Below are 72,089 nucleotides of genomic sequence, written 5' to 3' on the forward strand. Positions count from 1 at the left end.
ATAATAAAAATTCTGATTTCTCCAGCTCCTTCCCATCAGAAAAGTCTGCATTTCAGGCAGCTATCCGTTACCTCTGCATCCTCTCAGAGGACCGAAAAGAAGGCAGACAACAACCCTGACTGTGAGAGACTCTGCTTCTGTGGAGAACACTAAAATTAAGTTAATGGAATAAGGGTAAACTGTAGCAAATTATTTAATTTTGTAAACAGCAATGAGAAACTACAGTGAAACCTTGCAATGAAAGAAGGAAACTGGAGAGTCTACTTTTAAAATCACTGGAAAGGCATTTTAAGTCATATATCAAAGTTGCTTTTGTTTATATTTTCACATTAATCATTTACAATGGGATATTTATCTGCCATTATATATGCAGATGTGGAGGATTAAGAGCATCAGAAAATTAAACCTCCACAGATTAAACACTTTTGATTGTGAGAGTTTGCATCTCTTGTTTGTTTTTAATTAGGAATCTAGATTGTTAATGCATAATATCCTGTTGATATCCCTCCACAGAATAATAAATACAGTCTTCCTGCTATGACTAAGCACACGAAATACCATATAGACTTTAACTTGTTATCTGAGCGTGCTAAGATCAAATCCGGATGTTCTTACTCTCACCCATTTTACATCATCTATTATTCAGTCAAACTCCTACTGCAATCAATAATTGGTTTCACTTAAGGAGTGAAAGAAAACTAATAGTGCTGATATCATCCATTCATGTATTTTCTTCCATCTCAGCCGATCCCACTAAATTTTACAATCTTCCCACTACTCTGCTGATGCTCCTGTAGCAATTGACACCAGTCAGAAGGGGCTGCAAAGTTGATTATGAAGCACAATTAGACCCAAAGGCTCCTATTCCAGACTTGCTCTGAACCAGCGCAAATGACCGTGAAGTTATACGGTAATTATCTACATGGTTTACTGATTTTAGTCTCATGGGGCTTTGTGTCTCATCTAGGCTTCCTGCAGGGAAAGAGTCCAAGCCCCCAGCCCTGCCCCACCACCAGCTCCGGGCTCACGCGCAGCTGAGACCCCACTGCTCTCGGGACAGTTTTGGGGGAAGACGCGACAGATCCCACACCAAAGAAAGCCTCCACCAGGGATGATGTGACAGTCACAAAGTGAGAAGGTGGGTGAGGTGCTGCTCTCATCCCACACTGCGTGAGCTCCCCGGTACGCATTCCCAAGGGATGGCCACCAAAGGCATTTCTGCTAGCCCAGCTTCGGCTGTCCCCACAGCAGAGACTGCGTTTGTGCCAAATCCGCCCGTTCATTCAGACAAACTGATCAGGAACCTCCACTGAAAAAAAAAGATAACACAATTACTAGGATTCACGTACCAGGAAAAATGAGATTTGCCTGTAAGAACATGAAGGAAAACACTAATATAAAAAAAAATTAGAAAAAATCCAGTTTATAAATTAAACTGTGTCACTACAAGAGATTTTATTTACTTATTCAAGCAGTGAACAATTATCGGAAACCAAGAACTACAGACCTCCTTCAGAACATCACTGTAAACGTGCATGAACCTTAGTATCTTTTCAGCATCCTGTATGACAAGCAAATCATAGCCACGCTGACCTTACCACCTGCAAACTGCTCTACCCTACATCATAATTCATAATTTCGGATATTGGGCATTTTTCATTAGCTCTTCTCTGTTTCTAAAGAGAAATTCCTACCACAGGTAAAAATCTCTATAATTATTGGCGAGTTAAAGAAAGGTAAAAAATAACTCATTGGGAGGTTTTTCTAGTCATTAAATGATTGAGACGATAAAAGAATGAAGAATCTGACAGATTAAACACTTCTTGAGGAGACATGTCAGCTTCAATAATTTTACAGCATTAGAACTGTCAAGCTTTCAAAATAGGAAAGATTGTATCTTTAGAAAACAAGGTTCTACTAATTGGCATGCCTGAAGATCTAAATTGAGGCTAAAACTCCGTGATTAAAGGCTGCTTCTGATTGCGGGCGTCTGACGGCAGCTGCACGCGTAGGGCTGGCTCCCGTCGGGCAGTCGGTCCGTGCCGAACGCTCCCCACACCACGAGCATTCAGGCCAGGGAGGGCTGGGGGTTTCTGGCTTTTTTTACCCAACCGAAGGACTCTAGTGTCTCATAATCACCCACTTGAGCTCACTAGAGATGCTCTGCATATTTTCGAGAAAACAAAGACCACGCTTCGAATTGAAGCTGAATAGATGGCATCAGCGGCTGGTAAAGTTCTCATTAGCTCTTGGGTGGTGTCCTTTGCTTTGTATGCGTTTTTGCATATATAAGAGAAAGAAACATCCTATCAAACTAATCTGGAGATTTTAGCAGAGTTCTAAAAGAAGCTCCCCACACTCAGAAAGGGTGCGCAGGTCAGCTGTGCCCCCAGCCCCAGCCATGAGGAGGTAGGCGCGTGTTAGAGAGCGACAGGAACCCATCTGGTGTTCACGCAGCCACCCAGATAAACCCCCAGCACTGCACGGCTGCGCTCCTAGAGATGCTGAGTGCTAAATGAACATCTGTAGCATTTTCCTATTTCACTAATTCTGAGAAGTAGTTTAGAAATCAGCTTGGAATATGCTAAATATGAGAGTTAACTTCTGCACTTACTTCCTTTAATAAGGAGTGTCTTTGCAAGTGATAGAAGCCTACCACGCAGTCTCACTACTCATTTGAAGAAAGAGCGCTAACTTGGCTCCACTTCTAAATCAATACCCAAATTCTTAAAAAATAACTGAGAAGGAAGACCAACTGGATATCCTGAGCTTAAAAAACAGCCCACGGGGGAAAACTAATGAACCAAATCTTCAGCCAAGCATAAAGTAAGACAGAACCACTGAGGACAACTTTGAGACGAAGTTACCTACCTACCAGCTTAGCCCGTGTCTTAAGTTTTCCTACTTCGTAACATAAGGAAAAGCTTAAGAAAATGCCAATTTAACAGCAAGTGTATATCTTTATTTTCATCTGCATGCCAAACAAACAATCTAGCAGAAGATTGATCTATCAAATGGGAATATCTGCATGAGTAGCTTTATCCAGATGCAGTAGGCATTAGTGAGAAGAGGTCTGAATTTTGGGAGAGGAAGGGCTTGCTAAGCCTCTGATAACCATCCAAATTCTTTAAGGAGTACTTGAGCTAAGCCAGATGTCAAAGCATTTTGACATGCTATAAAGTAGTTTTCCTGTATATATACTACTGATGAAGGCTCAGCAGAACTGAATATGAGAAACCTTGTTCCTTGCTGTAGCACATCAACAGTTCACAAAATTGAGCATGTGATAGCCTGAGCCTGCACGGGATATTCCTGGCCATTTCTCTAAAAAACTGTTATTAGATAACAGAAAACATAAGAAAAATGGGTAACCACTAGCTGTTAGCCAAAGTACTAGTGAAACTACTGGCAAAATTAATTGTTTCTAAGAGCACAGTGAGGGAAATACCAGCTTGGACTAAAAATGCCCACGTTCTGCTGCCTGAGATAAAAATACAGCATCTGAACAATGTGCAAAAGATCAAATTCTGTTTGTTTACACCAACGTAATCATTCTAGTAATTCCACCCATTGAATTCCTGACCAGCACTGGCACACTTCAGGCATGTACTACCTTGTCTTTTCCTTAAACAGGCTTCGAACCGTAATCTCTGCTGTAGAGTTTTATTTGCCAGATTTTCATTACAATTCCACCACTCCAGTTGCATACCACTAACTCCACTGCAGTCAGGATCATAATCCAGAGAGTACATTAAATCTCAGAGCTGTACATCCATAGCTAAACACAAAGTGACTCAGTTGGCTCCAAAATATAACGAAAGACCGGAGTAAAAGAATCCACAGCAGCTTTCTCTAAGATGTCGTTTCTCCCAGGATAACACTGCTAGGTCAACAGAGTGCTAAAAGAGTAATTTCATTTGTCATTTCTGTACTTACCAAACCTGACTTTCATGGAGAAGTGCATTTTACAATGCATGTCAGGCTTTATTAATCTGATTTTCCTGTTCCTCTCCAAAGATATTTAATGCTTTAGTAATGATCAATATACTTGCTCTGATGATAAACAAAGACAAATGAGCCTGTGCAGCCTGGATGGTATTTGTAATTACCACCTCTGTAGGCATTCAATTACATCTGATGAAAGGGTGACAGAGCTGCCTTGTCTGTCTGACAGAGATGCATTTGCAGCGGGTACTTGGCGTGCAGCTGGCCCCGTGCTGATTTCCTTCACCACGTTCCCGTCACTATTGCCAGCACAGGCCAGCCTGTCTATATTAAATACAAATGCCATGACACCCCTCTTAATGGCATTTCAGAGGAGATAGTTCAGAGGCCCATCACGCTGCCATCTTGCCTGGCCACCAACCAGAACTCCATTTACAGCCAGCACGGGTTTGTTGGGACCATGCCGGATCGATTAGTCGACATTCCAAACAGAGGTGGGCTGTGGCAAAGCAGTGCGGGTGTTTGCTGCATTCCCAACCCTTTCCCCTGAGGCTGGGCAGCCTTCAGGGAGCAAAACGCACGAGCTTTGGACTGTGGTGTCCTTCCTGGTCTGCGGAGGCTCCTGGAACCAGCTAGGAAAGTGAAAAATGCTGCAGTCCCCGATATTATTATTCCTCAGTTCCCCTGCTGCAGATCCACTGGGAGCAGGAGGAGAGTGGATTGGGGAAGAGGGCAGGACTCAGGAGACAACTTCAGTTTCTCCAGGGAAAATAAGAGGGAGCCTCTGCTGTATTCACGCTGTTTGAACAGTAGCACAATGACTCCCGTTGCTCACCTTACCCTTGAGAAATCTCTTACTCTTCTCCTCTGGTTTGCACAGAAGCGCAGTGCCCTGTTACTTCTCTTCATTGAAGCCAAGGGGATTTCAGTTTCACTTGATTTCAATTAGACCTGAATCGCACACTTGGTCATTTAGATTACGTTTACTCATTTGAAGATGTTAGCTGGGTAACAATGAGTCCCCAAATATCAGCAGACCTAAATAATGCATAATCTTCTTTCATTCAAATTCTCAGACAAGTTCATTTTACTCAATTTGTTACTCGGTATTTGCCATCAGTTAAGGGAACAAATACAAAGAGTAAGTTGTCAGAAAAATTCAACACCAAGCGACACTGCTAGAATTACACTTCTTATCTCCCAAAGCTTCACATTCACATCTCGTGGCTGAACTCAAAAGTTGGATAAAAAGAAAATTAAAAAAAAAAAAAAAAAAAAATCACACCACTGAGGAAAACTGATCTGAAAAGAGTTTCAGATTGGTAAATCCCTCAAACTGTGCCCTCACAATTATTTGATTTTGCACTTAAATATTAAACACAGACTAACATGTGTAATACTGATACCATTCCTGCACTTTTTAAAGACTGAAGTGTTCCCATACTCTCCCTGATGCAAGTCTGAGAGGTGACAGATTTGGGACGAGATCGGAATAAATAGAGGTTACGGCTTAATTATTGAAAAAAAAAAATGCCTTTCTTGGTATATTTTTCATAGTAAAAAGCCCAGAGAGCTAGCTCTGCTCATATACTGTCCTAGTCACGGTCTCAGGCATAAAACGTCATTAATGCAGGTGCTGCACGTGCCCTTCCAGTATTAGGAAAAAAAAAAAGTCACACTGTAAAAAGCCCAAAGTCACCTGCGCTCTGCGTGTGCCGAGACAAACGCTTTGTGATTTGTATTCACAGCTCCTTTCTCCTCTCCGTCCCGTTTTTGGGAGAAGCCTGCTGTGTGAGCAGTGCCGGCCGGGTGACTGAGATGCCCTTTTTGCGGTCCATGGGAGCAGCAGCCCAGCTTCTCCGCGGGGACGGTGACACCCGGCAGCCTCCTATCACACACATCGGAATGTACAGGCGGAACCGCCACAGAAAGGCGAAGTCAAGAGAACTCAGAAAACACATTATTCTCTTACGCCCATCGCTTACCACATACGCAGTCACGGCCTCACACCATCCCCAAAGGACCCCGGTCAGGCCCCTCGCGGCGCGTGCGAGGGCACCGTGCAATGCTGCCTCTCCGCGAAGGAAACCGTGTGCCATAAAAAGTGTATAGCCATATGACGTTAGTTAAAACACAATTTACAGTCTGCCTTCCAGTTCAATATTCTAGTTGATTGGGGCCCTTCGGGAACAATTTTCATTCCATATTACCCAAGCTTATTAAATAAACCCTATAAATTGTATAAAATTGTTACAGTCTTGGTTTATGAGTGTAAGTATGGCTTACCTTTCACGGCTCTCAGCTGTTCGTAAAAATGTAACACAAAAAATACACACGTGCATATTGTTTGCTGTAGAATAATTACTCAAAAATAACTGAAAAAGGAAAAATGATGCTCAAGACTGAAAGCGTACAGTTTTGCTCCAAACCTTCACAGGAAGAAGACACCCTGCCTTTTCAAATTTGTCCTGAACATCGCAATAAGATTTACTGCATATTACTGGGCAACGTCTATAAATACGCACTTTCCTCTGGAGCGCTAAGGTAAATGTTAAAAGGCCTGAGCATATGCTCTGCCCATAGTTTACCACCAATCTCTCTTCTGCCCCGTGATTCCCAGGATGCTTCAGAACCTGCTCCAAGCAACCTGCTCCCACGGTGCTCCCTGCTCCTGGCTCATCCACCACCGTCCCCGCTGGGGCTGTGAGCAGGCAGGGTCCCCGCCATCGCCACGCCGGCACAGCACGCTGAGCCCACCACGCACGGCACTGCAGGTTTTTGATACCTCCATTAGAGGCAAAAAAAATCCCTGTTATTTGCCATCGCTGGGTGATTTCAAGAGAGAGACCTTTGCCTGCTGTACACACCAATGCACAGCGATTATCTCAAGCGCTGCAGAAAACGTTACTGAATTGACTGTAGTCATCCGTTAGTACTTTCCCTTTCAGCACAATACGTACCGCACAGATAATCTGGGTTATTACAGTCAGATACTAATGTATAACTCAGTTGAGGTTTCTGTCAGCTACCGTATGCTCAGCCATTTGAAGTGGTTTAAGTATATTTATGTTTTCATTATACTGATAAAACAAAGAGGAGTCTGATGTCTTTTGATGTTGTTTAGGAGCAATCAAAATTCTTCATTATTGTTATAAAGAAGAAAACTTCAGTATTAGCAGATTTTCCCTAAAATTATCATGACTCTTTATATATGCATACTAGAGAGCAAACTTCAAAGGCTTTCCACAAACTTACAGCAGCTGAAGATGCAGACTCAGATTTTTGTTTTATATTCTAAATGGAACAGGACAGATAAAAGCTTTATGAACCTCGCGGTGTTCTTCCACACAGTGCCACAGGCTCCTGACATACATCAGGGAGCCGTATCCAGCACACCAGGAACAAACAGAAGTTGATGCTTTTCTCCCAGATCACATAAAAGAATTTGAAATACACGGTAAGTCCTTGTTTTGAATCTAAACCTAAAGAAACTCAGAATTTTTGAACACTGACAGAGAAAAATATATACATGTTTGAATAGCAGAAGCTGAGATACTTCCCTGATGGTCAAACCTTGCCTGGGCTGGCTAAGGAAAGGTTAATACTGGCAGACATGTCAATATCTTGAAATAAGTTATTATTCTCTGTTGCTGTGCAAGATGCTTAAGTGTGAGCACTGAACGCCAAACGCAGGCCAAAGGACAAGGTGCTGGCTCTGTGACGAGGCCACCAGGAGTACGACAGTCAGATCGACTGCTGCCGTTTCAGGCTACAACGGCGTCGCAGTGCTCCTGAAAAAAGGGCCATCCTACAAGCACAATTATGCTCCACGAGGCAGCTTTTTCCATCCCACGTTAAAAGATACCCGTGCTTCAGAGAGCTGCTTTTAGTCAGCTCCTGAGCCTGCTGCTGTGCACCCACAAAAGGTGTGCCATTTTAGGCTGGTGATTCCATCTGCACGCTGAACATAACGGAACTGAAAACTGGAAGGAACTTCTGCCAACCTGAGTGCAGGAGACTCACACAGCTGTAGCAAAGCGGGGCTGGAAATCCGCTCCTCCGCCCGCCGGCTGGTGAGAGCACCCCTTTGGCAATCCTGACAGACACTGTCCCAGTCTGTGCTCAGGGGCTCTAGTGCTGGAGGCTACGAAATGTCTTCATTCAGGCCAGTCCTTTCATGCCCCTTGTCTCTTGTGAAGCGTGTGACCCCTTGTCCTGCTCACCAGGGGTGTGGACGGGTTTGTTGCTTTCCTTCTTGGAGTATTAAGGCATCTGATCACCCTTCTCATGCTGCTCAGACTTGTCTTCACTTATTATAAGGAACGTGAGTTTGTCTAATCTTCTTCACAGGTCATTTTTCCTATGCTTATACTCCTTCCTGTTGCTTTTCTTTTGGTGCCCAGAAGAGCGGAAAAACAAGAGCATTACTTCGCTTGCAGATCAATGTCTCTCCTCCTCAGCTCGTTTCCAAGGCCATGCTACCCCGTGCGCCGGCTGCTTTGAGCAGCGCTTCCCCATTGATTCCCCCCCCGGCTCAGCCCGTCACCTCTGCCTTGGGCTGCAGCTCCTCCTGCCCGAGCTGCACACCCACACAGCAGAGACCTCGCACAAACACCACGCACCAGGCGACATGCTCCCGACTTCAAAACTCCCGTTGACGCTTTGTAGATGGTTTGGGCTGAACCATCCCTGTGGGGCTGGCGGAGAGGGAAACCAGGGGTCACCCTCCGCTCTGTCCCCGTGGCAGGAGGGGCAGGCGGCATCCTCCGAGCCAGGGGGACCTGGAGAAGCCACTGGCAGAGCTATATACTGAATCTCGTCCCCAGGGCTGCGGCTTTCATGTCCAAACTACATCCCTGCAAAGGAATGACACACAGCACATAGACACAAGCAAAGAAACTAATATCTCCCCAGAGAAAGAGAGATTTTGCAGCGACTTTGTATTTATAAAGCCACAGGATAGAGACAGAGCCTTGGAAAAGGCAAGGAGCTTTTGCGAAGACATGTATTTTCTCCTCTTGAACAGAGAGAGAGCAGCAGATTTGTTGCCTTGTCTAGGGGAAAACAGCAAACATGAACAGCTCAATAAAGCTTGGGTTTTATATTTTTGTGCACGTTGAGAATTGCCGGCTACTGATCGGACAACATCAGGCCTGATGCCCATGTTGGGCTGCCATGGTCTGCAGCGTGATGGATTGCTTTGAACCACTTCCCAAAAAACACTGGTATGGGATTCATCTCACCAGATGGACGTTTCTCCAGCAGTCAGGCCAAGGATGAGCTGGACTCCCTTTACGGAAGGTCATCGCTGTATTGGTTTTGGCCAGGATAGAGCTGAACTGGGCTGCTTCCTATGTATACATCTGAAGGTGTATACAGGGGCATGAGATGATTTCCATGCTGGAAACAGCAGGCCACGAGTAGCAGCTTGCTTAAAATGGCTCTGCAGGAAGATGCGGTCTTACTCATCCCAGGAAGAGTCCATGAAAGCATATCAATAGAGCCAGGCAAATTTTTTCAGCTCCCTTTTGCTTTATATTTTCTGCACTAAAAATAAATGTTTCCCACACTAGCACTCATTTGTGAGTGTTGTCTAACTGCACTCTTCAAACGGAATTGTTTTAGGAAAAGATACCTTTGAGCACCTCTGCAGTCAGGGTAGGTTTGACTACAGAAAACACCCACACATCTGCCGTAAGGCTGGGACACTGCAGCGCAAGTGAAACCTGCTCTGCACTGCAAACTAGCACAGGTTTCCTCCTCCCACACGGAAAGCAGCCCGTCTCCCGCTACCAGACAATACCATTTCTAATGCGTTTCCTCATGATTTACCTGCCTCAGGTAACAGCAGGCTCAGGCTGAACGGGGCTTGGAGCAACATGGTCTGGTGGGAGGTGTCCCTGCCGGGGACACCTGTGCCCTCCCGCAGGGGGTGGCACTAGATGGGCTTTAAGGTCCCTTCCAACCCAAACCATTCTGTGATTCTCTGATTTGGCTCTGAGTTTCATCAGGTCCCCAAATGGCCCATTCTGTCTGATGGAGAAGGCATCCCATAGATCTACCACTGGTGTCCTGCCAGGAGTGCCAAGGGACGCAAGCGCCATGTGGGCTGCCCTGTGGACACCACGACAGCACCAGAGGCAGGACACGACCACTACAGAGGTCAGTGGGAGACACAGAGATTTCAATGGGTCCTGGTTTCGACTTGCCCAACCGCATCTAGCCTCTGATAACACAACCCACAACCATAACACCGCCTTCACCACTGTCACACTAAATGCCACTCCTGTATGCATTTATCACGCTCCTGCCAACTTCTCCTCCTAAGCCTCAACCATAAGCTCCTGAAAGTTTCTGCATACCTGCTAGCACATATACTACGCTTTTGGATTTGCTCATTCAAAACATGCTAAAATATCCAATACTTCCAAGTAAATTTAATGCATTTCCTGAGGAAAAAATTAAGAGATGAAATTTAGGTAATTATTCAATTAACAATTGCTATGTATACAAGAGAATCTGATTTATGGGCAGCTGTTTACACAGGCAACTGCCTTAATTTGACAGTGTGCTCCTGGCTTCTCCCCAGACTTTGCTGTTTAATTAAAGTTAAACAGGTCAATACTCATTTAGCCTACCAGCATATGGAGAATTTAACTAATACTGAGGAAGGAGGAGAACACTATCCATTTTTAATTGTACTGTAATAACATAAAGGAGGTCACTGAAGTGCAAAACGGCGAGGTGAACTGGATTCAGCACTAACAACATCCCTGAGATCTCAAAAATATGGCAGCATCAACCCTGCTCCTACAACTGTGTCCAACCACTTCCCTTCCTTCTGCCCTCAGTCAGGAGATTGCCCTCCATCTCCTGACAATTTATGTCTTTTTTTTAGGTGACAAATGTTGCCTTTACTTGCCTTCTAGTTTTAGGGTCTGTAGGGAATACTCAGAATCCATCTTAAAGCTTTTCCTTGTTAAAGTAAGAATCAGAAACTTACTTTTCCCCTCCCTCAAACGAAAGCTGAGATTCACACGTAATAATTTCATCAAGAAATAATAATTTCAGTGAGAAAGTCACAGACACTGAGATGGGTGACAAGCCCCACAGCTGGCAGTGAGAGAGAACATCAGTATGACTCTGGGAGTACTGGGCTGGATCCGTTAAAGGAATTATAAGGATTGCTGCTTAGCGCCCAAGACCCTGGAGGCTACTTACAGTCACCACACAACACAGCAGGAAACCTTTCCCAGGGCAGGGCAAGAGATACAGGAAGGAAATATATTAAAACAGTGTTAAAGGTGGAAACATTTGTGCAAACGTTGAGCGATCAGGGTTTGCCTAACATCATCCAAAGAATCAATGGCAGAACCCACTCAACTGCCTATTAAAAGAAAGACAGAAATCAGCGCTCCGTGTGAACTCTTCATTCTACCGCACATCATCGGCAATGCCTAAACAGGAAACTACCAGTTTTGCCGATCTGACAGTAAACAGTTAAACTGTGACTGGCTTTCTCCACAAAACAATCCCAATGTCGCACACCAGTGCGGGAAGACACCTGCACTGCTGCATCCGAGTGCCTGGAAGATCTGACAGTGTGCAATGACAATATTTACCAGGTGGAGGCAATTTCAGCCAGAAGTGAAAGCTATTACATTTTGTGGAAACAGTCATTTGGAATTAATTCTTTATACAAAGCCAACCTTAAAAAAAAGAAGAAAGAAAGAAGAAAAAAAAAATAGAGGGGAAAAAAGTGTCTGCCCTTGTGAAGGGGCTGAAGTCCTGAGCTGCCACCGCACCATGGCCCACTCTCGCAGCGCCTGGCATGTCTGCCCACGGCCTCTGCAAGCCATCTCCTCTTCCAAGAGCAACGGGAAAAACAAAACCTTCTGGCCATCCAAGAGCACCTCTCCCACACGGAGCCCCTCTTAATTCGGAGCCTGGTTGTGTCACTGGTATTCATTCCCACAGAGAGATGTCATTACATGAACTTAGAATTTCCAGAAACAAGAAAGGGGAAGATTAAGAGAAAAGAAAACACCACTGGGCATCGAGATGTGACAAGATCAGGCATCTTTCAAAGTCCCAGGATCAAATCCAGCCTCCCCAGCTTCCAACACGCAACACTAACTGCAAAAATGGTCTTATATACTCCTTCTGCTAAGAACAGAAGTATTCTGAAGTTATGCTGCAGAGAATAAAAATTAATTCCGGCTCCATTTTTAGGAAGTACGGCAAGTGTAATTATCTCTGCCGCACAGATCAAGGTACAAGCTGAAGCGTTACGCACTGAGCGACCTGCTCAAGTTCAGGCGGCAGGTCTGCAGTCACTCTCTTCCATCTACTCTTCAATCCACGAGGACGCTTTTGAACCCAACTTTTATTTGAAATTCAAAGCGCACAGGGTAGCATTTAATAACCCCACAAAGTGTTTTGTTTCAACTGAGAACAAAGGTTTCGAAGGTACTTGCATTTGCTGTGAATAAATTCTTAATGTCAAATTTCTTAAATAAATATCATCTTAACTAATATTCTTAGTAAGTGAAAATTAAACCTGACACTCAGCTCAAATACTCTGGTTTTAAATTTCCCCATTGCTAAATCTTAAAAAAAGGGAACATTCTGTTTGAATTTCTACATGATTTGTGTCCCATATATGATTAACTATCATGAGATTTATTCACTTTGAATTATGTGTGACAGACACTAGACCGGCAGACTCACTGGGTCATGCAGCTAAGATATAAATAAAAGTAAATTTTATCTCATGACAATGGAGCCAGTATGTGAGCCTGTGGTGCTTCTGCAGAAAATGAAGATAATATATCAGTGTAAATGGGTAGGTCTGTAAGTAAGGGGTTCATTCTGGCCACGCTCCAAACTCTCTGGACAAGCCAGTGCAGATCCTGACGCTCTACAGCCACATTCCCACAGCTCTCTGCTTGGCCTAATAGGTCCTGCTGAGAAATGGAGATGATTACCTGCAAAGAAGGAAGGCAGCATTGCTTTTTCATGGCAGCGTGGATCACTTCGGCCCACCTGGAGTTTAGAAAAAGAGTTTGCATCTGACTGCACTATATGGATGTATCTTATATTTCTAAGGACAGTACAACAGGAGCCCTGTGGCATCTTAAGTAGCAACAATATTTCTCTAAAAGAAAAAATAAAATACTCGGTGTTTCAACTGAGTTGAAAAAAAATAATCAGAAAAAATAAAATGAAAAATATAAAACGGGGTTGAAAAAATAATAAAGAGTTAGAGTCAGAATGCCAAGAGTGCGTATCCGTACAGGATCAAGTCTTGAGCCCTGGAACCCACAAACAATCTGCATCCGGGGGTTCTCAGCCAGGACGCAGAAGGCTCAAGGTGAGGTGCATCAGTCTCACTGTACGAGCACTGCAGAACTAGCAGCATGTGTCCAGAGCCTTGCAACATCTTTAAAAAGTCTGGGTTCCTACTTAGACATGCATATAAAAAGTAATAACTGCATCTGAAACAACCTGAAAGAGAAGTAAGGCTTGGGAAGGCAAGATGAGAGATGATACCAGGACTGCTGAGACAGCTGGAGAAAAAGGACAAGCTTTAAGGCTTACAGTCCCACCAGACCTAAGCCTGAAAGCGCATCTGTTTTTCCAACTGTGTTGACTCCACCTAACCAAAGACACTACCTTTTCCTGCAGTTCTGCCTAGCATTAAAATAACCAACACTAAACAGGTGTTTGCTAAAAGGAAGCTGACTTCTTAGCAAGTATCAAGTGCAATGGCACAAAGCGAAATCTACTGGCGAGCCTTTGTAGTTACGTATTGGTTCAACGCAAGCACAATCGTTTCCAGCGGGGCAGCTCAAATGGACAAACGTGACAGAGCTGAGTGGTAACATGCTGCACAGGAACCACCAAAGATTTATTCTTCTGATAAACTCAGCCATTAGAAATCTTCCATCTCAGCACTTTCACGTGCAACCACAAATTAAGCACAAAACACCCCACATTACACAGGAAACAGAATGCGTAAGACTTATTTTCCTCTCTCAAGCACCACTTTATTTTAAAAGACACATTTGCAGACGCACAGAATCACACTTTTGTTTGAAGAAGAAGGGACCTCCGCTCAGGGGCTACCTGCAGCTGCTATTTCTACATTTAGAAAGACATCATTTGCTATATGGATGATTCAGAATGGACTAATTCTACTTTATTATCTTAAATCTCGCTAGGGTTATACACATCTGAATGCATTTTTCTAGTCTGTTCCTCTGACATCACAGTCGCAGAGAGTTTCACTGTCACTTTCAATGGACACAAATGAGGGTGGTACCCACATTAAAAGCACCCATACACGTTAATTAACAGTGGCACAAGACCAAGATACAAGGCTGCAACGTTTTGTTCTGGCATCTTATGATGTCTAATTCCTAATTTTTTATTTTTTTTTTGTTCTTCTCTGACATTTTGGGATCAATCTTACAAATCCTGAACATGCTCAGTGCCTGGAGATTACAGTACTGATCACAAAAGACTTGTAGTATTTTGAAAGAGTTCACATTGTCACGTTGGCTTCTAAAACATTTGGTATCAAGGGATTTTTTTAAGCTCTTTCAATACTGACTTATTTACAGAAACTAGATCCATTTATACTTAACCCATAGCAACTAAATGTCACTCTTCTGTTTTAAAGTACTTTGCTCCCACTAAGTAAAAGACTCAGTCTTGCCACTTCCATTCAAGAAGCAAAAAAATGCACTTTTTTCTCTGTGATTAAGCATCTGTTCATATCTTAAGCTTTTTAGAAACAATGTTTTAATGGCAAATTTGATATCTAATTCTGCTAATGTTCATATGACATCAAAGTCCTAACCACCTGGCTACAGAGTTATCTTGATTTTCAGATGTCCCAATCGCCATTTATAATACTCTCAATGACCATAACCCACAAGTTATCCAGGAAAAAAAATTAGCAGTGATGTAAGTTATAGACATATAGGAAGCACAGAGGGAATCTACCCCATAGATCTCAACTTGACAATCTTCTCCCTTTCTGTTAATTCCACATAGCCAGAGCTGTCTATCCAAAGGTAGCCCTCCTGCCTCTGAGTTTGCCTCATGTTAATAAGCATAACATCAGGAGAAACATGAGCATTTAGGTTATTACTATTAGGTTATCCACTTATTGAAATATATATATTGGAATGTATCAGTATTTCGGTAAATAGATCATAGAATACCACACATTGGAAGGGACCCATAAGCATCACCAAGCCCAACTCCCAGTAGATGGTTGAACTAAAGGATCCCAAGGGGGATCCATCCTCAAAAAAATCCTGAGATTTAACTGTTTTCAGAATTGCTCCTCCAAGTCCTTCTGCCAGCTGCCCTACCCACTAAGCTAATGGCTAAAGAGTGCCATGACAGAAAAGTGAACTTTCACGCCTACTGCTTTCTCACACATCAGTGTTTTTTGAAACATTTTATTCAACACAACACAAAATTGTTTGTCTTCTCTTTCAGGGTGAAAGAATCTAAAAAGGCTTGAATTCAGCTCCATTTGAACATCTGCTGAATTGTCCTCTTCAGCAGCTGAAGCAAAAGACCATTTGTATCACCTTAGCAACAGGTCGCACGGTCACCAACTTATTTGGGCTTATTTTCGGCACTCTGTAAACAGCGGCATCCTGCAGGTCCCAAACATCACTGGTCTGGGGGAAGAAGCCTTTGTAATTGAGAGAGCAGGTTAACCTCAGGGACCCATCCGGAGCTTGCCTGTCACCCTCGCTGTCCCTCGGGTGCTCCAGACACCAGAGAACGACTTTGCCTGTGTGCTATGGAAACGCAGGTGATGCCACCTCCCTGCACACGTGTATGCTCATAGCCATCCATGGCTTCTCTGCCTGTTTGCAGGCCAATTTCTGGCAAAGACAGCAGAGGTCACGTTATTATAGTCTGTTATTTACAGCAAACCTGTCCAAATCAAATATCGGACAGCTAGGTGAAGGAGCCTGAATTAGCGCTCCCACTGAATTAAACGCCACGCTGTAAGGGCTGCCTGGGAGGTATCCGAAGGTCCAACTTAGGCAACACACCAAACACAGAGTAAGTCCCATCTGGACCTCTCAACTTAAAAAAATACCCCAAATCCAAACACAAAGGAAGGCAGGCAGGATTTGTCTGTTCCAGTCACGTTTTGATACAGTGAAAGTGGAAGAATTACGTGAGGAAAATGAAAAAGAGGTGATTTTCTTTATGTATATAAAGTTTGTGTCACACTCGATGGCTTCTGTGAACAACAAGTGTTCATAATATCATGAGTCTGAGAAAAAATTTCTTTTTAGCTACCTGCAAATGAGGTCAATTTCTTTCTTATGTGGTTTTTGACAGGCTAATATTCATGCTCAGCTGATGTGAAAGCTGTGGATGTATAGCTTGTCAAGAGCCCTGATTGTTCAGGTTTCTCACAGGCGAGACTGAGCCACCCGGGCAGGCACCTCCCATCCTCCCCAGCCTGGCCCTGGCCCTGTACCAGCACGCTGAATTACACAGGGAAGGGAGCAGAGCCCATCTCCTGTCTGGCCAGTTCCAGCTGCGGTGCTGGTCGGGGGAATACCCCAGTTTGTGTCAAAAGCAAGTTTCTGCCCCTGCACCAGAGAGGGACGCCCGTCAGATACAGGTGTGAGCAGCGAACACGCTCTGCCCATGCCCGTCAGCAGAACAGCCCTGACACACTCCTGAAAACAACCCATTTCCTCTGCTCTGTGCATACATCAGGTATTTTGTTTTACACCCAGATGGATCCCCGTGTAGTTAACGCCAAGGTCACATCAGCATTTCTACTTTGCTTCCTCAGCTTGAGATACAAGTTTGTTTTCAGCAGTTCAGCTTTTGCCTTTTCCAGCTCTCCCAACACCATCAAAACTTCATTTACATTTTTTTTTTCTTTATTTCCATGAAGCAAAAGACAGACAAGTACACAAACCTGCTGGTGTCAACAATTATGACTGCTGGAAACACAGTTTGTTTGGTACAATATCCCCAACAAATGTTTTACAGTTTATAAATTCCCATTAGTTGATTCTCTGAAGTTTTGTCAATATGAACTGAGAAGCCAGCTTGCAGGTTTGGGTTTTGGCTTTTTTTTTTTTTTTTTTTTATAAACCTTACATTTCCCCTTTTCTCCAGATTATCCTTCCTCTCTTCTATCCTAACAGTAACATAATAGAACTTTATAAAATACTTGCTGAATGCTATTTAATATTAGAGATAATAGGTACAAAGCACGTTATCCCCTGCTATGCTTTTTAATGTAGTACTTAATTCTGTACACAGCAGCGATATTATTTGTTTTGTGCACTATCGTTGCAATTAAATTGGAAATTGATAATGAAACTCTTAGAAGCTTTCTCTCAGATTTGTATAGCTACCTACACCAAACCTCCTTGAAAATTATCACCTAAATAAGTCCTGACAATTTTTTTCTTCCTGTAGGAGCAGTAGCTGCTACCCAAAGGGTCGCAGAAGGTTTTCCAGCAAAGACACCACCAGTCCCAGACACAATCTAAGTTTCACCGATAGGTACACAACACGACCACAGAATGTTGCGGAACACACAGAAATCCTTTCTGACAGCTCAGCCTCCAGGGAGCATTTCTGCTGTAAAAACCTTATTTTAATCAGGCCAGTAAAAGAGACAATAGATTCCCCCGCCGCTCAGCTGAGCTTCCTCTCCACCACCTTCCACAACCTGCACAGCAGCTCCGGCTCTTCTGCTGCTGAATTCCTGCTCGTCAGAAACTCCCTGCTCGGAGCAGTGGCCGGCACTGCCCACAAGTCCTGGGGACAGGAATCAGCCCAGGGTCTGTCCTGGTCCAACGCGCTGCTGCTTCCAACCCACCACAAGGCCACCATCACCCGGTGAAGGCTCTGAGACCAGGCACCATGGTAAGAACACTCCACAAATACTCACATTCAGGGCACTTCACTACAACAGCACTACTCTCAATTAACACATTCATCACGAGGAAGTTTTGAAGTAGCAATTTCCAGCAGTAATATAAAGAGAGGAATCTGCTTAGAGAGGAAAGACAGAGGTGTTCTGCAAGATAAAGGGACATCCCTTTGGCGTAATGCTTGACCTACCATGCCTCTATTGGTCAAAAAACATACATTACTTTCAAATCAAAGCTCCAAAGCTACTAAACATGTAAAAAATATTACCGGCTCTTCCAGCTCTGATATGTTAGATCATCTTGTTGCTTTTACTCCTTGGTATTGTCACACATGAACCATACTATAAATTTCTTTTGTAGCGTTAATAAATTATCATTTTTCTATGCCACCCTCTTCCCGACAGTATACGTGTGTTCTGTATGCCGGAGACGTAAAAAGGTCCCGAAGGCAGCAAGGGAGTATTTTGATGTCTTGGAATATTATGGATGGGGCCCAGTGGGAGACTTATTGCAGACAAGAGAAATAAGACACCAACCAAGCAACGACACCCCCGAGATGGCCGGGTCGCAGCTGCTGCTGACGGTAATGATGACGATGATGACAATATTGATGCTTGTCAGCTACAGTCTGCAAACCTGTACAACATAAAAACATGCCAACAGGAAAATGATGTATTGAGCTAAAAAAGCCTGCTACTCTTCAAGTGGAGTGTGCCAAACCAGTAGAGACTTCTGCTGCCAATTATACAAGAACTTTACCAATCACTTTGCTAGGCGTCTTTTGCTTCTGCTTCAGCGAAGGAGACATCCCATTAATTTATCTTTTTCCTAGTTTAGCACATCTCTTCAATTATAGGAGCTTCCAAGACCTGCAGTTTTAAGGAATTAGAGTCATCTCTTCATCTATGGAAGAGGACGATATAACCAGCTGGATTTCATAAAACGCTCAGAGTATTTTGAATTTAATTGCACACTGCCTTTTTTTTTTTTTATTACTATTATTCAAGGGTATCTTTCAAAAGCTTCAGTGTGTTTCTTTTATCAAGATGCCAAAAAACTGCAGTGCTTTTCTGTGACCTTCTACTTTTCCAATCAAAAGGCATCTCACCATTTGGGGAAAAAAAAAATAATAAAGCTCCCACTTCTATTTAAAATAATAAAATGAAGGGAGTTGAATTTCAGCTAAGCTCTGCCTCACTGATGGAAATGAAGCTACATCACCTGGGAACACGGACCACTAATCATAACTTCACTTATTTACATTTATTTGATGTACATTCTGATAGATTTCTATGGTAGAAAAACCAGTTTTCCAGCAACTATTGAGTATTCCCGATGTATCAGCCTCAGCACACCAGTGAAGGAGCAGGACTTGGATGAACATGGAAGGAATGACTCCTCCCGTGCACGGCAGTCTCATCGAGTTGTAGACCCTATGTGTATCCCCCCGGCAGGCCTTAGGGAGCAGCACTCTGATAAATATTGAAACTCTACCCATACTGAACTAACAAGCCATCTTGACCTTCATCTTACGAAACAGGATTTAATGCTCAGTCTCCCAGCTTGCAGCGTTTTCAAGGGGCCCAACACACCAAATGAAGAACCCAGAGAGCCAAAAAATGATTCTTATGGTTGGATTGAAAGAAAATCTTCCACAGCATCCCCTCACGACCCACCCAATTCCCAGCCCTGGGTTTCCCAGCAAGCGATGGGGTCTGACCTCCCCTGTCACGCTCTTGCTGTTGAAGTAAACAGATCCTGCTCTTGCTTCCCAACCGGGAGGGTGGAATTTAAGCGGCACTAGGTGCTGTCTTTGCAGGAGGAGGGGCAGACCCCGGTGTGCAGGCAAAGCGTGCTGGCAGGTCACCGCCACACAGCTGCTGGAAGCACCAGCATCTCCACCGCTCTTCCCCTCTCTGCTCAGCACGGGGGCTCGGCTCTGCCTTTCAGCTGTGCCAAGCGGGCACACACTGGGCTACCTGCCCCAAACCAGCTGCCAGACAGCAACACACTCCGCTGCTTATTGCGCTGCATTTCATCACTAGCTGATACCAATACTGGTTTGTCGGCTGCAAAGGGAGCAGCACTGCAAAATAAACCAGGCTCCCTTAAATAAAAGATCTGTTGCTGGAAAAAAAGGGGGAAGAGGAGTTTGTTAGGAGGCTTTTTGCAGTGCCCCAATCCCTAGGAAAAGTTCCTTAGTCTGAACCACCGGAGGACTTCAGGATCCTTCCTGTTCCCTCCGGCTCTGCCCAAGATCAGGTGTTCACACAACCTGCATCCTACTTCAGAAAAAAAGATGTTTTCATGCTATTATAACTGGCAGAATACATGTTTCTCTGGTAAATACACATGTCCAAATTATCATAATAATAAAATAATGGTTTTAATCTCACAAGTTTATAGTTCCTAAAAATTTCCCAGTTGGATCCGAGATCCCATAGGTGTATTCCCCTTAGCCGTTTTCTGCAGATATCCTCAAAGCCGGCCGGGGCTGTGAGCGGCTGTGCCACGCAGGCGTGCCGCGCTCCCAGCTCACCTCTGCCCTCAGCAGCCACCTCCAGCCCCACACCCAGCGCCTCCCGCCCTGGCCCACTGAGCAGAACCCTGCGGCCCCATCCCCACGTTCAGCTGTTACTGCAGCAGGCACCAGAAATTAACGTTAAATAAATCACATGTCCAGAAAGGAAAGTAAAAATGAAGCAGCTGTTGCATTTTTAAAATTCCCACAATCCCAAATAAATATTTCAGCTAACGAATACGTCTGTGATAATGAAAAGATGCCAGGTTTGTTAGGAAATACATATCTATTTTCAAAGGTTACAATTTATAACTGTTTCAGCTTTGCACTTCTCTCTGTTCTACCAAACAACTAGTTTTCAAAGATAAGTATTTTCAAATTGTTCCTTTCCACTATAAAAAAAAATAAAATAATCCATTTCACAAATACAATTCTATGATGTTTTGATGTAACTTTTGTGATTCTTTCTTCTCACTTTACAATTTTAATTTGACATGAAAACAAGAAACAAAGACACTTCCAAGTTTACATGCACACATATATGTGTGCGTTTGTTTAATTTTCCATAATCTCATCCACCCATCATCTCCCTTTTGCTCTGACTAAAACAAACTACTTTCTACTCCAAGAAAACGTGAGCTCGTTAATGAGGACACAGCTCGCACAATGGAATACAGCCCCCAGCACCAGTGGGCAAGGAAAAGACCCATCCTTTAGAAGAAGGCAATGAGTAGACTTCAGGAACATTCCCACAGCGCTTACAAACGCATAAATTGTCCTGTTGCAACTGCTGCTAATTCCCTGCCTGCTGTACATAATCTGTCTAAAATTACAGGACTCAGCGTCACAATTTCTTCTCACCACAAGAAAATGCATTGGAGAAAATGATGACTATTATCATAACACTCTGAAACCCAGTAAAAATGCATGTATCTAGTATTATTGGAAACATTTATATTCTTATAAAATATTCTCCCCATTTTTATTTGACGTTATTTTATATTAATGCATAAAGGGAAAGATTCTTCAGTTCTGAGGAATATTAAAGCCCGATCAGGCTATATGGGCACTGCACTGTCTTGCTCTTCTCATCTGTTGCATACGGGCATACAAGGAAAAGGAAGATACGACCTGCCTGAAAGAAAACAAACATGTAAAATGAAACTGAGAACATTTTTTTTTTGTTCCGAGCACGGAATCCACTAGATTGCGCTGTGCCTGTTGGTCATGTGTTCTGCCTCCAATTTCTGTAATTAAACAGACGCTAGAGAACATAAGTGTAAATATTTTGAGCCGCCTATTAACATCTAACCATGCAGTACCCTAACACCTCCCTTAAGAAAGGGGAAACAGTCTTTCCTGGTGCGAGAGTATCTGTTTACACAAGTTTAGCCGAGGAAGAATGTTTTACTGACAGTTACCAAAGCAAACTGCGAGGGAATGGAGGCTGCCAACACACCCAAGCGCACATGGACTTTTGTGTCAGAAGCGTTGATTCTTCTCCCTCTTTCTCCTGCCAGTTAGGATCGTAGAATCACAGAATGGTTCAGGTTGGAATGGACCTTAAAGCCCACCCAGTGCCACCCCCTGCCCCGGGCCTCCCACCAGCCCAGGCTGCTCCAAGCCCCATCCAACCTGGCCTTGAACCCCTCCAGGGATGGGACAGCCACAGCTTCTCTGGGCAACCTGGGCCAGGGGCTCACCACCCTCACAGCAAAGAATTTCTTCCTCAGATCTCATCTAAATCTCCCCTCCTCCAGTTTAAAACCATTCCCCCTTGTCCTATCGATCCCCTCCCTGATCCCGAGTCCCTCCCCAGCTTTCCTGGAGCCCCTTTTAGGGACTGGAAGGGGCTCCAAGGTCTCCCCAGAGCTTTCTCTTTTATCACTGACATACCTGCAGAAGCTTTTATAGTTGCCCTTGACATCCCCGGCCAGATTTAACTCTAGCTGGTCTTTAGCTTTCCTAACCAACCCCTGGCTGCTTGGACAGTTTCTCTGTGTTCCTCCCAGACTAGCTGTCCCTGCTTCCACCCTTTGTAGGCCTCCTTTTTCTGTCCGAGTTTGTCCAGGAGCTCCTTGTTCATCCATGCAGGCCTCCTTGTGCTTCTGCCTGACTTCCTCTTTGTTGGGATGCATTTCCACCCTCTACTCAGGAAGAGTGTATTTCTTGTTCCCAGAGCAATAATGACAATTTCTATGCAGCGAGGCAGAGTCTAGAAAAAACTCAAAATAAGGCCAGACATGGGAGAACCAAATTCTGATATGAGAAGTCAGCAAGAGGTCGAGCATCTCTGCAGCACTGCTCTGCTCCGCTCTGATGGAGGGTCTCCACACCTCCCCTGCTGTCAGCTGGAAAAGGCTTCGGATGTGGTTTAAGGATGTTGAAAGCAACAGCCTCAGCAAAACATGCCAGTGGGCATGACAATGATAACGGGAAGAAAAAAAAAAAAGGAATAAAACCTCTATTTCACACTAATGCCACAGGTCTGAAATCCCACATGGAGAAGTTGAAAAGTAAAAACAAAAAAGCCCACGCTGAGAGTCCTCCTTAACAAAGCCTAGGAAATTTGCATCATGTGTTTGCATCACATTTCATCACACTGATAAAGCCAATCGGGTTATAGTATCTACTACAGGCTGCAGATTTTCCTACCATTTCCCAAGAGAACTGAAGGTACCCAAATACTTTCAGAGAGTACATCTATCAAGGAACAGAAAGCATGCCACAAACAAAGCAAATTCCTTATTACTATTACACCACTACTTTTATTCTAATGAAATAATAGTTCAATAATTAGCTATTAAAAGTCTGCAACAGGTCCTAGTTCTCACAGTTTGCCTCTAGCCTCAGCTTCCATTTATATTACCATCTGGTTATGCCTACTAGCGCTTAGATTTACATCTTTCAATAGTTCCATAAACACTCAATGCTCTCCAGAAGAAAACCACCGTGTCTTCAAAGGCATGCTGAAGTAATGTCACATGTAAAAAGAAATTCAGGGGTAGAAAACTGTCCTATCAAGCTAAGCACATTCTTGTTTTATAGCAGTTCATTCCAGAACTTGTTGCAACAGACAAGACCAAGATCAATATCCCATCAACGAAGATTGCCCAGGCGCTTGGGGAAGGTCACAACCCTGCGCTGCCACTAACACGCCAGCAGTGTCTGAGACTGCCTCAGCCTCTCCCAGAACCTGGCGCAGAAATCCACAGCCCTGCAAAAAACATCACCAATCAGTTAATTACCATACTTCATAGAGAATCTCACAACTATTCAGCACTTCACATGCCCAGCGTAATTGAAAACAAACTCCAGGATATTTACTGCTACAACGTGACCCTTTTGCTTCCTTCTCTGTATTTATTTAATTTTGTAGCTTCACTGTTGAGAAACTGCCTATCTTAGTACGTTACAGCACACATCTTGGAAGGTGTGAGCTTTCTGTTCCAACCTGTTCCCTCACAGGTGGACTCAGCGGCATCGGAAAGGTTTAACGCAGCACTACCGATGCCCTGCACAGAGCTGCCCCCCTCCCACAGCCCTTACACTTCAAACTGCCACAGGGAAGGGCAGAGCTTTGCCGATGTCAGCCTGAAAGGGAAGCGAGCAGTCTTACGTCTCAAGAAAGGAGGGGGAGTGGTTAGGGAAGTGATAGAGGAAACTTGCTTTCACTTCCTAAGGTATCCGCATGCTCCACGGCTAAGCCAAAGACCCAGAAACAAAGCTGAAGCCGAGAGCGCCAACGCCACCGAGCTCCAACTGCTCAACGACAGCCATGGGGGGTCACAGCATGTTCACCGAGCTGGAAAACACAGGCAAGCATGCTATGGACTAGCTGGTCTGAAACACAGTTAATATAAAATCAGGAAGAAATGCAAGATGCCTGTTAGAGGATTACAAGCCTGGCATTAGTTTAGATATGACATGGAAGCGAAAAGGCTAAGGAAACTTGGAGGTATAATACAGAAATCTGGTCTTTGAAAAAGAAGAGTTATCAAGTCTCTACAATGTATTTCCAGGTCCACACCTGAAATACTGCAAAAGCTCTTTGCTACATATGACAAAAAAGATTGCAGTAGTTTCAGACGCCAGCAACACAAATTACAGACCTGAAAGAGAGAGAACTACAGTGACACCCCAGAACTCAGTAGAGGAAAAATCTGCAGAAGGATATAAAGAAATTAACAGATAACATGGAGGAAAAGAAGGGACTAGTGAGATGAAGAGCTAGAAAATATTTGCTGACATCATGACAAGACCTGTAGTTTAAAACACAACTAGGCAAAACACTAGCAAATGTACAGTAATTAAATAATTGGCTAAGAAACGAAGACTGATTTACCAAATACATTTTTCCATGCTTTGCGATTTCTAAGGGCCAATTTCATCCCAAATGTTTCCTTTCAAATCAAGTTGTCTCAAGGACTAATTTGCCTCTGTAATTCCATAGGAGGCTAGTGATCACCTTCTTTCTGGGAAAAGAAGAAACATATTACTGAAGACCTGTGAATCACTGGGAAAACAGCATCACCCTTCTGCCACGGCCCGTAAGCAGAGGGGAGAGCTTGCTCAGGGTGTATCCTGGGACATGAAGGAGCAAATACATTAAAACTGACCTTTTCTGAAAGCACCTAGAACTCTGGGTCACTTGATTTGACTTTAAAACTCGAGGGTCCAAGGCCCAGGGGTGACTGTTTGGGAGTAGCATGCAACCACATTAAAAACCTTCACACTATACATATATTTTTTGCAGGAGGCACATTTATGGGAAAAGGCACCCCGTGCCTCACATCGCCGGGCTACTGTAAACAAGAGCTAGATGGAGGAGCTGCCCTTGGGCAGCCGCATAGTGACACTGAAGGGAGCGAGGTCTCCATTTCCATTCTGCTGCCTGCGAAGGAGCTGGTGGGAACGGCAGCTCCCACACTCCAGAGAAGCGGCAGCTCAGACGGTTCCACCCAAAGGGCTGGAGAGAGCCAGGGTAGCCAGGACTCCCTGCAGGGACAGGCAGGTTACAGCAGCCCTTCCCCAGGGACAGAGCCACCAGCCGTAGGCTCACCCAGCACCTCCCTGGTGCCACCAGCATGGCACCGGCGCAGAGGGAGCCCTGCATCGGCAGCAGAGGCTGTAGCACAAGAGTCTTTTTCTTCCTGGCAGCAGGCTCTGCCGAAGCTAGGCAGCTCCCCCTGTTGAAATCAAAGCTTATTCATTGGGATATTTTTATATATATATATTTATTTTTTTTTTTAAGTTTCATGTCAAAGTTCAGAACTGGCTGTTCTTGATTGCAGTATAGGAAACAGTGCATAATTAACGCAGTGATTCTCAAATTGTGGTCTGTAAATTGCTCTAATGACATCGTCTCTTTTCCAGATGACCAACAGAGCTGCTACTCCCATGAAGGTGGAATTTATCCAAACCGAGTGCAGGGTTTAAGTAACAGAGCTGGTGCCCAACTCAGCACTTGCTATGGAGATGCTCAACAGCTTCTCTTAAACAGATAAATAAAGCAGGTCACAGGAAGTTGTCTTTTAAATGACACAACCCATTTATTATTTATTTTTTATTTTTCCTTTTTGAAGAAAATTTCCCATTTCCTTGAATCATTTTTCTTATTTCAAAGGTTTTGTCTATTTCTGTCTGTTTTGGCAAAGAAATTAAATCCCCACTCTGTTGCGACAACCGACAGAGTTTTTCAGAGCTTTGTTTTTGGTTATCATAGAAAAATAAAAGACTAGGGGCAAAAAAAAATAAATAAAACAACAGATGGCTACTAATATTGACAGCCCTGAACCCTTAAAAAAAATCATCAGTCATTCTCTGTAAGGATCATAGCATTTGAATTGCATTTTAATTGCTTTGTGAGCTTTAAAGTGCCTTTAGGACTTATTTAAAGCTTTTCATACTATCTGATTACAAGGAGAAACACTAAATATTATAAGATCAATGATAAAACTGGAAACACTGAAAAGGTATAGGGTTTACATGTCTAATACTTTCTTTTCATACTAAAGACAAGAATCTTCCCTCTTTCATCAGAATTTAACAGTTTACATAACCTTAAACTCACATTTGTATTTTTAAGCCTTCAGCTTTTGAATTAGAAATGAGACAAAGCCTAATTTCCCCTCAGTTATTGACTGGACACAAGGAGCGCCGGCTGCAGAACCCGGGAGAGCAGGTTTTCTCAAACTCCGATGCTTTGTCAACCATTTTAGGTTGACAAAAAGCTTTTTTGGAGCTTGATGTTACTTTCCCTTCTAGTAATTTTTATGCTTAATTAGTGTAATTACTGCTTACTCCTACAATTAATAAATTCTTGCACAGCGATAGTGACAAAGGTGACAGAATTGGGATCAAAAGCTAAAAAGATACAAGCTATATTAGCCAGTCCCTGCCCCAAAAAAGACAGCAATGTATCACCAAAGCCTGAAAAGCACTTGATGAAAGGCAAGAAAACCAGGATAAACAGAATTAATCCAGAAAATCATGGATGGAAACAAACAGGAAGACCAAATAAGTTGATCTGAGACTCAGAAACAGAAGGAAGGGTTCTGCCTCGGAGAAGCCAGCCTGGCCCTCGCCCAGCGGCTGGCTCTAGGCTGCCATCTCTCTAGTCTGCCTTAGCGTGATCACACAAAATATGCAAACCAAATGGCACTATCCTTATTAAAAAAAAAAAAGTATGAACGAAAATACATTAACTCCCACCTATCAGGCTTCCATAGATTGCTTTATTTCTTTAAGTAGCCTTCATAAGCTGTACTTTGCAAAATAGAAATCAGAATTCAGAATTGTTTGAGTCTGTCTGGAAACCTTCAAGCTCTGCAGATCTATTTGCGTGAGGAAGGCTTCTGACATTAATAAGAAGGCAATACACTCTTAAACTATTAGCATTCAATTGCTCTGGAAAAGATACTGGAAATTCAATTATATGAGATACACAAGATAAATTAAAAAAGGAAATCCATAACACAAGGTCATAAAGAGAAAGGAATTACTATCTCCCCTTAAAATAAAACCAAATCCAACAACTTGATGACACATTCTGAAGAGAAAAGGTAAACATTTTCCATTTGCTGAAACCATTTTTTCTATCTGCAAAGATCAGAAAGTTTTTGTGTCCAAGCTAATAAAGTATTCAAACAGCTCCCAACTCCTTCACCAAGGTCTAAATAATCTCACTTTTGTGATTCAGAGGTAAATTCAATGTTTACAGTATTCAATTAATCTCCAGGCAGCTGACAGAGTTAATAACATCTCAGTTGGGCAAATTGCAAAGAGCAAAGAAAAAAAGAAAACTTAATACCAGCCGCAGTTGCTTGTGTCATCAGCCGTTGCTGCAGAGACTGGGAGGAGGTTCCAGAGCAGCTTCTTACTTTGATGGAACCGTAGTCACATTGAGTAAGCAGAAGCAAGCCCAGACAGCTGAAGCAGCAGCACTGTTCACCCGCAGCCATCCTCTCCCTGCATTTCACAGTGTGTCATCAGCACAGAAATGTCACCAGTAACTTTTTTTTTTTCTTTTCTGTTTTAAAAAAAGTGACATCTTCAACCAACTGAAGTAAAAATCAGCCATGGTACTGGGCTTTACTATTAGTGTAGCAGTCACAGGGAGTGATCATTTAAAAATAAAAATTGTATGTTTAAATTAATGCTCAAAAAAAAAATCAAAGGATTTTTTAAATCAAGCTTTTAATTGCTGCCCTTCTGAAACCAGGCCTATATAGAGGCTGTCTAGACTGGATAAAGGAAAGAGAAACTGTGCATCAAGAGCGTTTGTTTGGCTGCTTGGGTGACAGCAAAACCAGATGATTTCAGTAAACATCCATTCACTCATTTTTAGTGGCCTTTGGGTCTTGCACAAGCGCTCCCCAGATGTGCTCCGGTAACCTCTCACAGGGTAGGAAACAAGCAGAACCTTGCATCGCACGCTTGAAGCAACTTTGCAGAACAACAGGCTTTAACACATTTCCTGGTCTCCTCTTCTTCCAAAACATAAGCAGAGCAGGTTTTCTGCAGATTCCCCGGTATTATGAGTGCAGTTATCCAAACAAATTTACAACACTGTTCCAACACCTGTCTAAATACTGATAAAGGTTTATTTAAGGCAGTGTTTATTCTCCTTGTAACAGAGATATTCATTTGAAATACATTTAGAACATCAAACAAAGCACAGACAACAGAAAACAAAGACAAATGACCATGTGAAGTACCAAAATCATCTCAATCTACTTCCTGCACCAAAGTTTTGACAGTAGTGACAGAGAAGTATATTAAATTAGAGCCCAGCAGATTTCGTTGCTACAGGTGAGAAAATTGAAAACAGATGACACTCAAGTTGGACTTCACAATTTTTCACCTCAAGCATGCGAAAAGATAAATTTAGATTTATTTTTAAACATGATCAATTATAGATGATGCCCACAACTGAGGGAGGTTCATTCAATCAAAGATCACTGACAGTGATGTGTTATTGGTCTGTCTCAGCCTCTATGCTAGATATACCATTGTCAAACTTAATTGCGGTTACTTGAAGTGAAACAAATGCATTAAAACATGCTGCCATATTATGTTAACAGATTTTAAGTTGTATAGTGTCATTCCATTACATTGCATCTTAAACTGATTTAATACTGTGTAATACAACATGACAAATTAGCAAACAAAAGATAACAAGCCTGTCTACCTAATGTCAAGTTAGTTTGCAAATTAAGATAACTGTATATAGAGGAAACACCTTCCTTCTTCACTGTTTAAGAGTGCTTTTCTGTATACCTGCCCAAGGTACTGCCCTAGTGTTTGCATTTTTCATGACCTTTTAAGTATATATATTCCTATAGCAGCCCTGCAAGGCAAGTAGAATCATTTCCCATTTCACAGACAAGAGGTTAAGCGACAAAGAAAGCCTAAAGGACACATCCAAAGTCAAACAAAAAGCCTGTTTTCCCAGCCTCTGGCCAAGTCTTTGACCGGAGGACAATCTTGTATTAATTCTTAGGATTGCAAAAAATCACACGTTATAGGAGGAAAGAATATGAAGGAAGCAACAGTTGCTTTATGGCACATCCCACCCAGTTGTGCACGCATGGCCCTGGCCTCGTGAGCAGCCAACCCTCCCCTTCCCGTCCGAGCCAGGCAGCCGCACTCTCACGCAGGAGACGAGGTCTCCAGTGACATGAGCAGAGACCACCAGATGCTGCAGACTATTTAGGGAAGGTATCAGTATACACTTCTTCCATACCTATATCCTTCCTTAGGTATAGGGGACTAGACACCGTCCACAAAAATAAAACAGAAGAAGGCCTGCAGACTAATAGACAGACCTTTGTCTTGATCCAACACAGCTATTCCTACCATCCAGAGAAAGAGTTTCAGAAGACAAACATTAAGTCTAGCAACACGGAATAACTTAAGCTTCAAAGTGTAAACAGTAGCATGGTTGGTAAAACACAAGTGTCACAATGACAGTAAATTCATGGTGGAAAAGCAGATAATAAAGTTTGGTAATAAACCACTGGTGCTCACTGCCCCTGGTCCCAGCTGTGTGTCAGGGACCCCCTCTCAGCTGGCATGGGCCGTGCCACCACAGCAGAAACCTGCTGTTCAATATCCACGGCCCAAACTCAATTCCAGCTGACAGTGACCCTCCCAAAGTGTTCCAGCACGCAGGTTTTTCCAGAGGGGTAAAGAACAAGGGAAGAGAGAACTGCCAAATCCTGCTCCCCTGGTGCTCCAAGAACACAGAACGTCTGAGTTTTCAGAGATGCTCGGAAAACTCAGCAGAAAATCCAGAACGGGATTCACTCCCCCCGGAAACAGGCTTTTACACTGTATTTGAACATGCTCATCTCCCTGACTCCGTATTACACAGAGCTGGCAGGTCTCCGAGGTGAAGCAGAGGACCGAGTTGGCAGACACTGCTACAATCAGGCTGAAGGCTGCTGTACCTTAATCTGATTATGGGCAGAAAATAACATGCAGGCCTCTACGTGGCATAGACTCACCTTCGACTCCCACAATGCAGGGCTGAGCAGTAGTGTAGCAGTATTTTGACAGACTGATCCACTGCTTGCAGACAAGAACGTTGTAAGTAGTACAAGGCATGGTCCCATCGAGTGTGGGAATTGATCCCATTCTCCCTTTCTTTTACCCCTTTGCTTGTAGCTGCCAGTTTTCTTCCATCTCTGTTTTCTGTGGAGAAAGTCAGAGGAGCTAAATCAGTATGCAGGATAAGGAAACAAAGGCCAATCACCGTAATTCCCGCTAGAAGCCAGGCAGGGAGGCATAGAGACTAACAACGAGGAAAAAAATAGATTAAAAAGAAAAGCAATCTCTCCAGACTGGAAGAACACCATGCTGCAGGAGGCCAAAACAAGTGCTTGAAGCTGCGTTTCAAATCCATGGGTGGCTGTTACCTTAAACTAGAGTTTGGAGAAAAGAAAAGATTCTCTTCAGATTATTAAACTGATTTCAAGAGTGATCATTCTGGTAGACCTGTGAGAAGCAAATCTGGCCTCTCAGATGCAAGAGGAGAAAGACACTGTCCACCCCAGCTGTGAGCAGGACTGGCACACCAGCAACTTTTGGCACTTGCCTCACTCCGTGCCAAACTCGGCTTGAAATTCAAAATTGAACTCCCCAGCGGCTTGGAAACAAAGGCAGGAAAAGACAGGGAAGAAACCACTGGGCTAGAACTTACACTACTGGAAAATCATCAGTCCAACTTGAACTCTCTGAGCAAAATAGTTTCTCCAACTCAAGGAACCTGCCTGGTGACTGCTGTCGGATGGTTGAGACTCTGATGCACCAAACCTCAGCACATGTGAAGATTGGCAAATTGAAGCCATTGACTTGATAAGCTTCAGTAAGGAGAACGCTGCACGTTTCAAGGCCAAAAGGCAAGCTCTAAGGCAAGTTCAGTCCCGCTGTTCCATTTTCATCTGGACTGGAGCTTTAGTCTGGCCTCATCCCATGACTCATGATCAGCATTTTTAAAATTCAATTAGAACAAAGATAAAGCTGTAAGATAAGTACAGACATACTCAAAGCTGCAGTCCTTTCTATTTGCTTTTTTTCAGCTAACAGTTCGGTCACTATAAAGTCGGACTACTTAAATAGGTTTTAAATCTTGCAGACCTTTGAAGACTTTAGGTCACACAAAGAACAACTGCAGCAGACTGAAAGTTTTGGCAGTTTGTAATTGTCTGTTGAGGTTTCTCTTACAGATAATTATATGAGATTCTCTTTTACAGTTCAACTAATTAACACAACTTCCTTCATCCATTAATGCCACTGATACTCTGGCCTCAGCCCTGCAAGGGTGTCCCCTCATGAAGTGGAGGAAATCAGAAGGGTCCTGTTATCTTTTAAATGCCTTGCAAAATCTCTAAGACTCCCGTTACTTTCATCCCTGTCTTCCTGACCACTTTGGTTCCAGGCCAAGACAGCAATTAAGTGCACGCTGCTATTTAAAAGTGTAGGAATAACCCAATAGAAATTAAACAAAACATCTAATCTAGCAAGTATAAAAGCAGAGTTGTATCTTGTACACAGCTACATTTCATCTCCATGCAGAGAAACTGATTTTCATTTCCTACAGACCAAATAGCTTCAAACTCTGGAAAAGCCTGAAGTCCAAAACTAGGAAGAAACAGGAGGAGAGATTTCTTTTTGGTTTCTATGGAAGCAATTCTCTCAGTTTTATTTGTAAAACTGGCTAAACCCACAACTCAGACTCTTCTACAGGAAGACTTCATAACTTACATAGATACTGTAGTCTAAGGACAAGCACTATTCTGTGTTGGGCGGCCATGACAAGCCATTAAATGAAGGAACTATATTAGGGAAATATGTCTGCAATTTTATTAGCTGTTCTGAGGTAGACACGATGATCTGAAGCTAGAAGATTTATACAGACAGTATATTTTATTAGATCAACTGCTGGAACTGGGAGGAAAAAAACCCAACAGACAAGCTCTCAGACACACAAGCCATGAAGACAGTCATCCCCATTACAGCAGTCAGTCTAATAAAATATATTACCTCTTACCATAAACCCTTCTCTGTAATTTTAGTCATTGTTAATGCAAAAACTAAGTGACTCATACTTTCTTTTTAAAAAAAAATATTTCTTCTTTTCTTGTTGACCCCAGGAAAAGCGGTCATAGGCTCAGCTCTAGAAGCAGCGCAGTACACAGGAGGCTTCTGGAGCACATCAGTCACTCAGTGCTCGCGTTCCCTGTTCCCACCGTCCCCACTGCCTCCAGCCGCACCAGTGGGAGGATGCCCTTCCTCTGGCCGGCAGCGATCAGCACAAGGCTGCTTCTATTCCTCTGACTCCCCACAGCTCAGCCTCTGCCACCAGAAAACCATGTAAATACCCTGTTGATTCCAAGAGAGCTACACTCCAGTTTCTCGCTCTTTCAATTCCCGAATTTCTTGTTTGTTCCCTCCCATATGTGTACTGCCAAGATACTTTGCCTTCGCAAGCAGTATAATAACCTCTCCGCTGACAGGGGATGTGTATCTTGCTCAGCTGTGTCGAAGGTTCACTTAAAAATACCCTCTGTGACCTTGATGCAGATTTAATCTGTCATTGTACACTCGGTTTAGCTCCAGTCTTGCCTTTTTGCAGTCCTGTCCTAAAAAAGTCAACTAGATATCTTTTCATTCACTTGCAACGTATTGAGTGACCTTGGCAATAGCCTAATCTATCTTGGCAGATTCAAGATAGAGAAAACAAGCAATAGAGACAGACCTGCTGGTTTCTGCTATTGATCAGCGACTTGAGTGAAAGCTCATTATGAGCAGAAGGAACGTGTCAGGTACAAGTTCTCCTACAGAGCAGCAGCGAGCGAGATGAAGAAACTCCTGCCCAAAGGAAGGGTGGCTGTGCTTCTGCTTTTGGCGGTGGCGGGGGGAAGGGGGGGGGTACGGCTGTGGGAAGGAGGAAAAGAGCAGAAGGGAGAAAGAAGCAGCAGACAGTATTTCATGTCTAGTGAGGCTGTGCATCAGCAAATCCCAGTTAAGTAAACAAAAAGTTTACTTAACATTACAAAATGTTTATTTTCAAATTAGCAAGGTTACGTTGTCGTATTTTGCAACAAGAAGGGCCAAACTGCTCAGAAAATACTATTTCTTAGTGTGTATATACACACTGAGATAATATGAAGATGTATACACACACTAAGTAATACACTATTCAGAGTATTCCTTCTCCTACTTGTAGAAACTCAAATAGAATATCTAATGCCACAAGAACAGTCAAATGACCTCCTCTATTATTTTACTGGCAATCAGTGTGTAACGCAGAAACGTATTGATATGACTGTTTGAGTAGTGCTGCCTCGCCTCCAGACAGGTATTTTTTTATCTCGAGACAATTACCCTGTGCAATCTGCCAAAGCACATCTACCGTGACCTAGTGCCTCTCCTCCCGCCCTCCCAAAGCACAAGCTGGCAATCATGCCACGCTGTTTGGCACTTTTATTATCCTCTTTCCTCAATTGCCTTTGTGCCCCAGGATGAACAAAGACAGAGAAGACTGCTTGCCTGTCTCTGTATTTCATGGGGGGGAAAACATAATCACTCCTTTCACGAGATGCCCCAAACAAAACAGCGCTTGATCACCCGGAGAGACGGCACCAAAGTCTCACCCACCGCTATGACTTTAATTGGGCACCGAGAGGAGCGTTTGCTCCAGAGAGAGCTGCTCCCAGGGGAAGAGACAGAAGCGGGTCCTGGATTCTGGGGTCTCTCACATCTGCTCCTCACAGCAGGCAGCGGTTCAGGTGACCAGTGCCACAGTCCCCGCTCTTGCCTTGGCTTCAGCCTCCCAGTGAACAGCCACACTCACGTTTCTCACTAGCCCTGAACTCCTCGGTTATGTCCTAAGATTTGTAAGAAAATACAACCACGCTTCCTCTTACTGCAGGGTGGCTTATCCTCCAGCCTCCACAGGTCAAACCCACGTCAAATCTTCACGTAAGTATTGGATGGTAAGCTGAGCTAGATAAAAAGGAAAATTTCCAGCATCCAGCTGAGAAGAGGAATATACGACACTGAAGGATGTTTACTGCTTACAGACTTCACACCAGGTGCAAACATAACGGTGGTGAGGGCGGAACAGACAATGGAGTAATTGCGAACAACCAGGAGTAGGCACACACAGGGAGGGGGAAATGACAGCGCCGGACAAACCCTAGACAGCAAATCTGATTTCTTTCACATTCCTCACTTTTAGAAATCTAACCCTAGCTCATTTTATTGTACCTGCATGGTCTCCTTTAAAGGGTCTGTCAGGTCAGAGACAGACTCAGTTGTCCTCCCTTCAATTTTAAGTCAAAAAAAAAAAAAAGATAAAAATCTCTAGATAAAAATTAGGCAGAGCAAGACATCAAAAGGAGAAAAATCATGTAGCAGAGCTCTGAGGAGAGATAGCAAGCAAGCGAGCAGCCACGTACCATGTGCGCAGCTGATGCACCCCAGTAAATGTCAGCTTCGCTAAAGGTCACTGGCTGTATCGATTCCTCAACACTTTAATGTAGGTGATTCTCTACAGCAACTCTTTTCATGATGGATCAGACGGTCGAACAATTTAGCATACTGATGGAGGGAGGGGAGAGGGACAGAGGGCAAAAGACGTGCTATTTAACTTGCTGCTCATATGTATGGATAGAAATGACATCTAATCATAAACACATTCATATCTGGTGGAAAAAAGTGCATTACAGGTTCACAGTGCAATCAAACAAATACCTTCTCTAACATATACACGTATATAGACATAAAAATAGGATTATCTCCATCCTTGCAGATTTTTGAAACCAGACCAGATAATGCCCTGAGCAACTGAGCCTGATCTCACAGCTGACCCGGATTTGAGCAGGGCGTTAGATCAGAGACATCCCGAGGTCCTTTTCAACCTGAATTATCCTGTCATCCATAAAACTGAGGCACACACCATAAAGATACATGTATGGAAGCTATACGCATGGAAGGAGAACATGATGGGTCATATCCTAATTTCTGTACCAGTAGCTGATGTTCTCACTAAAAACATGACGTCAAATGCAGTGCAAGATTTTAGACGTTTCTTGTCTTTGAGGTTAAAGAAATTACCAGGGGAATACTCTCAGCCATTTTAATATTTAAAGCAAAACATTATGATTTTTAAGAGATTTGGCCATCCACAATTTGCCGGGCAAGGTACAGAATTCACCAGGTGAACTCATATAACTTGCACTGCATAGGAGAAACCTGTAAAAACACAATGGCTTCCTCTGGCCTAGCTCTATGAAATCCACCCAGTCCACACCACTGCCACTGTACCTTTAAATCTGCCAAAACGCAACTTTGCAAGAAATAAAAATCAGAGTTGGAGAAGACAATTTGGATTATAATGAAGGTCAGGATCCAAAGTATCAGTGATCTATTACCCCATGATGGTCATCACCATCAAAAAAAAAAAATACTTTGCTGTGGAAGGGTCTCACTGACAGTCAATACAACATGGGTTTTCAGAGCAAGGTGAAGTTTTGCAGCCTTTACTGCTCTTCCCTGCCCGCCAGTTCAGTACCTGAAGCCAAACAACACAAACACTTCTGAAAACCATATACCTTTTACAGCAGGTAACAAAAGAGGTCCCAGTAAGTGTATTAGAAATACAGCAATAAATACAGATCATGAAGAGCCTGCTAATCTCCTCAGAGGTCAACACTGTAACAGCAATTATCTGTGGACATTAGTATTTTCAGAGATTAGTAGTGGTTTCAAGCTTAACAGATTAAAAAAAAATTCACTGAGTAATTCTTTGTAGTTGCAATTTTTTTATTTCCATTTGTCTACAAAAAGACCTATGGACAAATCTAATTACTGAGCTACATTAGCTGGCAAGACAATACACACGCACGTAAGCACCTATTTTGTATTTTAGGTGCCAGCTTTACAGCTCTAAATTCATCTGAGACACCCTTATTTGGAATGGATACTAAATTCCATATTAAATAAATTATCTCTCTGCTAGTTATTATGTCCCTTTGAGATTGAAAAAAATCTCAGTTCCACAACAACTTCCAAAAGGAGCAGCCAATTCCTTAATCAAGTGGTCCATCCATCAAATCCATGCCTCTCCAATTTGGAGACAAGGATGTTGTGCGGGACAGTGTCAAGTGCTTTGCACATGTCCAGGCGGATGATGTCAGCTGCTCTTCCCTTATCCACCGACGATGTAACCCCATTGTAGAAGGCCATCAAATTTGTCAGACACAATCTGCCCTTAGTGAAGCTACGTTGGCTGTCACCAATCACCTCCTAATTTTCCATGTCCCTTAGTATAGTTTCCAGGAAGATCTGCTCCATGATTTTGCTGGGCACAGAGGTGAGACTGACCAGCCTGTAGTTCCTTATTCTTTACCCAGCACCAACTGTGTGATCTTCAGCAAACGGGAAGAAATAGCTCCAAACATTCGCCTCTGCAAAGGATTTGTTTAGCACAGAGCCAGCAGAGAAAGAAATCTCCCCTCCAGGCACGATGCTCCATACTACAACCACCCATATATACCTGCAAAGTGTGTCACTTTGTATTTACCATGTTTCTCTATTGTGTGTATCCATGGGCCACACGGAAGTATTCATCAGCACTGCTACCACCAGAAGATGGATCATGCCTTTTTGTCTTAATCTTACATATAACTAAAAACCCCTCCAAACAAGTCTAACAAGTCATTGACACTTGGTACTTGGCAAGAGTCAGTAAATGATTGAGAGAAGTGGTGATAATAAAATAACCTATGGTATTTCATGCAAACCATTTGCAGTTAATTGCTAACTAGTTCATGATAATGGGTCTAATACTAATGGTGTGAGTAATAAACAAGATTAGGAAATAAATGTTTGATCGGTGTATTTGTGTTTATATTAAATTAATAAGTTTCTACTGATCAATATTTTCACACGCTATCCTTACCCAAAATAGAAAGCAGGAACAGCCACAGAGACCAGGCAACTAAGGGCTTGTTTTCTATTGATTTTTGCGTTTAAACTACCCATTTCACAGCTACAGCATAAGCAAGTGAAACTGGATGAACAGCTTATTTATAAAATGATTAGGCGCACCAGATGATTCTGGCAATGGCATATTTTCTGGCCTTGGTCAATTTACAGCATTTAATTTCTGTGGGGTTTTTGGGTTAGGGATTTAAAACAATTCAGTTACAAAAGAGAAAGTGCTCTTATTCAGAAAAAAAAAAAAGAGAGTCTGGAAATGAATGCTTCGTTTAATAACTTTTAGTAGCCTTAGCAACAAAAAAGCCCTACAGGTTTGTTCATATCTTTCTACGCACTCAAGCCTTACTTTACATCCTTCTTCTAAAGCATCACTACTGCATAAGCAATGAGTAATCTAAAAACCCTAAACCAAGGAGGATGCTGTCCCCAGACCTGTGAGTAGGTACGCAGCAATACAGTGTATCTGGAGGAATAGGAACATAAAACAATGCTCTAAAGATACCCATAGACTCAAGTTCCACTGACAGCTGCGCTCGAGTGACCAGAGGTAATTGAATTTTCAGTAAAGGGTATGTACCAGTGCTTGGCCTGTCTTGATTTAAGCTAGAGCGCATCAAGCATTTCCAGAATCAGTGACATAATGTAGTGTCCTTAGAGCCAGCTGATCAGAAATAGAATAGGACATCTATAACTGAACAGCTAGGGAAAAGTCTCCTCAGGAGATATGTTCCTTTCTGAAAATTGGTAAGACGACATTCAATAAAATCAGCTTTCTTTTTTCCTCTTCTTTTAAGATGTTTTGAAACAAGAGCTGAGAAGTCTAGTTTTCTTTTTTTTCCTCTCCTTGCAGCTCAAGACAGGGAGAAGGAGCACAGACTGGGGCTGGGCAAGGACCAGGAGACCTGCCTCAGCATCAGGTGCCACTAACACAGCCCTCTCCCCGATGCACCTCTAAGCCTGGAAGTCATTAAAAGAGGTTTTTATTCATTTATGGGGGCTGGCAGATGGGGATAGAAGATTGATCTTAAACTAAAATAGATGAGTTGAAGAGGAAAGTACTCACTGCTCCACATGGAGAAACTATGGCAGCCCTCACCACGACCTCGTGTATTTTAGGCACAGTTTGCTCTCTGACCATACTATTCCCAAATAGTATCTTCCACTATTCCAGAATAGTCCTTCAGGCCTTGATAGAGCAACACAGTAAAGCACATCCTCAGCTCTAGCTTGACTGCACTCAGAAACTTCCATTAGGTACCTCCCATAAGGTACCTCTAGTTTCAGCAGGAACTCTGAATACGCTGTACTGAACAACAGAACTAGTAGGGGAAATTTATGTAGTGTAGGAAGAATAAAAAAGCAATTCTTATGTGCCTGTTAAGAAAAGCTTCAAAATCTTTGCTTTGAAGTGAAGTGTTAATATCTTTCAAAAAATATATATAAATTGCTACATGATATTTATAAAAGAATATATTTTTATAGACAGCTTGGAAATTCTCAATACTGGATTTAACAGAGAAAGCGAATCTCTGCTATGGAGTGCTTTGCATCCTTTTGCATAATTTCATCGACATGTTAGGGTTTTTTATTAAGTTTTCTAGGATGATTTCAAAAAGCTTCCCAATGGTTATAAAATTATACTAAATTTGACAAAGCTTTTTCACAACAGAGAATAGGGGGGACACATCTCTTCTTATAAACCTATTAGAAAAGGAATCATTTTATTTTCTCATAAATAAAGTTTCATCGGGAACATTTACAATTTTATACAACAGTTTAAAACTGTTCATCAAATCCCACATATTCTGTTCAAAAAGGAAGTACTGGCAGGAAAGATCTACAGTCTCGATATCCAGATTTAATGTCTAAAGGCTGCCAAAGGAAGCACAATAAAGCGGGGATAATGCATGGTTCATGCCGCAGCCTCCAGAGCTCCCTGGCTGGTACCTGCACTGCTCCTTTGCCCCCTGCTACATCCACAGTAGCAATGGTGAGGCCAAGAATTTGTGTATAGCCTGAACCCACTGGGTTTTCAATAGCACGATCACTTCACAACTCAGCCTTCACTGCACCCTTGGTTCGGAATAGCTCCATTCTGCATGGATCTCAGCAAGGTGGGGCTGCTCCTTAGTGTCCACGAGAGGTACAGAACCACCCGTGCCGTCATCCAAAATAAGGATCTGCCACAGAAATGTGAAGATAAGGTTTAGCCCCAAAGGCTCCAACTTCTAATTTCTATAACAGGAAAGATCACACCGTTTGGAGGCCCTGTTCAGGTGTCAAACACAATCAACATTTCTGATAAAAGCTGCTGGGAGAAGCCTACACTTGGTATTTTACCTATGTGTTGGTACTAACATAATCATAAGTCACTTAATCAAAAGTGTCCTTATTATTATTGGATTAGCACAATGAAAGTATTACAGTCCCTCAATCTTTTATTCCTGTAGGCTGCATATCCTCTCCAGCAAAAAAGGTCTATTTCCTTTTGGAATCGTGGATTTTTCTACTAAGTAACAGAAAAGGTCAGCTTTAAAATTAAAGCAATACTTTTACTGGGTTATTCCTGTTCAGTGAATATAGCCGTATTTCTTTAGCACATTAGTATTATTGGATTTCTAAATCACACTTCAGTAGCTGACCAAAAAAACATGCAAAAAAAATAATAATCCAGTATGAGTAACAATACAAATATTGAATGGAAACATTTAAAATGAGTCAACACCACAAGAACATTTTATTTAACCATAGCACCTGTGAAGGAAGTACTCTGGATACTTATTTGTCATGTTATAGCTATTAAAAACCTGAAACATTTTGTCACTTCCCATAAAGACTTCTTATTGGGCTTATATGCACAAAATTGTCATATCCTCATAAAAAAATAGGTCTGATATATTTCACCAGTCCACCACAGTGACACAAAGCAGAAACAGCTATACTCAAGACATGCCAGCCCCACCTGTTCTTAAAAAGAAGGAAAAACCCACATTATCATCACCCCCAAAAAACTAGAGATAGAGAGGGATAGGGATTCTACAAAATCGGTGACTATCTATTCCAGTGTTTACCTCTCCTCCTCCTTACAAAGTTTTTGTTATTAGCTTATGTAAACCTCCTTCTTGCAACATATGCTTATGTTCTGTTCTATTCCCAGGGTACATAATGAATACTTAATCATCCTTATTGCCACACAAGCATGCACACAAATGTGAGAAACAATGAATAGCTGATTTAAATTCTGCATGTGCAATATTTAATATGAGCTGTAAAGTATAAAGGACCAGGCTGTGTAATGTTTACTTGCAATATAAACTACTTGAATCTTTCAAGTCAATAGGATCCCTGGGGATTAATATGTGCATAACATAGCATGTATCCTCCACACCGGTCTGTCAAACCACTGCCTCTGTCTCATTTAAACTCACTTATTTCTGTAGTTCTGCAGGTTGCCTTCACAAAATGAATTACAGAATGAATTACAGAAAAAAACCAGGTATTAGTATAATATAGCCATCACCTTTGCAGCGATGACATCTTCTTGGATGGGACCTCTCTCTAAACGTCATGTTTAATTTAGACTGCAAGCTCTACACGAAGAATTTGGTTTCAATCGTTTCTAGAAGGTACTTAGCATTAAACTATCATTATCATCACAGTCATTATGATCACTGTCAGAGTCCCATGCTGCAAAAAATTACATTCCTTGACTCAGAAACTGATGTCTAGTTTAGTTACTAAACACATATGGCTTGTGGAAGGTAGAGAAAGATGTTCCAGCAAAGGAAATATAGTTAGCACAATGAAGATCATCAAGCTGCCAGTATGTTACATTTAGTGTTAAAAAGAGGTTTTATAAGAAGGAGAGAACAAAGCGATTGGGGTAGTGGTTTTTTCTTCCCTAAGAAACACATGAACAAAAGTCCACCAAAACCCCCTCACTGAAGAGCCACCCACCAAGACCACTACTTGAATACTCACCTGCACTTCAGCAGGAACCAAAGCAAGAAGGAAAACCGAAGTCAGTTTCTACTCTGCAGTTGGAACTGCCTAAATATTCAGAGGCATCACAAAACGTTTCTCACGGGCAGGATTTGCACACTCACTCCCACAAAAGAAGGCAGAAAGCTGGATAAACCTCTGGAAGGCTGTCAGTGGAAGAGCAGCCTGCCAGCAGTGCTGAAGGGTACCTGCACCAGAAAGTGTCACTGAGGTCACCACCAAATGGCTGCATTAAAGCACATAAAACTCTGCATATAACAGCACACAGACACTACTTACCTTTTCCTAAGCACAGCTCTAAGAAATGCTTTGTTCTCTATTTAAGATCATGAGGTGGTGACAAAAGATCTTTGCTATCCATCTTCTTTATAGGAGAAGAGTACTTTTGTGTTTAAAGGACCGTTGTCACAAGTTGGATATTCCCAAGTACCTAAGAATCGCTACACTGTTTGGACAGGCATACTGAGAGCTGTTGAAATATCATTAAAGCGGAACAAAACAGATTGCTCTTGAGCAATAACAAACACACATTGCCCCGGTACCCTCCCAAGCACAGACTGATAATGAATGGAAAGCCCACAATAACGAAGAGCCATATTTCAAAGCCAATAGCAGGCTTCAAAAAGGTGATATGGGAAAAGTGACAAAGGCAGTTTGGTGGTTGGTTTTTTTAACAAAGAACTTAAGTTAACTCTATCAAACCAGCGTACCACATTAATACAACTAAAGCACTACTTGAATCCTGTGTGCAACTCCGGAATAACAGTTAGTGATTACAGACGAGGCAAAAAGGACTAACCAGTTTTGGGACATGGACCTCTCCAAATGCCAACTGTCTTCTGAAACAGATAATTCAAAACTATTCAGTTTTTAAGACTTAGCAAAACCAGCAGGGGGAATGCTACCTAAACTTAAAGTAACACATGAAACTGCAGTGTATTTCTAACCTGTCTTAGGGCTTTCTTCCATTCTCTGGATGACAGTTCCAACAAGAAATACTGCTTCCACATCAGGTTGTCTGAGCTGTGTGATCTCCAGCACTGGGGAACCTCAGAGCTCAACTGGATGTGACCCCAAGCAACTTGGTGTCACCTCTGAGTGGGAGATGGATCCAGATGGCATCCAGAGCTGCGTTCCAACCTAACTGATACCACAACTCTCAAAAACTTCATTTAAACAAACAAAAAATCCTTTTTTTTTTTTTCACAAAATAGTTCTCTGTATGGAAAACATACAATTAGTCATAAATGATCATGTTGTATCAAAGGTGTAGGTGAGACATGAGAAGTACCAAGAGAAGAGGTGGAATAAATGAAGCAAGACAGAATAAAAGAGCGTTCTAGCAGATTTCAAAGCTATACTCTTTAAATAGCATCTCTGCACACACACACGGCCAAACACAGGGCCTGCAAATTCTTCAAGTCCCACTCCCTCCTAGCTCACGTTGGCAGAGAAATAATTAAATAGAGCTGTAGCGATTACATCTCCATCTCGCAGCAAAACTAGAGGAGCTTAATTTGATACAGTCCTTGTTAATAAACAGAAAAGAGATGAGATAAATTATCTCTATTTACTACAAATTCCATGGGGAAAAGAAACCTTTGTCAAATCTGTTTTTGTCTTTAATATTGCATTGAAGTCTCTAGTAACTACTTTGTGCACTGATCCTAAGGCAAAAGAAAATTCATTCATATTTTGGCTTCTAAGAGCAGTGCAAAATGCTTCCTTTTCTTTCTGCTTCGTTACTCTCTTTAGAGATCACACAGAGAGTACCAAATACCTTTGGTGGTCTGCATGCATTAGGAACCAGTTGGATGGGTCATGTCTGTGGACACAACCTTTGGATGAGTAATTTCAAACTTTCCCACCCCAAAAATGCAGAGAACAGGCCAGTTCAGTGCACACAAGACCCTCTTGAGGTCTGGAACAGAAGCTTACCATAGGTGACAGGATTAGCTACACCATCTTAGTCATACAACCTCATATAACCCTCTTCACACTTCGGAGACATTAATTCAAAGCAGTTTTTCAAGAGCAGAAAGCCCACCCAGAATGTACACAATGTTAACTTCCTCAAATACGTTCTGTCAAACTAAAGACAAAAAAATAAGAAACCTCAAAATATGTGCAGTGAGTCCACGCCTGGAGGTGTCAATCCAAGAAAGCACACAGGTGCGTTATTTAGCCCAGTTTAGAAAAACACCCACACATGTAGCTTTTAAAGAATCAGAGTTAAACATATGTGCTTAAGTACTTGAAGACAGTGAGATAATTTTGACTGCACGTTATTCATCTTGCTTACATGCTATATTCCTCCCACTACCCCACTTCCATCCGGGCCATTAAATTGTAGGCTTGCTCGGGAGCAAAGGACTACTCCTACTCTGTCTGCATGCAGCCAGGCACACCGAGGTCCCACTAGTAGAGGCTGCTTGGCACTAAAATAACACCACCAATTTTATGTGACAAAAGGAAAAAGAAACCTTTGACTTAGCTTTAGAAACGCGAGTTAGGAAACAACATTCAAACGAGAATGAGTTTCACCAATATTTTCCATCCCATATAGGCCTCAATTGCTGTTCTCAATTGCTAAGAAAAAGCAGTCCATACCCCACCAAGCTCAAGACAAAACCCCTTCCCTGAATCTTACTGGCGCACCAGCGTGGCACACTGCCCATGTCAAAGGCTTTCGAAAGGGTATCTGGCAGAATTTAACCTCAGGTGAATTTGCACACTGGATTCAACAGCATTCTGCTCTAACCAGGAGCCACCACTCGAGGTGGGAGCCAAGGGCCACTTCCCAGACACAAGGAATACAAGGGGGCATTTTGCAGCCTGAGGAGGACCAACCCATCCCACCAGCTGAGAAACAGGCTTGTAGCTTTACCCACTGCATCCTGCAGAACTGGATGGGGACGCAGCAGGAAGGAGGCCACGCCACCCTCTTGGATCGAGGTGCAAGTATCCCATCCCATGTGGTGGGGAAGGAATTACTCCCCCGAGGGGACTGACACCCAACATTCCCCAAACAGCTCACCTTCCCTCAATTGGCATTGGCTCTGAAGAAATGGCGAACTAGATTACAAGGATCAGAAACAAAACAAACTACAGGCAGTAGTAACTTCTGCAGCTTTCCTTGCTCAGAGGCACCCTCCTTGCTGTGATTGATGCTTCCCCACGGGCTTCCTGGCGGGCGTCATACCGGGCTACTTTATGTGCATCCATAAACTGCTACAATTCAGCACATTCATTCTGGGGAGGATTTTGGAAAACAATGAAACATTAGCAACCCTCCACAAAAAAAAGAAATTATCTCACTGAGTATGACAGAATTATAAAGTATTTCAGCATTAGCAAGTGTTACACAATGCATCATCACAAAACACCAAACCGAGAAAAGTGGTAGTCGAGTTCTTCATCAGAGCAGTTCACTTTTCAAGCCTACCACAAATACCCTTACTCTTTGTTCCTATGGATTCAACATAACCTTTTGGAAATGTTAGAGCTAATAAACTCAAGGGAATAATAAGAATTCATTCCTTTTCTTGAAGTTCCTACACCCTACTCCTCCAGTCTCACCGTCCCATTCCTTTCCACGCTACTGATCACTCCCCCCTCATCAATCTCTCATTTTCCCTTGGCTTCTGGATGGTGTCTTAACTCACAGTTCCCTTCAGTCAGTCATGACTCCAGTGTTTCTTCTCCTTGCCCACACTTGCCAAGAGTCTTTAAACTCACTAAACATGCTCTACTATCAGCCTAGGCAAAAGACCCATTAGCCACTCATCTGAAGCCAGCCTCACATTTTGCCCCCACTCCAGGCAGCAGCACATACCAACAAGGGCAAAATCAAAACCAGACACTAGGTTGAGCTTCCAATGCTCTGGCAGCCACATCTTCAACCAACTGAACCTCTCATTCCTCCAGCTCAGAACAGGCATCCTCTGCTGTGACAGCTGTCCTTACCTTGCATCGCCAACCAAAAAAGCCAATTACCATCTGCAACAGCAGTGCCCAACACACCAGCATCACCCTGTACAGGGAACAGCAGCTCAGGCTGGTGGAAGGAGCTTCACTGCAGGAATTGTCCTCTTCTTGTTTAGAGTCTTCTCTTAGGGTCAAAGGCTTCAAATAGATGGCAAACGCAAAATTTTGAAACTGAAGAGTTCTTTTACTTTTCTCTCTCAAAACTCAGTTTACATTTTTGATCAAAGCCAGCTCGGAAGCACCTTGCAGTACAGTTCAAATGCAATTCTGTCATTTTTCTTAATGGTGTGAAAGCCATCATCTGAGAAATTGGTCCTTCAAAATTGCCTCTGTGCAGGCGTGTCACGTTTTTTTTCATTATGCTTAATAAGGAAGTGGATATAACCTCACTAAACAGTGCGATTAACTGTCCTAATGTCCTAGTACCCTAACTACATGAAAAGCATGATTATTGTCTAAAAATTAATTTAAATTATTCAATAAAATTATATATAAAAATAAAGATGCTTACTATGGAAAAATAATGACAGGAATCCCAAACAAAACCATAAAAGAAACAGCATTTAGATACTGACTAAGTACTACTCCAAGCTCCCCGACGACACTTTCAGTTCCGTTTGGAGGAGCAGCCGTAAGCAGCCAGTTACTCGATGCGCGGCACAAATGTGACCAGGAGTCATTTAGTCACATCTCTCTAGCATTGGTCCAATGGAACACACAGCAGGAGATCAGCCCTGAGCAGTGACAAGGGAACAGAATCCATGTCAACAGTGTGAGGAAGTTTTTTCATGAAGCAGACTGCACAGATTAAATTTTAAAGCCATTACTCAATAAATCTTTTAGCATTTCTATAAAGGCACATATCTGTACTATCCCACCCTACTGGGACAGAAAACAAACACTAGCTATTATTTATGTAAGTGTTGATCACATTTTCTCCCTTTATTCGATGGCCAAGACCTCCCAAGGAGTGGCTGCTATTTAAAGTGGAATTATGCTCAAATAACCAGCATCTATCAGAAGATGATATCTATTTGGAAATAAAACACAAACCTTTGGCTGTTCTAAGTGAACTACTGAGAGAATCTAGAAAAACACTTTTCCAATTGTTCATCAGTCCAAAATTCTACGAAATAACACTGCCTCAAACTAGGCTAACCTGTCTCAGCTAAGAATTCACCTCAATCTTCATCAAAATAAAAAACTTATTCCGAAAGCGGATGCGACTAGCAAGTGAACATTACTTACTCTGCTGCAGAAGCAGCATTTGGATGATTGTTTTTACAAGCCAGCTGTACATTACTGCGTTCACTCTGGTGTTTCCATCACTCAAGCAAAGCAGACTTATCTCTGAATTAGCAAATTGATTTCCTCCCCTATGATTACTGATCTTTCTTGGTCATTTCATTCAAATAAACAAGGAATCCCTTTAAGTTTCATAACAATGTAACTGTAAACAAGTTAACAATTCCATATCATAAACAATTGTGTGTCTGTTTCTGTATTTTTCCTAAATCTTCCTCTAGTATTTCTCGTTCTTATAGCATACGTTCTTGAACATCAGAAGAAATGCGGTATGTTTATCTCTGTTTAAACACTCAAGCCGTGCAATCCCACAGCCGACTGAGCCCAGTAAAAGAAGTCCTGATGCAACAGCACGAGCCATTTTTCTGCACACTTTTAGAAACAGCTTAGTGCAACTAGACACAGATTTTGATTAGATGTTTCCAAAAAGCACAAAGGTCACGTGGAAGGAGCGATGCTTCTGTAGCAGCACAGTGGCCAAAATACAGGCAAATACAAAACCCAACCCCCCAACTGTGCTTCAGGATGAAATGATGTATTAGTTATAAGATTTTTACTGTTTTTCTTATAGCTTTTGGGGCTATCCTTCCTGTTTTGAAAATGGTTCACAAACTTAAGCTGAAGATGCTTTGATGTGAACCAATTTTAGCTTATACCACGTTAAACATGGCACAAAGCATCCAGTGGGTCATAAAAATCTGTCCAGCTGTGTAGGTTAGCCCCGAGATCATTTAATTGACAGATATTCAGGGCTTTTTGCATGAAACTAATAAAACTAATAAAAACTTGATTTGGCTTTCACACAGGTACCCAGCCCACAGCTATAAGTAAAACTAACAGCAGTCAATCATCCTACCTCATCCTTCACCTTCTGCCTGACAGTGAAACTCCTCCTCATTATGGTTTAAAGTGTGATGCCTGTGCCCTCTTTTCAGCTGTGCTCATTGCCTAGAGCAACAGAGCTCCATCTCGCCTAGGACTCCCCAGATCACTACTGCAGAATAACCTTAATTTATTTTCCTATATGGTGTAGGAATTAATAATCATATAATGTTTAATACATGGTGGAAAAGTTGCTTAAGGAGCTTCTGTGAAGAAGAAATTCAAGAATGTTGCTCTAATAATAGGTGGTATGAAAATAGGGAATCCCAAAATACTCAGTGAAATGAATCTCAAATTAACAAGTCTGTAAAATAAATCCACTTTTGCAAAAAATTGATTGTTACGCAAATATAAATCAGGTTGCCACTAAGAGAAATAATTTGATTCTGAAGTGACATTTGTCAACTAAATTAATAAGTACTTTGACATTTGTACAAACTGTGAAGCTGCTAAAGCTATACACTACTGCTTAACATTATTTTTCCTTTATATAAAGAGAGTCACAATTCAAGCATAAAAATTGCTCTTATTAGGCAGAGAATGTCAAGTCTCATCGCTAAATTTGCTGTAGTGATTCAGCATGAAAACAAGCATTGCCCTTTCGGCTTTCAGCACTTCAGCATCTTCCACTAAAGTGCCCATTCAATACCCACATTAACTTTACAACGATGGCATTACTTAGGCCAACAAAGGGGTATTTATCCGAGTCACTAGACAATGCCAAATTCCTTCTAGCGCTAATACAAAGTCACCAAAATATAATGCTCGTCTTGTAACCAGCCCATAAAGCCTCTGAGAAGTGGTAATTAAGTAAACCCAGACTCGGGCTACTTCTTGGCAGGCCACCTATCCATCCAGAACATGACCAGAGTGCCCTCTGCCCAGCTGGAGGATGTCTGAACCAGGGGCTGGGGCAGGTGGGGGACCACAGAACCTGTGCGTCTGCAGCCCTACTCGAGAGCTGCAAGACTGGGATCAAGATCACTGAAGGGCAATTTGCTTATGACATTTTCAAACATCTTGGGCCATCAATTGCAAATGTCATCCTTTTAAAAGACACATTGATCAGAGAAACCGAGATACATACAGGCACAAATAAAACATCCCTCACCAATACATTCTCTGAAGCGTGGGCAGCCCGATGTGCTGGACTTCTGAATACACAGCAGACAGCACAGATGCTTCAACGAGCCTCCAGAACAGAAAAATACCCCCCCCAGTTTCAAGGCATAAAATAATCCAGAAGAGATAGCCAAGGACCCGTCCTCCAACAGGATAATTCCCATAGCCTGGAAAGCCCCACGTGCAGGTTCCAAAGCACCAGTAACTCCAGCAGGCAGGGTGACGTCCTGACACTGAGGAGCTGGTTGACCTGGGGAGGGAGGGAGGCAGCCCCTGTCAGGGCTGGGGGACGGAGAGGAAAGAAATCAATGGAGGTTTGCCTGGAAGAGAACAAAATCTGAGGCAGATTTAATACTCATGGAGAACAGATGACAAACAACATTATCCACAAAAGAGAAACTGAAAGGCAAAACCAATCTTAGATCACTAAATATTCCAAAACAATGTTCAACAATCACTGAACTCCTCACATAACTGCACAAATTTCATTTATGGAGGACAATGTGAAACAACTCTTCAACACCTCAAATGTTTGCCTAAATGTTTAAACAATTTAGAAGCTCACACACAAACTAATGCCCATTTAGAGACAAAAATCAAAGCAATATATTTTTCCAGATGTTCTACTGGATTGCTCAAACTGTAATGGCACACTTACAAGAAACTATAATAAAAAAGACAAAACGTTCATGCAATACAGCATGAACATTGCAAAACAGCCATTAATATTGTTCTTCCCAAGAAAAATGGCTTGCTAAATAGCCTGAAAGGACATCTGACATGCATCTTTCCCTGTTTTCAAGAAATATAACCATACATAGAACTGATATGATTATTTGCTAAATCTAATAAGTTTCTTTTTCTTTGATGGTTGTTTGCTCCTTAATGTGCTTTAAATGCGTAATAAAAATATAATGAAAAACATACATTTATTCTATGTGGCAGCTACTGCGTATTCCATAAAAAAGTAATCTTATAAAGTTTAATTCTGCAGTGTTTCTTAAACCTATTTCTACTTATTCACTATATGCAGGGGGTATCTGCAAAGGAATTTAATACTTAATGTAACACTCCTTCACCGACATTAATGCCAAATTTTCCTCTTTACAGTCATTGTCTTCTCCCTTTTGCAAGCCCAGAAGAAGAAAAGCAAACATATTTAAGGCTTCCAAAGAGTCTCTTTAAAATGCAAAGTCTAAATATCCGCATCATTTTTTTTTGTGATTGCTTTAGGACTGTTGTGGGATTTTTTTCCTGTCTGAGCATTCGTCTTCAATAACATTTTAATATCCTTGAGAAAACTCTGAACTGAACTTAACTCATTGTCACTGGTGATATCGGTGCATCTGGTTTGCATTAAGGGAGTGCAAATTTGAGCACAGATGAATTAAAGACCACTTACTTTTCAAAAGGCATTTGTCAGGAGAAACACCAGCAAATAAAAGCTACTGACAGGAAACCCTGTGCAAATCTTTAGGATAAGATAGTCCAGAAAAACGTTTTGGGACAGTCTCCCTTGCTCCCCCCTGCAGCGGAACTGACTACCAAAAAATCATAATTGCAGTCATTGGTCAAACACTCTACTATTTTAAAAATAGTCTTACATTACACATTTGTTTTACATGCCATGCCATTCATTTTAAAGCCAGAAAAGACTGCTGCAAAATTCTTCATGATGTCAACTCAAATAAGAGCTTTCATTCACTTCAAGAGATGACAAGTAGCAAGGACCTGCAGATGCCAGGACCCGTTCCCATTGCCAGGTTCAGCACCTACTCCAGTTCTTGGTTGGGCAGCTGCCCTCCTGTTACGGTCACTTCAACTGGCCTCGATCTTAATTGATTTTACCAAGCTACTCATCCTTTTAACTAGAGCTGTGTAGAAAACCACTTATCTGTGGTGCCAGGAATTTTGTGCCCCTAATTAACGAAGACGCGTTCTGCCCCTCAAAAGTCAGAATGCTCCATGAAAGTTCTAGTTCTTTCACAGACAAAAGGTTCTGCATTCCCCTGATCATCCTCACAGTCCTTCACCCCATCGATCCCCATTTCCATTCACCTTTCCTGGGCACACCTGTCCAGAGCTGGGCGGGGGAATCCTGATGACTCAATAAAGACTTGACAGGTCTCCTGGGAAGAGAGGAGCTTTACTGGTCCCGCAGTAGAGACATCCAGTTCATCTGTAACGCCAAGTGCTCACTTCAGTGCCAGCATGGACTGAGCCCTACAAGACAGAATTCCCTTCTGCTGCCCACTGATGGGATAAGTGCTCAGAAACCCAGCACGTTGTGGCTACAAACGACGCTGACCTGGGTGTCCGCTCTTCCTACAAGAACACCCACGTGTAAGACAGCACTCCCGATCCATCCAATGTTTTCCAGGAACATCAGATGAGCTATGCAGCACCCACGCTCAGCAGCTTCCATGAGGTGGGAGGGGAAGAGGCATCTCTTCTTTCACAAGAATGATCCTTGTGGTAAAACACACCCCGCACAGCTTCAGCTGTGGGACTGCAGAGAGAATGGTGGGGAATGGGATCGCAATTGCCTGCAAAGGAGGCTGTTTTCACCAAGATGATTGGAGTTACAAAGGAAGGGAAGAAAGAGGGGAAAAAAATATTCACTGCTGATTTCAAACAAAAGCTCAAACCTTCACAATAATTTTATATAAGTTTTCATCCACAGGCTCACAGTATCTTGTAATACTTCAGTTCTTTGCACCTGTAGAACTAATTGGGGTTTCAGCTGAGGATCCAGAATAAAACATTTCTTTTTCAAGAATGTCCCTTGCCAGAGCGGGTGATGTCAGACTTCACAAACACAATGCAGTGGCAGGACCCAACCCTGCCAAGCTTCAATAACGTTTATTCAGTGTCAAGAATTCAAAAGGAGGAACTATTTGTGCAGGAAATAAAGTAGGAAAGCACATCTGAAAGAGCAAAACGTCTTTCATGAGAGCAGTTGAACTAAAACAGCCTACTGGCGCTTGCAGCTGTACAGCATCTACCTATACAGCATTTCCAGTCTCAGGAGCTAGACGCAACAGACATAATTGATTTTCTGTTTTCATACAACTAGTGTAAACATCCTCAATAACGTAAGCAGCAAGTTCCAGATTCTGAGATTTAAACCAAAACTTAGAGTTAATCATTTCAGTCCTCATACGTGTACGTCAGAAAGGGTGATTGGGGAAAAACTGCAAACCCTGGGATTGCAAAGAGCAGCATGTACAGAAAAAGCAGATGCACTCAGGTATTTTGTGATACAGAGGGAACTCGTTACCTCCACAGCTGCCCATTTTTCAGACTGCTAGACTAACTTCTCACCTTGCTAGAGCCAAAGATACAGCGAGCATTCTCTAACAGGGGACAGAAAGTCTCCTTCTGAAATTAGACTTTGAATCCCTCCCTTGAAGATCTGCACCGAGTTGTTCTGCAAAGCATCTCACCTGTTTGGCTGCTGAACCCAGGGTTTCCAAGCCCTTCCACTGCATCGCATGTAAAACTGCGATTTTACCACTAGAGCTGTATACAGTACCCTTCAACTACATTAGAGCCCATTATACTCTCTGTCACCATAAAAATGCCACTTTATAATACACTCAGGCAGGATGCTTTACGGTTTACGACAGATGACAGAACCAAATATGCTTTAAAATGGTTTAAATTGGGAAGAATCTTCCTCTCTCTGGCCATCACACAATTCATTTTCTTCGGTTAGCGTGCAGATAAAGCAGTAGCAGCAGCTCTAAAATGAGGCATCTGTTGAAAGGCAGGCTTTTCTTGAAGTGCTGCACATCAGTTCGCAGAGGTTAGCATGCTGCTGTGGCTGAGCACACGCGAGGCAGCAGACCTGACACCACTGCGGACCAAGCACCCACACAAGGAAGTCTGCAGTATGAGGATCAGCCAGTCTTTCCAAAGCAGGGCTCAAGCAACGTGTTGCTGCGATGGTGTCCTACAGCTTGCACCCGCCAGCTTTCCTTCTGCCCTCCCTGGCTAATGAACCATAAGCTGGACTAGTCAGCAGCACACAAGGATCACCATAGCAAGGATTAATTTTACTTTTTTGCTCTAAGACATTGCCAATCCTGAGATCAGGAGGTTTATATATTTGATAGACTTCTTTGGGTGCTGAGGATGCATTTACTGTAGCTTAAATAGTAACTATATAGGATAGTTAAGTTTTTTCCCCTCACTTCAAGTATGAAGAACAAGAATAACTTCTCAGGCTCAGAAGGGTCTTGGATCAGGATTCAGCAGCCTACTGACACCCTTGAGCAGTCACAGTAGCCCGTGGCTATACCCATAACACTCAGAGGGTGGTTTTGAAAGGATCTGCGATCCTGACTTGCTCCCGGACGCAGGTGGCTCTCAGCCAGGCGGCGGCAGCTCTCGGACCCACGGGCTGATGCAGTGAGCAGCCCAGCTACGCTCAGCCCTGCAGAGCCTGGCACACACCAGGAGGTGACCTGGGGCTACGCCTGTGGGGCTGCTGTCTTTACAAACAACATATCTGATCCTAAGGACAGCCCCAGGGACCCCCTCAGGAGTCACACTTATCGGAATTAACCGGAGGGCTTAAAGCTAGACATATGCTCAAGCGTTTTGATGAGTCATGACTCAAATTCACTTTCTTGTGCTTATTTGGGTACCAGTTACTCGATAATCTTACAGTGCTGCTTCTACCATGTGTTTTTCCCCCCATCTTTACCTTTAAATGTGAAATGAAAGAGCCATTTGCTCATCTGAGCAATACTGACATGTCAAATTTGCTCAAACAACAAGGATCAATAGCATGCAAAACTCGAGAGGCCTGTCAGGACATGGGAAAATATAATAAAGATCAAGGTGACAGCAGGTTTTAATTATGTGAGAGGAGAAGGTATGTTCTGTAAGGTCTTTGCAATTTGAGACTATAATCAAAATGTCATCAGCCTGCCTCTTGTATTTTCAATCTCTTAGGAAAATGACTAAAACTGGTATAACATTTTCAGATTAATTTTGATGCTTCCATCAGAAAGCCTGACATTTGGCTAATGTCAGACATCACCTACATTGTCATTTGATTTCTCTCTTCCCCCTTGGGCGTCACTTCACTAATGACCTAGAGGTGGTAATGAAATGCAGTGAACAGATTAAGGACAGAACTTTGGAAAATGAAGCAATATATGCTTTGGCATTAACATGCCACTCGTGAAAACATTCAGAAATGTATGTTATTCGCCAAGTCATACGACACAGGTATTTAAAAACTAAGTGTAAACATTCTCGTCATTTATCCAATTAGATGATGCTAATTTGCTTCAAGTACTGTAAGAATCTTTATCAGAACACAAGATATTTGTGAGGAACACCACAAAGTCTCTGAAGTTTTACAGTTATATCACTGTCTTTGACATAGCGAGACGCAGATCTCGCCCTCCCTTTCACGTAAAACAGCGTGCAAATCACGAAGTTTTATGCTCTCAGCCTACATACTCCTGGTATATAATCAGCCGCCTTCCTTCCTTTGAATCTCTTGGAAGTTTGAGATCAAAGAACATGCCAAAAACCACATAAAAATTTTTCTCTGTCTCCTTCCATGAAAAAATCTTGTGACACCAACTACACATCATGATACATGAAGAATGAATAACTCCCACCTTCTTAGCAAAAATGCCATAGAAATGTAAGTGTAAGGAATTATTTGAGACCCTTGTAAGGAAACACGGTAAAATATGCAAGTAGCATCATGGAAACACAGAAAGGCAAAGCTGGGAAGGACCTCAGCAGATCACGTGAGCAACTCTGCTTCAGATGCTCCAGAGAACACCGCAGGGGATGTCCGCGCAGACCTGCTCCAGGCAGGCAGCACATCCCCCTGCAGCTGCAGGAGGTGCCGAGGGCTCTGCAGGTACGGGCAGCCCACCCCAGATCCCATCAGAAAAGCCCCCGCCACGGCAGTCATCACAGAGAGCACGCTGAAACATGGCAGGAAGGCCCCGCAGGAGCACATCAAACCAAGCGCTCCTCCCTTCTGTAACGACACCCGCTGGGAACTGCAAGCCCATTCAGAGCACCACATCCAGAGTAACTCCTCCTGCGGACCAATTCAGAAGACCCCAATACGAAAGAAGAGAGACGAGTTAAATACCATTTACCACCTGCAATGTACCATTGTTCCTCAGTCATGGCAGAAGTCAGAACAGTGCCTACCTTCTTTTGTTCTTCAAGTAAATTCAGCCTTACAGAGTTTCAGCTTGTTCCCATCAGTGCAATGCAGTACTGTAACTCCTTCCTCCCTTGCCCAGCCACACTGTTATGCACCTTTTTTCCCCTGCAGCAAATATCTAAGATTTGTTACAATTCCTTCAAACTCCTCACTGATAACAGTGCCTTGACTATTAACCTGGAAGCTCTGCACTCTTGGTGGGGACTGATCCACTGTTTTTTCCAAGAGGCAAGAATGCTGCAGCACCATGCTGTAAATATTAGATACTACATTACAAGCAAGAGTAATGTGATTATTTCCACTGAAAATAGAACCATTCCTAACTACTCTTTATTAGTATTTTTTAAATTCACCAAGCTTCTTCACATCAAAGAAGATTATTGCACTATAATTTTAAAACAAAATATGGCTATTTTACAACAGTAAGATCTTAAGTATTTTCCAATTACTTCTGCCTGGGGCCTTTCAAGCACTGGGAATAAGAACTCTGATATCTACGACTTTCTCCTATTCTTCATCTTTTTTTGAAGCTCATTTGTAGGCGAGGATAGTGGCAGGAAAAATTTTGCTGCTTGCCAAGGTCTTCATTCAAATCACACAGTAGCTTGTCTTGGTCCTCTAACTTTCTAGGTGGAAGCACAGATTATAATTCCAAGTCACCGAATTCCCTCACACAGAATTTAAGGTGCATCTCTGAAACGCGTGTTACAAGAAATCCCAAGTTGCCCCTAGTTTCAAATGCAGCCCAAATAAACCTCAACGGAAGCCCTACAGTTAAGCACTGCAGAAAAAGGAAGACATACATTTTCAGTGGAACAAAAAATATGAAGCACTCTTTTGGCTTTTGCTGATATGAGTTTATTACTCTGCATGATGTAGTTGTTTCGAAAAGGCGTGCGTGTAGGATCAAATTCATGTCTATGAAAAATACTCTTCAATGTCTGCCAATGCTAAAGCTTGGCAGTAATAAGAATTTTGCAGAGACAGTTAAAGCATTGACCAGCTCCCACCTAGAAAACCGTAGATGCAGCCTTCATGGAGTGCACGCTTCTTAGGCCAAACTCACCAGATGAGCATAAGCAGATTTTAGCTCTATTTCTTTCCTTACCGGATACCAAAGACTCATTGCAAACTCAATCTTACAACCTTGAATTGGGATCAGAAAAGTGAAAGTGCGCATCCTACCACTACAAAAATTCAGAATCTGTTGTGGCTTCAGTGTCACTTGCAAATCTGACAAAAGATGGTACCACAACATACCCTATCACACCATGCATTTGCAGAGTCACACACCTAGGCCTGTCAGTTACACTAACGAGACAGAAGCTATCATCAAAATTACCTCAGTCAGGCCAAATGTAAAGCTTCTGGAGCTGACAAAAAAATTGAGATGCTTCCTATGGAACTCTACTGGGTATTGTTGTGAAAAGCAGTAACGGTTACCAGGAGATCCGCAAAAGACTATGGTGAAATTACTTATCTTCAAACTGACATCTTTTAGATCTCTCAGGTTCTCATTTCACTGTATCTCAGATAATAAATACAGTGTGAATAAAGCTTGTCAGAATATACAGGACCAAACATACTACAGAGAGATGAACCAGACTTTGCCCCCACTTGCTTAACTATCAGCCCTGGAACTCTACACTTTGCGTCTAATTTAGGCCTTCCACAGTAGGAATATCTTTTGAATGCTAGAGAAGTACAGTGACCCAAAGCTATCAATCTCCATGCATGCATCATTCTCTTATCACATTGCTACTTTCCTGGTGAGAAAAAAGAAAAAAAGCGTTTCAAAGAGCATCCCAGAAATACTTGAACAGATACCTGAAGGCCAGGAGAGAGCAGAAAGGCTATGGAAGTACCAGGAAGCATCACTCACCAACCTCTTTGAAACACATTTTTTCCTATGAACTGTATCTGTTTAACAGGGTTTTTGTTGAGGAGATCAATTTCACCCCCTAAAAGTGTAAGTCAGTCATGTAGATCTGACAGCAAGAAGCAGGCAGCAGGACTGTGAAGCAGCTGGACTCGGGGCTAACAAATCAGCAAAACGCGCCTGGTGATTTCACAGTCGGTCTGTCTCTCTAAAATACCTCCTGCCTTTTAGAACTCTGATCAGACACTTCCACCTCCAAAAGAAAGAGGGAAGAAAAACACCAGCAACCCCACAGGGGATTTTGCCAGTACCAGAGAGCTTTCAGGGAAGCACGTCAGGACCCAAGACGGTGGGAGAGGGGTCTGGAGGAAGATCGATGGGACCAGCCAGTGCAGGACCTTCTGAAGCCACTGGCCACCAGGCGAGCCCCGCAGGGAGGACACGGCCAGCTGGGGCCAGGCCGGGGCACAGGGGCATGGCGGCTGCAGCGCTGCCTGGTGACCAGCACTGCAGAGGGACGGTTCTGCCCTTCCACACAGGCTCCCCGAAAAACCCACGATGAGAGCCTCACCATTTACTCCTCACAGGCAAAGCCTCTTCATATTTTTATAGCAGACGAACAATTTGAAGTATTTGCATAGGGAGCTTTACAAACAAAAATACGCCTTATATTTGCTTTGTTTTTCTCCCATTAGCATAAAATAATAATCTGCATTTCAACAGACGGGGAAGCAGGCACAGTACAACTGAGGCAATTTTCTTACTGGAAGGGGACAGGGCGCGACCTGACCTCCCGCCACAGCAGCTGCTCCATCACATGCCAGGTTTCACCCCCTCCACCAGCAAGTGAAACCCACCTGCACGATGCCATCACCACAGCTCGTTAGCCCGGGAGACGGAAATCCCGACAGGAAAACCGACTTCTAACACTTTTGTTCCAAAGCTGCTGCTGTTGCCCCCGCACTGGCCCCGGTGAGTTAGGAGACGAGCCTCTCTCCGCCCTGTGGGGATGGAGGCGGTTCCCGGGTGAGGAGAGGCTGCGGGGCCAGGGCCGCACCGCTGCGAGACATACCGGCTCGGCTCTGTATCGGCGCTGCTCCGCGCTCAGGCCGGGCCGGGCCGGGCGCCGGCGCCTCCGTGAGGCCGAGACCCGCGGCACCGCTGAAGAAGGCCCAGGCTCCCTCAGTGACTCGCGAGGGCAGGAGACCCTACCTGAAGCAATCACCCCCCAGCAGCTCCCGTTGAACAGGCAGCGGAGGGGAAGCCCCGGTCACGAGTCAGTCTGTGCGGCACAGCTGGAAACAATTTCACTGGGCATTACCAGTGCACCTGTGTGCTGCCCTGTCAGGGGCTGCATCAGACACAGCGTTGCAAGGGAGGGGGTTCTGCCCCTCTGCCCCCACTCTGGGGAGACCCCCCTGCAGGGCTGCCTCCAGCTCTGGGCACCAACAGCAGAAGGACACGGAGCTGCTGGAGCGGGGCCAGAGGAGGCCACGGAGATGCTGGGAGGGCTGGAGCCCCTCTGCTGGGAGGACAGGCTGAGAGAGCTGGGGGGGTTCAGCCTGGAGAAGAGAAGGCTCCGGGGAGACCTTGGAGCCCCTTCCAGTCCCTAAAGGGGCTCCAGGAAAGCTGGGGAGGGACTCTGGATCAGGGAGGGGAGCCATGGGACGAGGGGGAATGGTTTTAAACTGGAAGAGAGGAGATTTAGATGAGATCTGAGGCAGAAATTCTTTGCTGTGTTGCCCAGAGAAGCTGTGGCTGCCCCATCCCTGGAGGGGTTCAAGGCCAGGTTGGACGGGGCTTGGAGCAGCCTGGTCTGGTGGGAGGTGTCCCTGCCCAGGGCAGGGGGTGGCACTGGGTGGTTTTTAAGGTCCCTTCCACCCAAACCATTCTGTCATCCTATGGCATTGAAGGCAATGCCACAGGCAGAGATGGGTGTGTGTCTGTCTCAGGAGTAACTGGGGAGAGTGAACACAAGGTACAAAATTAATTCATTTTCCCTGTTGAGGCCTTGCCCAGAATGTGGCTGGTTTGCTGAGGTAGCAGACGTCACCTGAAACTCCATCACTTAAAATACCAAATATAACAGCCCGCCTTGGCACAGTAATGAATATTAAACACAGCAGCTCAGCCAGGTGCAGGTGGCCCTGGCAAGTGTCTAAAATGTATTTAAAATTTTCAGCAAAATGATCTATACGATAACAGGCAAATTTTGCTACATCGTACAATGGCTCATGTTTCAGCTGCGTTTTCTGAGACACAGCTTGCTTTTCTCTTTCTTAAACATGGGCCTTTATACTGTTACACAATCTCATTTTACCTTCAAACATTTCATTAAAGTACTTTTGATTCTTTAGAACTATAAGGCATTGGCAGATGAGTAAAAACATTTTTTACAGGATAGATTCTGTAAAATCAGTGCTCGGGATTATACTTGAAAGCCTGGAGCTGCCTGGAGAAAAGACAGGTGCTGACCATCCCTGCCCCTTGCACCTGAGGAGCGTTTTGGAGAGCAGGCAGGTGAAACTGTTCAGAGTAAACTGGAGGCAGCGTTGTGAGCCGCTGGTTGAAAAAAAAATTTGAAATAAGCCATTCTCATTGCAAGTAGAGAAGATTTTTTAAAAAAAATGCTGCAAGAAATCTGATTTGCTAATGGATAATGATTAATTCCTTTGCTCTTGCTCTGCACAGAACAGTTTGAAGCTAAATTATCCAGGAATACAATAAATGATCACGTTTATTATTTTCATTTTATTCCTCTATTGTGATAGTAGCCATAGCATGAAGCATTTTTCTCACAGTGTGAGTAGTAGTTTTTGACCGCACGGGACAATTTAAGGCTCTGGGTTTTAGATCACCAGTTTGTCCTAGGTGGCTGTTTCAAGAGAGGGCCTGAAGCTCAAACATTACCATTTAAAGTGAAAAATCAAAAGTGAGCAAGAGAAAATAAAGGAATGAAACCATAATCTGGGGAGTTAGACCTGAAATCTCCAAAGTCTGCCAGCACCTCCCTAGCAGGATGGGAAGTTTCTTTCTACCCCATGCCTCTCTGCATGGGATGATTTGTCATTGTGAAGTCAAGGAGGCTCATTAAGCGTCTGGTAAACACAAATCTTAATATGTATGTATTATAAAATAGCCTTGTAGGCTGTGCCACTAAACCAGCAAAAAATGAAACTGCAGTGTGCAAGTGAGCTACTGTGCTGGTGCAAGGAAGTCTCCAAACTGAGATAATCATGGCTAGTGACCTAGTGTTGGGCAAGAAGCGGGTACATTGTGGTACAGTATTTGAGAAGAATCTCTGTGTGGGTATATGAAAAGAACAGAGTAACATCTAAAAGTAAATATGCCATTTAGTGTTCAACGCTAATTGCAGAGACAGATTAACTCAGGTTTTTCTGCATTTGTATATCTACATTGCATTTCATGCGTATTTGTTTGAATGTTAGAGAACTAAAAAGAAATTAATGGATTTAGTAAACCAGAGCAAACATTGTCAAATTGTTCTTTGGGATCTGAGCCTGGGTTTTCCACAGGTGAAAGAAAGAGTACAGGGAATTTAGAGTTCAAGAAGCTTCTGTTTAAAGACAACATTCCTTTCCCCGTCCCCTGTAGGGCTCCCGTGTGTCACACTTTATGCTAATTAAAAGAAAATTTAAATTGATAAATATAGGGACTGAATTTTGGCAGAATGCAAAGACTGACTCTTGAATTAATCAAGTTTCGTATTCAGTATGTAAGTAAAGGAGGGAAGGGTCTCTGAAATATGCTGCTCTCAATACATAAGGGATTCAGAGGAGGAGAAGAATGTTAAAAAGAAGAATGTGACAGATTTGAAATTTTCCACTGAGTGACAACTGCACAGGCAGGTTTTTGATAAAAACAATAAACCCAGACAATCAGCCCTGGGTTCCAAAGTGATACGGAGGGGCATTTCAGTATCATCACTTCTGTTATCACTGAAATCATTAGGCACCTGCCTGGCACAAACTTCTGCGAAAGGACAAAAAAGTGAAACAGGCTTGAGAAGAGCTACAGTACGGCACGTAACAAGTGATCAAGTGGCATTTCTTGGGCCCTGACCAACTCGTAGAAAGTTCTTCAGAAAGATTGTCTTTTCTTCAGGATTTCTTCAGTTTCATATTGCATATGACAGCGTGTGCACGTGACATATGTGTGGAATGGTAATCAAACTGCAGCATATCTTGAACACAGTACAAACACCTCAACATGTTAGTCATCATCAGTCTGAGAAAACCAAAGACGATTCCATAGTTTAGCAACTCATCTAGATAATGGATCTTTCTTCTCTTTACTTTTGTGAAGGCAAAAGTTGTTATGGCACTGAGAAATCTAAAGATTCTTAATCAGTAGGAAGGTCATGAAAGTATTTGTAGAAGAGTAGAAGGATTGTATTTCGCTGGGGAAGAAGCATTTGCTTTTTAATTCATGCATAATATGATCCTTGCAGGCAGTACTATCAGCATGACTCCACGAAGGAACTGAATCACGACGCTGAAGAGGCATGTCATTTTCTGTGCCAGTCCCTTTTTCCCTGCCGTTCTGAAACTGCCACTGAGTTAATTTGTGGCAACTGCTCTAGTGTAGAAAACGTCTTCCAGGGACTCCCCAAACCCCACCTATTCGTTATTTCGCATAGGCTGCCCGGGAGAAGGTGGATGATAGTGCTTGGTCATTACTGACGTAGGTCTGACTGAAAACAGTGACCTGCAGGAGAAGTGTTACATCTGTTATCACCTATTGACTCAAATAAAGAATATGTTCTGGAGAAAGGATATTCCTGTTATTGGTTCCAATGTTTATCTCAGATACCTGTCTGCCTCCCTTTGGAAAAGAATGGGCGATTATCACAAGCAGTACAGTTGCAAAGCAATAAATAAATAAATAAATAGATAGATAGATAGATAGATAGATAGATAGATAGATAGATAGATAGATAATTCCCAAGTTGTCTGCAGCAAATAAAGTAATTTCATCATATTTTACAATCTGATATCTGTGAACTTGTCAGAATGCTGCCAGCATGCTCTGTTTGTGCTGATGACCTGCCCGGTTACTAGACTCCAGAGTTTTGTGGAAGTAACAGATCTGCATGCAAAAAGCCTGTTTTCATCAAAAACTGATTCTACCCTTGCAAAGTATCTGCCACCAGCTGTAATGAGCATGGGATTGAATGTAAACTGGTTATTTCCCATCTGGTTCTGAATTACAAAGAGCAGAAATTGTGAATGAAGTAACTGGATAATTTATTGAGATAATGAAAATTAAAATTAATTTAATAATTAAGGTTTATTTTTCTTTCACAGTGAGGCCTCATAAGAAAAACACACCATCTGCACCATTAAGAGGAGAAAATTCCTATTGTTTAATAAACACACAACCTGCCAATCACAAGAATTAAAATGCCCGTAGTACAAGGGTCTTCTGGATGGTTGTGATGAAGTATGAAATTTATTTATTTATGTCTTTGCCACGCAAGAATGAAACAAATAAGCCATTGTTGCTGAGAGCTATAGACCATCCAGGCATTCCATAAAGAGACATGAATAGTGTTGAATAATACAAACGATGGGAGAATTTGGATGTGACAGTTCACTGTTCCTGCTAGGTTATGATGTAAAGTACAAAGGTATTAAAAATAGGTAGTTTGTTTAGAATTTCTAGCAGTACTTCCTAAACTCAGGTGTATGGATTTTGCTTCTATGGTAAAGGGATGAGGGTTTGTGTTCTAGGACTTCCTTAGTGTTTTTTTGTTTTCTGTAATTCAAAGCATTGGAAAAGGTAGGATGCCTTTTCTTATGCATACCTTTTGAAATCTTGTCTGCCAGTAGAGCAATTGGTACTGCTAACAGCGTGTAGCCATATGGGATAACAGAAGGCATTCTGCAAATCTAGAAACCAGATGCATTTGGAGTTTTTATCAGGATAGAATTCTTTGTGCAGAGATGGAGAGAGAACCAGAGCTGTTCCGTCCAGATTTATTTGGTCATGCTGCTACAGAACACATAATAGCCCTCAGTATTTGACAGGATATAGTGGTCAGTACTACAGAAAGTGTTCTGGGTTGTATTATCTCTTGGACAAAATTCCAGATTAGCTGCCTTCGACAGGAAGGGAGGTTTTTCATTGGTTTCAGATAAGCTAGAAACTCACTTGGTGCATAACGAATTGTGACATCTTATGCTGGTTTGGTTCTTGCAATCTGGTTATTTATATGTGGAATATATCAATGAAAGGCACTGGCCATTAATAAAACAAAATGACACAAGCAGCACAGACAGCCTCGCCTGATGATTCATTGGACTGTGAATCGGGACATGCAGGCTCCGCGGCTGCAGATAATGGCAGCAGTGTGAGGGGATGTAGCATCATTTTTCAGGTGCTGTCCCAGCGGTTGCAGGCAGGCGAGCGCGGCGTGGGGCTGCCAGAGCACGGCCTGCGCTGGGTTAGATTAACCCAGCACTGCTGCGGTGCGAACGGGATGGGAGAATAATGAAGACTACCCTGTGCGAAGTTCCTCCCTCTAGTTATGAATGCATCTTTTACCAAATAGTTATGCCTTTTCACAGTTAAAAACAGTTAAAAGTCAAGATTTATTATTTTTTTTGCTGGAGGCAGGGAAACATCCAGTAGATAAAGGAACCAGTCATGTTCTTCACCTTTCAGAAGGGAGAAAGAAAATTCCCTTAATGAAATAACCAGGTTTGCTGCATGGACATCATTAGCAAAAACAGATTCCTGGCTGTCAGCTAGACAAATTTGCTCTTTCTAGCAGGATCCTCTACAGTATTACGTCTGTAATTGCAATGGAGTGGGTTTTTTTTGTTTTTGATTTTTAATATCAAGGTAAAAGAACCTTAGCTTTTTAAAATTAAATTTACAATTCAATGTTGTAGTTGAAGCAAATAGGAAATCTTATGGGAAAGGGATAATGGCTTCATGCTTCTGTGTGAAATGTCTGCATGCATGATGCATGAAGGCTGTTACGCTGCTCAAGTCTCTCAGAGACTCATTTCTCCAGAACAAGCTTTCAGACGTTTTTTCCCCTGGACATATATGTACTTCCCAACCATCAGGGTCAGAGTCTCGACTCATGAAGTCCTTAACAGAAGAAAAGGAAGTCCTTCAAGAGAGGGGAGTTATGTAACTGAAAATCTATAATTAAACAGAGCTGTGACACCAATAATCATACTGCACCAAACAGGAGCTGAAACTATCAACTTGGCAAGAAAAGCATGGCTCAGGGGACGGGGTGGAATTTAGAACTTCTCCCCTCCCTGTATCTCTGGTTGAAACATGGCTCAAGTCAGGAACAGCTCAAGGTTACTGTTACCTCAGGATTATTCGATGGATCTTTGGAAAAAAATACTTTGTCCAAACCTCACTGTGGTCAGTAAGAGCTTTTCCATTTACTTTATGTGTCTTTGGATGAAACTACTGGTAGTCAAATTAACATGCAGCTCAATATATCCCATACCAATTACCTCATTTACTGGCAGTTTAAGCAGAAAGGTTACAAAGGCTGCCCCTCACCTGCAGACCACATGTATTAAGATGTATTAAAACTTAATATGTGGACCATTTTCCATGAATAAATGCTTCAGACTATGGACAGTCTCCGAACAAAGCTACAGCCCATCCCTGTGGTCACCAAACACCTCTTTAATATTCAGGTGCTCTGCACTTTGCAGAGTTGGAGTCTAAACAGGTGGGTCCTGTACTGGTAAAGGAAACAAGTTCATAGCCAGGAGTCCTGACGGTTGTGTGAATTACAGTTGGATCTCTTTGATGTGGAGATCTCTTTATGATCTTAATCTTTAATTAAACTTGTAAGAGGCAAAGGAGAACCGGTATGCTAGAAGGCGGCAGAACATTTGTGTTTGGAAAGAGGTTAGTGAGGCGGGATAGAAGCGTATGGTTTTCTCCACTGCAGATGTACCTGCTGTAATGGCATTTGCAAGGAAAGAGATGTTAAATAGCATCTAATGCAATCTCACCAGACAAGCCTTTTCATTGTATTTTATCTCATTAGCTTTTCTTCTTCCAAAAGCTGAATAAATGCAGTGTATACAGATACGGAATGACTTATTTTAATAAATTTTTACAGAAAAAGTACCTATGCAAACTTGCAGGAACAAGTAGAAAATGCACTACAACAGTGTTAAAAAATCCCCAACTAATGCGACTTCCGATGTTCTATTTCTTCCCTTTCTGTGGTCTTGCTGCTGCAGAGAAAGCCTGGGAGGACAGCTGGGGCTGGCAGCATGACTTGCAGGTCGTCAGATCTGCGCTGTCTTGGGCCGTTTTGGGAAGTGAATTCTGGAGTAGGTTTGGTGTAGACTGCTCTGGCAGCCACCGCTTCCCCTTTCTGCTAGGACAAGGACGTTTGATGTAGTAACTCCAAGTCACGGCTTCTCTGCTATGGCAGGTGGAGGGATGCGATCGCTAAAGCAAAGAGCCTGAATCATGGAGTAACTCCAACTTTTCCCACCAATGAAGTGGCCCCTGACTTACACTGGAAGGGACAGGGATAGTGCAGGCTCTCCCTGAAACATGGCTCAAAATGCAAACACCTGAATATCGCCATTTCAAAAGGTCCTAAGGTATTACTGAGTACCAAAGGCATTACTGAGTCCTAAGGTATTACTGAGTACCAAACATACTTCAATAATCCAGCTCATCTGGCGTGTTATGTGCAGACTTTAATGACTCACACGGAGTAGACCCATATTGTATAAAATATTAATGTGCCAATGTCTTAATGAACCAAAATCCGTAAGCCCAGCACTATCAGCCTCTGGAAAAAGGCGTGGGACTGTATCCTACCTCTGAACCTAACTGAAAATTTAAAGTTGGTAAATAGTTCTTGTCTTCACAGTACAACCATTAAAGTTTATAAAACCCTAATAAATTAATACCCACATCCCAAAGTCTGTGTTTGTAATCTTATACCTTAAGCACAGGTAAAATAGAACGACTCAACAGGATAACTGTAGAAGCAAAGTCTTTTCCCCTAGGAACAGTATTTTAAAGGGGAGCAAAATACCCCCATATAGCCAAATGCAAAAATATTTTTCCAAAGCACTGGTTTGAAATTCTTACTCCCCCAATGGTATGCAGCTGCTGTTCTCCAAAACAACCGGTATACACTTTTTTCTTTTTCAATCCGCCCTGCTAGAGGAGGAGATAAGTTCTTCAGGAGGGAAGAAAGAGCAGTCTTGCAATATTATTAGAATTATCTACATCCTCCATGAGTATATTCATTTGTGCTTCACAATGAAATACTTTTTCCATATTTTATTCAACTAGGTGACTGAACATTTTGCTCAGAAGGTTTCTGATATTTTTGTTGGCTCCATAAAAGAAAGACAAAGCAGTTTGAAAAAAGCGATCACGAACCATGTCTCTACACACCTATTCCCCACCCGTGAGAACATGTTAATGTTTTCCATAAAGCAGTGTGCTTCCATGAGTGCCAAACCAGTTATTAACTGTGCAAAAAATTCTGAGTCTTACAGAGAACAAACTCACAAATTGCCTATTATCAATAAGCAGCACTAAAGAAACTAAGGTAATAATTTTAAAATGTTTTTTACAAGGTCATTTTTAATTGATGTTGTTCGAGCTCAGATCCCAGAAGTAAAGCACTTTCTCCAAGGGGCTAAGTAAATTATTTAATAACCATTTATAATATGGTTACTTACTCCTTTTCAGTTTACTTATTGTAATTTTCTTGCTGGGCTACTTTCCTTTTCATCCTGCTGCTGAAGTTCACGGCAGAGCCGTTAGAGGCAGCCGACGGCACCTTTGCAGCAGCAGCAGCGTTGTGCGGAGCATCAGCCGCCCGGCAGTTCTAAGCAGCAGCATCCTCACAGCTGGACTGGGGGGAGAAGCCTGCAAAACCTGAGGTTACCCCTAGCTGCTCCTCAGCCACCGCCTGGGCGCTGACAAGGAAGCAACGGTGGTTTCTGGCCAGCGATGTTGTCCTTTGTCCAGAAGACCTGGAGGGGAAGACCAAAGAGCTTAGGGGACAGGTCTTGTCACAGCTCCCTGCCACTTGCACTCACGCTCAAGACAACGTACCGGTGCTCCTTAGGTTACATTGCCTTGTCACCGACTCTCTGCTCAAGAGTAAATTTTATCTCAAAAGTTAATAAAACAGTTGAGAAAAGCCTTCAGAATTGGTAAGATGGCAAGACCTAGCAGTAAAAAAAATAATTTGTTATATATTTCATCCTGACAGTTCGTTACTGCAACCTGGTATTCCTGTTGGTTACTTTGGAGTAATTCCCTCAGCCTTTGCCTATTTTGGGTGAACAAATCAGCTGTGCAAATTTGTCTTAGATATAAACCAGGCAGGAAAGGACCCAAACTTTCAGTGTCCTCCACGCAGCTTCAGGTGTCCCCTCCTGTGTATGCCTGCTATGACATGAAAAAGCTGTCATATGCCCTTATGGACTGCACACTGCTGATATTCCATTGGATTTCTCCATTGTAGATATTAAGTCATTCAGGTATAAATGCAATTTCATCCACTTTACTTTCTGGCTTGTTTCTGTAGGTGCCTTTTCCAAAGAAAAAGGAAATAAATGGAAATCTTCTTACTGGTGTTGAAAGGCTCTGGGCCAGGCCTTGGAATATGCTCATCAATGCAGCTACTTCATTTTGGCAATGATATATCAAGAACTTAAAGTACTCCTATATATCTTACTATTAAAATTATCTTGTTACTTCAGTCACACTAGGCCACCGGATCCCAGAATGAAACTGTGCTCTTTAGTGGAATAAAGATAAAAATGGTATTTTCAGTCCTGCTTCTGATGCAGAAACTAAGAGTTTTGTAATCTGAAAGCAAGCGGGCGACGGCTGGCTGAGCCCCGCGTATTTCTGGATTGAGTTGTTTGCACAGCAGCCAGTTCCTTGCGCTGTCGGTCAGGACATTCAACCCGCAGTGAATTATCAGGGTGCAGAATCAGTGTGACATCTCTCCCTCCTCTGCAGCAACGGCCACTTCTAGATGAAAGCACTGGATAAGCTAAATTTCATCTGGATGACAGAATAAACCTAAATAATTTCTGGATCCAAACACCAAAGGGTCAAGTTGCTAAAATCCTCCCCCAGCACTGAGAGCTGTGGGAGCTAATTGCTTCCATGGAGCCAAAGAAAATTCCCCCTCGTCTTCACCATTCTCAGCTACAGAAAATTGCTGCTCATCCAGCTGCAAATATCTGACAGGCAGTCAGACAGCACCTCGGGGACAGGAGGTTTTAAAGCAAAGTATAGCTGTGTATCAGTGGCATGTTCATGAGAAAATTCACAATGTGCTGACAATCCAGAGCTCCTAGTAGCATCACGTAGTCCCGATAACGTAAAAGCCCCAAAGAAAAGGTGCCCCTGGGGTATGAAAAAGTTGCTTTGGAGGAAGAGATTAAAATAGTGTTGGATAGTAATCTACCAGAGTCCAGCAAACACCACCAAATTCAGAGGGCAGTAATGGATGTGCCACAAATTCACATCAACCCAAGAGGGTTTATGATCCACAAGGTCAAATGCAGCAGGTACTTTTTAAACAGAAAAGGAGATAAAGCGTAAAGGCAAGTTCAAACTGTATTTGAATTCAAACACAGAAGGACCCAACAGCTATTGAATTTCAACAGGATTTACGTGACTGAAGCCCTTAGACTCCTTTGAAAGCCTTACGAATAACTATCCCCCGAAAGTGTGCTCAGATACAAGTAACTTGCTGAAGCAAATATCTTTTTGCTGAAGTAAATCAGGTCCATTCAGCTCTCTTCAGCACGCGGCCGATGGCAGAAGATTTCAGAACGCACCCAAAGTATGCAGCTACAGCAGTGTTTCAGTTAGAAGCAGTACAACGCTATCACATGGCCGCTTTCTTTAAGCTTTTCCAAGATGTTTCTCTGCCATGTTCCTTGCAGGAAATGCCTTGCTCAGAGCATGGCGTGCTCATGTTAACAGCCTGGTCATATGAGGTTGGTAGGGATTTGTCAAGTGTAAACTTAAAAAAAAAGATTGAAAATTACAGACTAACCCCAAACATATCTCATTACTTTCTGTCCCTTGAATCTGAAAGCACAGTTCGTATTTTTGATCTAACAGGATCTTTGGGATGAGGTTCCCTGGTCCCGCTGTCTCCCGGAGCTGCGCCCTGTGGCTGTTGAAGCGCAGACCCCTGTCGCCCACACGGACCTATACGGGACCTGGCCGTGGCACAGCTCCTCCCTGCAGCCGGGGCTTCCACTGCTCATCGCCGTGGAGGATACACAGGGATTTGTCACATACGAACCACAGCTTCAAGGTGAAATGCTGCTACCAATGAAATAAATGGAGAAAGGATTTCTGCCCTTCGCTGCAACGGCAGCGGGATTTCTCCCACACCTTTAGTATCTCTTTGTAGCTATGTATGTTCCTGCATATTACTGCTGCAATCCAAGCATCCATTGTAATCCCTGATCTTCACATAAAAGCTTCCTGGAAGGTTTTCCTTCAATACATGTTTCATCTAAATCTGGAAGCATATTTGATAGGAAGACATTTTAAACCATTTGAAGATACTGGGGCTGACTAATTTATTCCCAGAAAGAATGTCGTGCTAAGACTTTCTCCCCTTCATGAAATACCACAGAAATTCACAAAGAATTAAACTCAACCTCTGATGTGCAACGTGATTTGAATGGCTCTGCCAAGGAAAGTGTTCTATATGCTTTATATAAAATTGGAAATAATTTTAAGGATAATTTCATAATAGTAATTTAGTAACCACTAAGATTTTAGCAGAATTAAGAGAAATTTAATCCTTTAGGAATTTGGATAAGTTAATATCTGCCACTGCAGTGGTCCTCCCTCTGACTTAAGACTGACGTTCTCTGGCTGTTCCTGGGGTGGTTTTGCAGGAATGAGAGTGGAAATCCTTCCCTCGAGAGTCACCTGCCAAAATCCCCCAAAGCAGAATGAGGCGTCTCACCATTGACAACATGAAGGCAAAGAAAATGCTGCTCTCCAGATCAGTTCTGGGGAGATTCACAGTCTGCAAGATGTAAAAGGACATAAGGAAGATGGCTTTTATATTGCCTTAAAATCATTGGTGGCAAAGGCATTGCAATTGAAGCAGCGCTTGCCCTCAGCAAATTCTCTGAATGGCCTCTAGCATTTTAAAAAGGCGGCAGCAAAGGAAAATGTCCAGAAAAGCAAAATTCATTCAGTTTACTGTCTGTAGGGATATAGCATCACTGCTTGAGGTATTAACAGCAATCTGAAAAATTCTGGAGGATGATACAGATGGCATCATTGGGAGCCATACACTGTCTGCCCCAGTTAGCTGTCCTGTCCCTTTGCAGGGGAAGGGCTGGAAGCAGCTTTGGAAGGCAGAAGGGGTCATGCTGGTTTCCAGGGACAGATTCTCGGTTAAAGCAGTCGGGTGCCGCTGGAGCTGTACATTGTACTTCATAGTCGTGAACCAGGCAGGAAAGACAGAGGGATGTGGTGTGCATTTTAACTTTCACTTCCGTGGATCACCAGAAATAAAAGTAGATTTAGACAGAAATGTTTTGCATCTCTAATAGAGTTTGCCAGCCAATTCTTTTGTATATTATTTTCATTTTCTGCCTGATTTGCTTACATAATTCACATTCTATCGTGCTCTTCACTACCAAGCTTCCTTTCTTCCCGTTCTCATTCCTTCCTAGACAGTTCTCTACCCCTAATCCTCCATCTCCTTTCATATACCTAGTGGTTTACGGCACAGAGTAATAGGGAAGTTTTCCTCAAAGACTTCAGAGACTTTTGTGCCTCTGACCCAATTTTGTCTTCTTCTGCCTTTGTATTATCCCAAAAAGCTGTTTGCATCCTTTGACTGCAGAAGTAGGAAGGCTTACCTTGCACCTCTCAAGAAAGTGCCAAAGTGTTGTTAAATAAAGTGCCTCAGCTTTGAGCATCTCATAGTGATGGGGAGAAAATAATTTATATCAACATCGCTGTTTCTGCATCCCAGGTTCTGCATCATGGAACAGTCAGCCCGAATGCGGAGCTCCTCTTCACTGGATTTACCCCACCAGATTGATCAGGACGAAGGCAGGAATAGCGTAAGCATCTATCCACTCATCCTTCTGCTGAAAAATGCTCCTGGCTGGATGTCTGGGGGGATGACACAGACAACACAAGAAAGAAAACCTTTATTAGCAGGTCTCCAGCCAGCTGGTATTTCTGGGTTTGAACAACTCCACCGCACCTGCCAGAGCAACCTTTCTGTTTCCATTTTTCATGCTCCCATGTGTGCAGTTTTTAGCGATGAAGTCCCAGCTCCCCAGCCGAGCCGATACAGCCTGCGAGTCCGGAGTGAAGCATCCTGCAAGTCTTCTCAAGCTTGAGCAGGCGGAAAAGTGGTGGAAACAGGAGATAGCCTGGCCAGTTCTGCCAACCCTTCCCCACCCAGGCTGGACAATGTCCCACCCTGCTGCTGCTGGACGAGCCACACCGGGGCACTGCTCACTGGCAGCCTGGCGACAGCGGGGCTCTGGGGAGCCCGGGGAGGCAGCTCCCAGCACCCCCAGTGCTCCCAGCGCTCAGCGATGGCACCGGCCCCGCTCGGGCTCCGGCTGCGTCACAAACCAGGACAGAACGCCAGCGGGAAATGCACAAGATCCAGAGTTCAAAGTCCATCCCCTATGGGTTAAAAGCAGCTCAAGGAATCACGTTCCTTCTATGCACACGAGTTTATTCCCAGGACTTGTTCTTTGCTGGTCAAGGGGTACTGAAGAATTCTGCTTTTTGAGTTCATTACCCCAATCAACCTGGGGGGACTTGCGTGATTTTGTGAATATAGAGTGAACACTCTTGGGGGTTGTTTTCTGCTGACAAATATATGCAGGTTTACTCAGAAGCTCAGGTCTCTGTCAAGGCTATGAAGCCTTGTAATACTTATCTGGAATTCCAGATGTCCCGCTGCACCCTGAAACACTGTTTCTAATCAGGTTGTATGTCCTCTGGAAAGCCCCGCCGCATTCCGGGCTGTGCCAGTCGGCTATCTGGGCAGGGCATAGGCAATTAAAACTTGGTCTCTGCAAGAGGCGCTGAACAAAACTATCGTAATTCATTTCTCTCTTATTTTCAAGGACCAAAAGAAAACAAAGGGCTTAATTCAACTCTGGAAGGCAAAACAGTCCATTGACTTTAGGGGGGAGCAGAGCGGGAATTAAAATGGAATTTTTAAATGGCCATGGACCAGCTGTTTTGTGT

At 43.0% G+C, this 72,089-nt stretch overlaps 1 long non-coding RNA gene across 1 annotated transcript; it reads right to left on the reverse strand.

The window, feature by feature from the left end:
- Window positions 1-257: 257 nt before the first annotated feature.
- LOC141749330 (uncharacterized) lies at window positions 258-57,979 on the reverse strand. Its single transcript, XR_012589320.1, has 3 exons — window positions 57,671-57,979; window positions 30,423-30,609; window positions 258-1,309 (listed from the first exon to the last, which is right to left on the reverse strand). It is a non-coding gene; the product is annotated as an uncharacterized LOC141749330 (long non-coding RNA).
- Window positions 57,980-72,089: the final 14,110 nt, after the last annotated feature.

Source organism: Larus michahellis, chromosome 10 (assembly GCF_964199755.1).
Source record: "Larus michahellis chromosome 10, bLarMic1.1, whole genome shotgun sequence".
Lineage (NCBI taxonomy): Eukaryota > Metazoa > Chordata > Aves > Charadriiformes > Laridae > Larus > Larus michahellis.